We start from the raw sequence: 72,089 nt of genomic DNA, 5'->3' as shown, positions 1-72,089 counted from the left end.
ATTTTAGGCCTGTGGATTTATTTATTTTTAATTTTAAACTAATTTATTGCTTTCACAGAAGTCTGTGGGTTTGAGATGGTTAGAACCCCACTGGAGAAATTTTGCTAATCTCCTAGAAGCTCTCTTTGCTTTCCTTTAGAACTTCTCAGGTGATTTTCTCAAGAAGAAATATTCAAATTTTCCTTGCAGTTTCATTGTTCTGTGAGTGGAGCTTCTGTTTTGCATGAAAAAGGCTGAATGTTCTGTTCCTGGTGTCTCATCTTCTAAAAGAGAAGGCAATGTGAGAGACACCTGGCTAAAGAGTCTCTTGTCAGTCAGAGAGAAGTGTTGATTATAGAGAAAGACAGTGGCAAGTTCTACACCCATATCCTATCAACTTTGTGTATGAACTGGGAATGTTTCCATCAGCACAAGGCTCCCAGTACAGCATCCCAGTATGATAACCTGTGGCAGCTAGAACAACATTGAGAGATGGTTGTGAAGGTCATCGTGCCACAAGGATTTCCTACGTTTTCCTTTCAAATGGAAGAAGGAGCTTTGCATAGTTTCCCCCTTGAACTGCTGTTGTTCGTCTGCATTTTCACAGGCAAGTCGGCCTTTTGCACAGATACCAGAATTTTTGCCATAGCAGGTGACATCAGAGACTGCATCTCTCAATGATAGGCAAGTGTGGCAGAGAATCTTGTACAATATGCCCATAGCTCAAGGGTGGGAAGTTATTGCTGGACTCCAGCTTCCACCAGCCCCAACCACTGTGGCTGGTGGTGCAGCAAGAGGAGCTCTGTTCCAGCACTATGTGAAGGAGTATAGGTTCCTCATCCGTCCTGTAGTTGGCCTCACTTGAATATTGTCTTTGTGCATGTGTGTTTGTGCAAGGGAGAATGAGATTTCAGCTGAGCAGTGTTACAAAGAGACATCATCACTTGTCACAGTTGAGAGAACCTTACATTAAAACCTTTTTTTTTTTTTAAGTACACCTCTGATCCTTTTCACTGTTGTTATTAAAGTCAGTCACCAGAGCAGATAACTTGAATCCTGCAAATCACCTACCCAATGTAACTTTCCCCCCACTGTAATATATCATCTGTCTCATCAGAAAAAGAGTACATAAGGAGAAACAATTACAATTGCAAATACGGTATCTGGTTGGTGATTGCATTATGTCCAGGAAATACACTGGTGCTATTTTGACAGTGACTTGATGACTAATTGAAGGCGGGGGGAGCTGGTTTCTCCTCTTTCTGTGGATTCATATCTCATACCTTCTTGGACTATATGATGATACAGTGGTCTCAAGAAGACTGTTCAGATATTAGAATCTTTGTACACTGAATTATTGTTAGGAAAATGGATGTTGCAGCATTTGGAGAATTTCGGGGGAGTTGTTTTAACTCATATTTTATGCAGTGTTCATGTACCCCCCTTTTATATGTAATATGTTGCAGCATCCACTACAAAAGGGTTGCCATATTCCAAAGAGCAAAACCCTGGAAACATTCAAGGTGCACACACCACCTTTCTGCATCTCTGTTGCTCGCCCCCTCCCTGACGCTGACCTACAGTTGCCATATTCCCAAGAGCAAAGACACACAAACAACAACAACAGCAACAGCAATGAGAGGGAGGTTCACCCTGTTCCAACTGGAGGGTGCAGTGGTGGGGGCAGCAGCTCCACAGTCTTCTCGGTGGCACCAGCTGCCACAGCTCGGCTCATGGTGTCCAGCAGTGGCATGTCTTGGGAGCTGGTGAGGAGGAAGCCACAGCTAGGGGAGGACGCAGAGCTGCAGGGGGTCAAGCGCAGCTGTACAGCTGATAGGGAAGAAGTGACAGCGGTGGCTCCCGAGGGACACTCCCAGTGGCCCATCCAGCTCCATGCTTCACACTTTGCACAGTTGCTTCTCTGTCCAGTCTCAGCACAGCTTCCGAATGCCGTTGCCGCCACACAGGTCTCTTGTCAAGAGCCTCCTGCTGCCACCTCCAGTGTTCCCAGCCTCACCACTCCTCACAGACTTCAGGCTCCAGGAGGTTGGAACAGAACAGGAAGGGGAAGCAGAAGTGGTGGCAGCAGTTTCCTTAGCAGCTACTGCCAGCCCAACCTGGGAAAGAGGTGTGCAGGCCTGGCAACCATGCAGGTGGTACACAGGCCTTGCACATGCTCACCTCCAGCCAAATTGACAACTTCTGCTTCCAAGGCACAGTGAAATAAATAAATAAATAACCCTCCCAAAACATGGACATTTCCTATAACATGTAAAAAATATCCACCCGGATGGGCATGTTGGCCCACCCAAAGAGGACATGTCCAGGGAAACCCAGACAACCCAACGCTACAAAACATTCTCCTCATGGAATATTTCTCGCATTTCCTTGAGGCTGAGATAGAAGGATGTCCATAAGACTTCCCCATCCTTGATATCAGTGCTGGATTTATGTATAAGCTAAACAAGCTATAGCTTAGGGCCCCACTCTCTTGGGGGCCCCCAAAAAATGTAAAGGGGAAAAAACTGGGTGTACATTTCCAAAATATAAGATAAAAAACAAATTTTAAAAATCTACATATAGCAACAGTGTTTTGTGTTGCATAGGCTCCTATGGTGTAAGTAATGGGCCCAGCCTGCTAGCCTGCTCCCTAAAAGATCACATATTTTGTTACATGCAAATGGCTTTAGATACCTATTAGGTCCATAAATTACCATATAGCATATATTCAACACAAAAAACAGCAACAATTTGTTGTTGACAAAGGACAGCTGGACATATAAAGGACCCAATTACCTTCAGTAGCTTAGGGCCTCATCAAACCTAAATCCAGTCCTGTTTGATATCAGCATAAAATCAACACTCTCCTTTTTGAAAACTGAGGGGAGGGGAGGGGAGGGAGGGTTGGTTGATACTCAATAGTCTCTCTCTCTCTCTCTTTCCCTCTTTCCCACAAATACCATGAGTTCAGCATACAGTCATACCTCGGGTTGAAGTAGCTTTGGGTTGAGTGTTTTCAGTTACGCCCTGCGGCGACTCGGAAGTAACGGAACACGTTACTTCTGGGTTTTGCCACTCGCACATGCGCAGACACTCAAAATTATTTCACGTGCATGCGCGGAAGCGGCGAATCACGACCCGCGCACACGCAGACGCAGGGTGCGTTTGCTTCAGGATGCGAACAGGGCTCCGGAACGATTCCCGTTTGCATCCAGAGGTACCACTGTATGTTCACACAGAGAACATCCATGAATATCATTTGCACTTACATACACACTTTCAGAAATTATGCTAACCACCCATAACAATTCTGCACACTGCAGACATCAACTGTACACAAAGGTCCTAGAAATGTCTGGTCAGTTTAGTTTATTTTATTTTTAAAACAAATTAATAGTTGGTATATTTGAGGAAGGGTCATCGTTCCCTGGTAGAGCATCTGCCTTGGTTGCAGAAGGCCTCAGCTTCAATCTGCAGCATCTTTGTGTAGGACTGGGAGAGTCCTGGAGAACCACTGCCAATCAGTGTAGACTGTACTGAGTTAGATGCAACAATGGCCTGACTCAATATAAGGCAGCTTACTATGTTCCTATTTCAGAAGATAGTGTTAGTATAGGTAGAAAGGCTTGATTTGGCTTAGGGTTTTCCCATTCATATTTCAGTGGACAGAAATAACCAATAATCTTTCTTTCTTCTTTCTTTCTTTCTTTCTTTCTTTCTTTCTTTCTTTCTTTCTTTCAATATTATTTATTGATTTAAAATACAAACATATGCAAAAATATACAAAATCATTACAACAGAAATGAAGGTAAAAAAGACAGAAATGACAACAGAAATGAAAGTAAAGAAAGAAGTCAAAAAGGAAGAAAAAGAACCAACTAAGAAAGAAAGAAAGAAAGAAAGAAAGAGCTATGTACAAAAAAGAAAAATATCTTCTTGAATAACACTTAAATAAAAATTCTGGATGTAAAACTTCCAATCGTTCTCATTATACTGTTTGTACTGTCATTAATTTTTTCGCACAGTTTTATATTCTTTTATATCATTTCCATCTAGTCAGAAAAATATTTGTTACCTGTTTTCACTTACAAGTAGCATTCAAGTTCTGCTAATATGGTAGGATTAGTACAATATAATCTTAAGTAATCCTTAAATATTATCCATTCTCCATGCATTTTCTGATTTAAGACTCCTCTAACTCTTCCCGTCAGTTTTACTAGTTGTAAATATTCTATCATGAGTATATGCCAATCTGTTATCGTTGGTAGTATTTCACTTTTCCAGTTCCTCGCCACAAGAATTCTCGCTGCTGTAATTGCATACATGAACATTGGTCTTATATATTTTTTTAATTTCTAATGGTAGTATACCTAAAAGAAAAATCTCTGGGGTTTTTTTTAAAGGTTAATTTCAATAGTTTCTTAAATTCATTGTAGATACTATTCCAGTATTCACCAATAACTGCACAAGTCCACCACATGTGTTATTATGACCCCCACATCTTTTTTACATCTCCAACAAGTTGGTGATCTTCCTTTATACATTTTAGTAAGTTTTAAAGGAGTGTGGTGCCATCTGCATAACATCGTCATGGTGTTTTCCCTTAGGTTATAGTGTGCTGTAAATTTAATATCTACCCTTAAAAAAAAAAAAAAGAAATATGAAGGGAGAGTGGCCTACGTACCAATTAATTTTAGAAATAACCAATAATCACTTTCTAATTCACATGTCAAAGCTATACACATGTACCATTGTCTCTGAGGTTTCCTGCAATAGGACTCGTGTTGTTATTTTTCCTTCACCAGCCAGGTCAGTGCACATACCACAGGTTTCATAAGTGCACACACTGAAAATGTCAGTTTGAACAACAAATGGGAACAAACTTAGTTTTGAGTGTATCATGTATCAAACAGATATGGTCGTAAGAGAACCAGGACTGATTGTGGTTCCCTGCTGAATGTACTTGCAGTGGCAAATCTGCAAAAGGATCTCATTGGTAAATAAATATGACCTTTTTGTATTCGTCTTTCAAATTCAGGCCTGGTCCACACATGAACAAAATAACAAGGTGGTAGGGTCCAACTTTCATTTAAGCACTTTTCCATTGTTATTCCTTCATCTTGGAATACTCCTTATTAAGGCTACCTGACCATTTGTTTTCAGCATCTGAGCAAAAATACCTATATAATAAACACTGCATAAACATAAATTTTAAAAAAATTAAAAATTGTCCAGTAGCACCTTAGAGACCAACTAAGTTTGCTCTGGGTATAAGCTTTTGTGTGCATGCACACTTCTTCAGATACACAGATACTTCAGATACACAGAAGCCACCAGACCCTTATATATGGTGACTTCTGTTTCAGTGTATCTGAAGAAGAGTGTATGCACACAAAAGTTTATACCCAGAGCAAATTTAGTTGGTCTTTAAGGTGCTACTGGACAATTTTTAAATTTTTAAAAATCTATTTCGACTGTGTCAGACCAACACGGATACCTACCTGAATCTAGATTGCATAAACATGACCTCCTTCATATGATGATGATGATGATGATGATGATGATGAAAAAAGAGGAAAGGTCTAGCTCAGTCTTTCTTGACTAAGAAATGTTTTGAATTGTAACCATCAATATTCTCTGGTCACTTGCCATGATGAGAGCTGCAATTTAAAGTATATGAAGGGCACCAGACTGAGGAAGGCTAATGTAGCTCATCCCTCTCTGAACTGTTAGGTTTTACTTTTGTGGTGGTGGTGATTTTACACAAGGAGGCAGTTAAAAATGTAATTCTGCACACAGCTTAAAGTGGTATAGATCTACCATTATCAACATTCTGAAACTCTTATGTTTTATTCTGTTGCATTTGCAGATCCTTAGCTCCATTTAAGCATTACACTGCAGGCTTATACACATATACCTGTAAGTCACATTTAGTTCAGTGCATAGGATTGCATTGCAAGTGTCTTTTGGACCCATCCAAAACACTAGTGGCAAACTGAATTAATTTTGAGATAGGGAGGTCTTTGGAGTTTTGCCCAGATTCAGGAAGCAAGGACTTCACTACTGATTGCCATGCCCCTGCTAAATCAACTAGTTAAATTATGTGCAGTTAGTAAATCATCCTCTGAATTTTTAAAACATCATTTTCATTAGCATTTGTAGCTTCATAATTAGCAGTGTATTATTTTTTCAGAGCTACAAGCCTGGCTGACACAAGAGTGATAAGTGATTATCATTGTGCTGCTGACCCCCACACGCTCTGTGGGGCTGGCCTTGAGATTGGTTCGAAAGCTGTAGCTGGTTCAAAACATTCTACTCACTAGGGCAGGATGTTGCCAACGTGTTGCCAGGCTGTTGAAAGCATTGCAATAGCTGCCAGTTAACTAGGCTAAGTTCAAGGTGCTATTTGGGTGGGGGTGTATTATTCTATGCAACTTGGGACCAGGATACCTGGAAGATCAAGCAATCATTGTGCTTTGCAGCCAAGAGCCTCTTACAGATACCATCTTACCAAGTGTGCAAGAGAGCCATTCCACACAATGTAGCAAACAGAGCTTTAGTGTTGTGGCATCTACCCCAAGGTATCCCCTCCTCCTCCATAATATTAGACAGACACCATCTCTGTTGTCTTTTTGGCACCTGCTTCTTCCCGGTCTGATATCATTCCCAGTCTGCATCTCTACGGGATTATTCTTAAGATGTTTTAAAGATCATCATCATCATCATCCATCTTCTTTCCTATTCTGGCTTCCTTTGGGAGGAAGGATGGGGAATAAATTCAATCAATTAATAAGTGGACTTGGAGGCTACCGTGATAAACCTTCAGGTCCAAACATTGTCTGTGTTACTACAAATTCAAAATCTTGACAGGGACCTGACCCATCTTTTTACCTTAGTTGGTATGTTGTAGGAAACTGCCCTGTACCACTTCAGACTTTTTGTTCATTTAGGTGGGATCCTCTTTAAGGATGGTCCTGGTTGTGGGTAGGCCCCCAGGCCGGTTCCTCCCCCCCCCCTGGCATGGGCGAAATAATGCCATCATGCCAGGGTGGCACCACGATCACCCCGGCTTCTTGGCCAATCACTTTCGTGGGGGGATATAAAAGTGGCAGCGTGATGCGTGTCAGGCACCTGCTTCATGCTGCCGAACACCTGCCCAGCCACCCTTTATTTTAGGTGTCCTCTGGCCTTGCTTTGGACTTCGGTTGGTCACCTGTCTTGGGATGGGGGACAGGTAGGATTTTTTCCATTTGGCAGATTGGTGCTGGCCACTTGGTTTTCGCCTACCTCTTAGCAATCGTCACAACTTTGTAAGATTTGGCGGTTAGGCATTGCCTCATTGATTTGTGGGGGGGGGGGAGATCAGCCATCGCTTGCCCCTCCATTAACCAAGGGTATTCCGTTAAAGGAATCCAGGGTCTGGATCCTGTCCAAAGTCTGCTTGAAGGGCTAGGGCCATGCCAGGCCTCTGGGGACACTGAGGAGAGCTACAGGCAGGTTCCCCCGATGTGGCTTCCTCTTTGGGTGGTTTACCCTTACTGACCTCCTGCAAAGGGGGCAGGAGTCCGATATAGTCCTTTGCCAATGCCTAAGCCAATACCACTCACATTTTTGTAATCAATAAAGTTGTGGCCTAAAATTCTGCCCAATAACCTTAAACCAAAATTCTGTGTCAGTGTGCATTTTATTCTAATGAGGGGCTGGTTTGGGGGCCTTGCCAGGCAACCCACTAAGTTGGATCTCTAGGCAAACGATGTAGCTCAGTGATAGAACATCTGCTTTGCACGCAGAAGTTCCCAAGTTCAGTCCCTGACATCTCCAGGAAGTGCTGGGAGAGACCCTGGTCTGAAATTGTGGGTAACTGTTGCCAGTCAGTATAGACAATATTGAACTAGATGGATGAATGATCAGGCTCAGTAGAAGGTGACTTCCTATGCCCCATGCTGTTAGCCCAGTGGAAGGCATAAGCACCTTGTCTTAGCTACTCTTTGGGATTGTTGTGGCAGTTCAACATGAACTGCAATGCAAGAAGCATGTAATCATTATTATTATACCGGCATCAATAGGTGTTGGACCATTGCATTTAGCCAACATCTCCTAATTGTGTGAAGGAGCAGGGGTGTGAGTCACTGCTGGGGTAAGGCAATGTGCATTATGACATCCTCCAGCCTGCTGACTAATCTCTAATTTCTTCAATTAGTGAATTAAATACAAATTGTTTCAATATTCTGGGCATTAATGAAGAGGGAAGAAAATATTGTACAAATTGCTTTCTTTCGGGGGGATAAGAACTTCACTTCCTAACATATAAAATGGGATGAAGCCATAGGGTGCCTCCTGTAATTAGCACTGCCATGATTTGTCTGAATTGCAAAGCCAAAGCCTTATTTCCCTCCCTTAAATGGTTTCTATTAATTCTCTGAATAAATGAAATTAGATTGGATAAAGGTATTGTCCTGCATTGATGCCTGGATAGAATGAAGCAGATTATAAAGGGACATGTGCTCCACTTCCTTGAGCAGAAAGAGGTTCCAGGGGCTTTTGTTTCTTTTGGATGAAAGAGAGCGCCCCTGGCAATGGCGGAGCTCCTCCGATCGGGAGGAACTTGCTCCATGGAAAGTTGGGTCTGTACCGCCACGGCGAAGGCGGAGACCCATTGAAATCATAGCCGGAAGAAGCTTGTGAACCTGGGATTCGGCTGGCACCTTTTGCGCCTCCCCTACTCACAGGGAAACCCTGTTTTGGGGATCCGGAGCAACGTGGGATGAGTGGCGCGGTGCTTTGAATCGACCGCTTCTTTCACGGAGTGAAGCCGCATTGCTGTTGCCAGAGAGCGCTGACTTTTTCTTGTGGACAATTGGATTTTAAACAACAACCCGTGAGTAAAACGGAAAATTGGATCTTTAAATATCTTAATTTGGCATCGAACAGGGAAGGTTCAAAACAGGAAGTCCGCCTTCCCCTTTTGTAAATAGACTGAAGCAAAGAGCTTACAAGTTAAGGTCAAGGAAAGCCTTATGTAAAGGATTAAACTTCCATCGATTGAAATTATTAGACCCCCCCTTGGAAGCAGGAGAAGAGGGGGGAAATTTTGGACTGTGTATCCTGCAGGAGAGAGTGATTAAAATTAAATTACCACTGCTCTGAACCTGGGAACAGGCTCCCAGTGATTGACGTTTCAGGAGAGTTCATTGACAGCGAAGAGAACGGATGTTGACAGTCAGTTAAATAAGAGAAATATATTGTTTCCATTGTCTGCTTCTGCGTTTAAAAGGGAGGAAAAGTATCTGAAAATTGAAACTATCTTTACTTTTTGATCTGTGTTGGAAAAGATTGATACAAGTGGAGACTGTTCCCCTCTAGAGGGAGCTTTTGAAACTGTTACAAGAGTGGAGCTGGGAAATCTCCAGCTGCTTGATAAGAACTGTGAGAACTAGAGATTGACCTTGGATATTCAAGAATGTCGACAGGAGAAGCCTTATGGACTGCATTTTCTAAGATAAGCCACTTGTTGGAACAGCTTCATAAAAAGATGGATGCTATGACTACTAAAATTGACATTTTGGAACCAAAAGTGAGCACCAATACAGAAATTATCCAGGATTTGACACAGGAATCTATTTCAACAGGACAAATTGCTGAAAAGGAGAAGGAGAAAGTTGCTGTTGTCGAACCTAAAGTAATACAAGGGGGAGCCTTAGCCTTACAGAGGCAAATTGAGGACTACAAGTTGAGGCCCTTTATGATTGACACTAGAAAAAGTCAGATTTTGAAGATCGGAGCCTGGCCTAGACTAGAAAAGGAAAGTTGGAAAGATCCCTCTATGCAGGGATTAACTGACTTGGAATATGGACTTGGGTCAGGAGGAGATTGGAGTTCTGGGGGCCTTTGGATTTGGAGGAATTTTGAAACATGCCCAGAAATACTTTATGGATCCTAGTTTTAATTATGGAAATCTGGCTGACCTGTCGAGAAGGAATAAAAGTATCGTTGGATTGGATTTTCCCCGAGATCTGCTCTTTAGCATCAAAGAATATGAAGAAGACTGGCAGAAGGGACGTGGAAAATAGTTAAGAGCCTCGGATAAGATCTCCAGGTTGATGGACTGTATGGAGTTGACGGAAGTGGCTGGTAGAGTCCGAGACTGGGGAGAGGAGATGGTGGAAGAAGATTGGAAATTTAAAGTCTATATATAGAAATATTGTAAAATTAATGAGTGATAGAAAAATGTTGGAAGGAAATTTTATGGCTTTAGCTGAAATGCTATAAAGAGTTAAGCTTAAATAAGTATACTAATTTTAATGGAAATAAGATTAAAAATATGTTAAGACATTTATATGATAGAAAAGAGAGAAAGTTGGAAAGGAATTGCTGAACCAATTAATGGAAGTGGAATACAAAGAGGCAGGTGAGAGGAGGTCAATGATACAAGGGAATGAAAGATAGAATATGGAAAAGGTATGATGTATGTTTTTAAATTGTTTTTGTTTTGTTTGGTTTAGTTTATTGTGTTAGTTTAATTTGTTAAGGTTGTGTTTTGTATTGTTTATGTATTGTATTGTTTTCTCTCTTTTTTGTTCTTTTTTCCTTTTGTCTTCTTTCTTCCTTTTCCTTTTTGTAAGCTTTAAAAGTAATAAATATTTTTTTTTATTTTTTTTTAAAGAGAGAGTGCTGGAGACTTAAACTGCCTTTGCAATATCTACTTTATAGACAGGTTTAAAACACTGAGTGCAAATGGGAACAAATGAACACTCCAGCAGTGCAGAAGACACCCCAGACAGGCTGCCTCTATGATTAGACAGAGAAAGGAGGATCTCAGGAATTCTCTCCCATGAGAGAAAGCGATGGTCACAAATTTATGGAAGGTAAAGCTACCAGTGGTTACTAGCCATGGTGGCTTTGTCCTAACACCACTACCAGAGACAACATGTTTCTGCATATTTGCTGCTAGGAATCACAAGTAGGAGAGCCCTGTTGCATTCAGGTCCTGCTGATGGGATTCTCATAGTTTTGCCAAGATCCTTGGCTAGATAGACCTTAGGCCTGAACCAGCACTGCTCTTATGTGATTGTGTTCTTTAGTCACATGCTCCCAAATCTAGCTCATTCAAGCATAGTGGAGGATATTGTGTTGGAGTTGGAGTCAGCTTTAGGTTGGCTTTTGTATGTGGACAGTGGGGTGGGGTGGGGTGTGTGTGCACCATCTTGTCCTTCACCACAGATAGCAAATCATTCAGTTCTGCCCCTAAAGGGCAATTTGGGTAGACTATAATGCTATACTCCCTGTTTCCAGCTAACTGGAAACCTTTGGAGCACTCTTTCACCTCCATCAATTCCAGCAGCAGAGTGGTATATTTCATAGTCACCCTGGACATGGTGATGAGGGAGCCTCACATATGTTATCAGTGTGTCAGCCCCATTCACATTAAGCTGTGAACCTTAATTAATTCTCAGGGGAGAACACTGGCAAAAAGAAGGCAAAAATTGGATCTTGAAACTGGGAGAATGAAAGGTTTTTTTGGCCTTCTGTGTTTCATTGTTGAGGAAGGGAAATGGAGAATCCAATATAAAACAGTGCATGTCAGTCAAGGAATGGTATATTTCATGGGATGGATGAATCTGTATATTTCCAGTCCACTCACTTCCACATGTGTTAACTCATAAATTTGTTGCATCCCATTTTTGTGTTTGTGTTTTTTGGGTGTTTTAACCTGACCTAAAATTCCCACTTAAGTAGGTTTTAAAATATGCATTTCTAAATGCATTTTCTCTCAAAATACACATTTCTAATGATACTTTTTGTGAGCCAAGAATTGCATCAAACATTTAGGAAGTGTGAAAACCAGAGAATAACTTAGCACAGTTCTGCAGTTTTGTCACGGAGGTGCAGATCAGGTCAGTCCTTGTTGAAACTTGCAAAGAATGAATTCCTCAAGTATGCCTAACAATAAAGTACAGCATGGGGGACCTGATCATACACACAAACATTATATAGTATTACAAATAGCAAAATTTGATCATGTCAGGAGTTGTCTGAGTAGATACAGAAAAAGTCAAAACTATGGGTAAGATTTAAGGATGTGTTTGTTCGGACAGCAGACAATCAGATTTGGGTTTCTGATAAGCCGAAAAACACATTCTTAATTGTAACATTTCCTACTTGCCTTGTGGCAAGCTCATGTTTACACCCCATTCACAAAACTCCTTACTGAAAATTCAGAATTTAGCAAGTTAAATGTTTAAGGAAGTTAACTCTTATATGTTAGCATCATGCAGCTAAAGAACCATTCAGCTACAGTAAAACTACAATGAACAGCTTGGGTTTAGAAATTTGACTTTAAAATAATGTTATTCTAGCCACTCTTTCCTGGGTATACATGAATGGAGAGAAATACTTGCAGTGGACCATTGTGGCACAGATGTGGCATTTAGGTACATGTGATCACAGAAATAATCAACACTGAGACCTAAGATTCCATACATTTTGTATAGTCATTCACAACTCCATTAAACCTCCAGGGTCACTCACTAATTAAGAACTAAGAGGAGACCAGAATAATTAGGGAAGTGAAATCCAAGTCTTATGGTGCAGGATCTGTAAATGGCAACTGTGCTGAATACATAAAAAAGCCCCCCCTTTTTTTTCTTGCACAAGGACAGGTGTGCTGGGAACTTGGAGCCTTGGGACAAAAATACTAATTAGTTGAGATCAAAGAGTATGTCAGGACTGAAGGACAAACTATGAGTAAGTGAGAAGTTGGTACTGAAGAGCAAGGCAGAACAGAAGGAAAGAAGCATGAGGTAGCCATATTAGCCAGACACCAGAAGCAGGGCTGACCCAAGACATTTTGCAGTGGCGTAGCGTGGGGGGTGCAGGGGGGGCCGGCCGCACCGGGCACAACATCTGGGGTTAGGGCAAATCCACGGGTTAGGGGGCGCAAATCCACGGGTTAGGGGGCGCAAATTACTTGCCTTGCCCCGGGTGCTGACAACCCACGCTACGCCACTGACATTTTGTCACCTGAGGCAAACCACACAATAAGTGGGAGAAGACCAGCAGTGCATCTTATTTCCCAAGAGCATTCCTACCAGGCCAGATCGCCAGCTCCTAGTGTGTGAGAGAGCCAGTGTGGTGTAGTGGTTAAGAGCACTGGACTCGTAATCTGGGGAACCGGGTTCGCGTCTCAGCTCCTCCACCTGCAGCTGCTGGGTGACCTTGGGCCAGTCACACTTCTCTGAAGTCTCTCAGCCCCACTCACCTCACAGAGTGTTTGTTGTGGGGGAGGAAGGGGAAGGAGAATGTTAGCTGCTTTGAGACTCCTTAGGGTACTGCTAAATCAGCATATCAAATCCAAACTCTCCTCCTCCTCCTCCTCCTCCTCCTCCTCCTCCTCCTCCTCCTCCTCTTCTTCTTCTTCTTCTTCTTCTTCTTCTTCTTGGATCCACCTCACTTTGCCACTTGGCCCTGACCAGAAGTCATGGGATGATGAAGCCAATAATCAGGATCAAGAAGGACAAAGCAGGAAGCAGGTTTGAGAAGCTGGAAATCAGAACCAAAGGGCGACCAAGAACACCCCATGGTTCAAAACAAACTTCTTGCTCAAATATGGCTCATTTGGAACTAGAGACCTCTAATGGTCTTTCCTGTCCAGGAAGATCCAATACCAATACCAGCCTGGGTCAGTTGGGGGCTTAAGGATACTGAGCTGCCTAGGGAAATGCTGCAGTATGCAGTTCATTGGCTCTTTGTACAGGGCAGTCACACAGAGAGCTGACGTTTATGAGTTTGTGCCCTTGACAGACTTCAGTCTGAGGGTCAATGTAGTTAAAGCAACCTTAGGACATAGGAAAGTTCTGCTGGTTCACGCCAGTGATCCATTTAGCCCAGCATCCTCTTCTGGGAACAAAACCTGGGCACAAGAGCAATTGGTACTCAGAAGCATTAATGCCTCCAACCTTGAAGGCAGAGCATAGCCATTGATAGCCTTATCTTCCATGAATTTGTCAAATCTTCATTTTTCTTTAAAATGAAACACAGATTGCCACCGAAGAACTGAATTTCAGATTGGAAAAATGAGAAGTAGAGAGAAGCAAAATTAACAGATCCACCCACCCTAACTGTAAACTTTGTGCCCACCAGTCAGGTTGATTGCTCAGCAAACAGGTTGTCTGGAGAATCAGCAATGATTTAATTAAGGTAGGGGTTTCAGTTATTTTAAACATTCAGGGAAGAGCTTCTGAGCAAAGCTAAATATAGTTGCTCTCTCTGTGTGTGTGTGTGTTTTGTGTGTGTGAGAGAGTGAGTGTGTGTGTGAGAGTGAGCACATTACTGACAAAAATGTAATAATTGTGTTTCCTTGCCTCCATAACATATACCAATCCCACATCAAGCTATAGTTCTCACAGTTCCACTGTTTAATACAGACAATGTTTTTGTTCCTCTTGTCAATGAAAAGATTAAGCTCTCTGATTATACCAGTCATCCATTAGGGCTCTCCTATATGGAATAGATAAAAGAAGAAAAACGCAAAGACTTCTCTAATTAAATAATTCATTTATTTTTTTAAAAGCCATATTTTTGTACCCATTTAGTTCATAATATAAACTAATTTCCTTTCAGAGTGTGAAAGGTGTGGGGGAGTACTATATCAGAAAATATTAAACTTCTGTAATTGCATGCAACACATGCCAAGTTTAATTTTACCTGCCTGAAGCTTTGTAAGGTTTTTTTTTTTTACATCAGTAAACATCAAAATTACATAATTACACATTATAATTACCAATTACATGTATTTACACTAATTACATAATTAGATGAAATTACATTAATTATGTTAACAATGCGGCATCTAAAGAAGTGTGGAAAAACAAGAACATTCCCGCAAATTGAAAGGAGTAAACTGCACTTCGGCATAAGGGGTTGGTGCAGAGGGTTGGTGGGGAGAGAGAGTTGAAACATTAACATTAAATCAGTATTGCTGAGCCACAAGTCAAACTGATTGTGCTTTGTCACTGTTTTATATGAAGTTTGACAAACAATGCTCCACACATGTATCCCACCAACCAAGACCTCAACTAACACCAGGTTCAATTTGGCATCTCCAAGCAGACCTTGGAAAAACGCCTGCCTTAAACACTGGAGAACAACTTGTTAGGGGATGTGTGGGAGTGTTCATTCTGTCCAGAACTCACTGAAAGTTCTTGAAAGTTCCAGAAGGTTCCAGAAATTGCTAGAAGCTGTTAGAAAGCTGTATGCTAGTCTTAGGACACCTGAGAGCAGCTGAATCTTCACATGTTCAGTTCTTACAGTAGCTGTATATAAAAGGTTGTGTTGAGTCAGCACTTTACCAAGCAATCTCCTGGCAAGCCCACAGAATGTAGGACAGAGAAGAGAAGGCTTTGTTGCTTGCAAATGCAAAGCCTGGACCTTCTCAGGAAAAGACTTTTCTGCAAATGGACTCTGTAAGTGGAAACTATGAGGTTTTTCTAACCTGGGAGTAAAATACTTCTGTCTGTACTTAATGACCTCTGTGAGATATTGCCTTTGTTTGGCTGGGTCAGAACTCCTGAACACTTTGACGTTGCACGTTGCTCTGCTGATATACGACTGCTGGCACTGGGAAATATGCCGAGCACCATAAAATGCAACACAACTGACAGTCGGTGCTGGCAGTGCTGAGCTAGATGGAGTCATGGTTGCTGTTGGGCTGTGTAGAGCATACCCGTCCCTGCAAGAATCCTGGTGACTATAGTTTGCTAGGTGTGCTGAGGCTTGTAGATATTTGGCTGTTGAACTATCTTTTCCAGGATTCTTGAGATGGCGTGTGTGCTAAAATGCTTGTGTACAAAGCCATTGTACTATCAACCTTACTGTACGCTTGTGAAACATGGACCACTTATAAATGCCATCTCCAACTCCTTGAAAGATTCCATCAACAGTGTCTCTGAAAATTTTTACATATCACTTGGGAAGACAGGTGAACTAATGCCAGTGTACTGAAAGAAGCAAAGGTCACCAGTGTTGAAACAATGATTCTTTAACATTAGCTCCGTAGGACAAATCTAAAATAAATGTAGTATAAATACTGACCGTTGGGAAACACTGGCCTGTGAGCACTCTAATTGGAGAACAGCCTTTACCAAAGGTGTCATGGACTTTGGTGACACTCGAACTCAGGACGAAAGAGGAAAACGAACTAAGAGGAAGACACATTTGGCAAACCCTCACCATGGAATCAACTCCCACCTGGAAACTTATGTCCCCACAGTGGAAGGACATGTGGATCCAGAATTGGCCTCCACTGTCCCCTATGAATACACCATTAAGACTGTGTTCATGAAAGACAATCTTACTTGGCTATGAGTGATCGCGAAAGAAGAAAAAGAAAGCATACATAGGCTTGGTACTTAGCTATACAGCTGCAAATATAACGTTTTAAGTGGTGATTGTGAGTGTATGGCAAATTCAATATATATTTTAAAACACATTTTTTAAAAATGCATTTTCACAGCGTTTTCTATATGTGTCTAGATCTCATAATTTCGTATGAGCCCAGTTGCACTGTGCTAAACTGAAACAAATTGTCTTCTGCACCAAAAAAAAAAAGGAAGCTTCTGTTTCACTTGTTCCCAGGGCACACTAGAATTTCTTTCTCATCTGAGGGGGAGTGGGGTTGTGCTTTACTTATGTGGGTTGGCAAAGGGTGGTGTGGTGTGTGTGTCTCTTTCCATTACATATTTCCCCAGTGCTCTGAAGACCCTGAAGACGCTTTTCATGGTGCTTTCCCCAGGGTTTTTATTAAAGGGCTTCAGAGACTGGCTACCAAGCACATGAGATTGGAACACTCACTGGTCTTATTTCTAAGGGAAGTTCTTCTTTTTGCCTTAAAAAATATATATATACATCCGTATTTATTTCCTAATTTTTTAAAAAAGGTTTTTAAACATAACAATAAACAGTTTCCAGGGGCATGGAAGAGTCATTGGGTCTTTTCTTACTCACAGGAAAAGCCAGCTGAGGAGCTCAGAGGGCTTTCAAGAATTGTGGACATCAAAGGTGGCTGAAGAATGCAGACCACTGGAGAGACTGCTTGTAAAATGAAAGAAAAGGAACTCATTTGGTCACTATGAAAATAAGGGTAGCCCATCAAAAACCTATCATGAACTCCACCCATTATAATTTTGCTATTTCCCTCCTCCACTTTCATAATTTTTCAATGCAATTAATGGAGAATGATAAAAAAGGGAAATGTTCAACATATCATTCCCCAGATTCAAGGAGTGATTTTTTTAAAATGCCCATTAATTGTGATTGAAAATCACTTCAGGACTTTTTAGCGTGAAGCAATGTACAAATCTCATAAACCAAAACCTAAGTGTGTGCATAGGATTGGAGTCTTAATTCCTTAACGCAAGGCTGACTTCAGTCCTGTGTGGTTTGCTTTCTCAAGTCTCAGTGGGCGCTGAAGAATTTTAAGAGTACAAAACATGAACTGATACTCTCAATCTCTTAAGACATAAGAAAGAGATAGGAAACCTGTGGCTCTACAAATATTGTTTGACTCCAGTGACCATGAGTCAAAGACAGCATGGTTTATTCTCAGAGATGTTGGCAACTGAAGTCCAACAACATCTAAAAGGGCACAGATGCCTCATCGCTGACATAAGGTATACCTTATCTAATTCACATTTAATGCCCAATTTGCACAATACATTTAAAGCAGTACCATCTCTCTTTAAACAGTCATGTCTTCCTCCAGAAAATCCTGGGAAGTGTAGCTTATAAAGGGTGCTGAGAGTTGTTAGGAGACTCCTATTCCCTGCACAAAGACACAGTTCCCAGAGTTCCCTGGGAAGAGGGACTGTTAAACCACTCCTATAATTCTTATAGGTCTGTAGAGAGAACAGGTGTCTGCATCCATAAGCACCCGCAGACTGAGTGCCTGCTCCTCCAGGGAGAGTGCAGTTCCATACAGGGCAAGCAAATGAACAATCTATAAGACACACAAAATTGCACCAAGAAATCACATATAACAATTACACGGAAATCAAGTGGGATAGGCTAGTGGTCTGACTCTGTATAATGCCACTTCCAAAATTCCTAAGGGATCCAACATATGGGGTGGAGTTGCACATGTGTCCTTGTTCTCCACCCTCATACAGTGGGGATTGTGTGAGAGCAAATGGCTGAAAAGGGCTTCTATCATCGTCCAACCCATACCACTTCAATCTACAGATTCCAAGGTGTGTTTTTTCCAAATTAACTTTAATATTTCATGACATATCTATTGCAGAATCCAGAGCTTAACAGAAAATACTGTATTCATTAGCCCCAAAGAAGATCTATTTCTCCATTCCTGTGACTTGTGAAGAGAACTGGATGACTTCTCTCTTTATTAATAATGCTGCCCTTTGTTGCTTGCTTTTTATTTTATTTTATTTTATTTATTTTATTTTATTTTATTTTATTTTATTTATTTTATTTTATTTTATCTATCTATCTATCTATCTATCTATCTATCTATCTATCTATCTATCTATCATTTATTTATTTATTTATTTATTTATTTATTTATAAAACACTATACAAAAACTGTCACCCAAGTCTCCCAGAAGTGATTGAAGGCACTCAAATTAAGTTTTGGGTTTCTGTAATTCCCCCCCCCCCACTAAAGAGGGTCAGTGCCTGAGGTGAACTAATTGTGAATCTGTCTTTGGAAAAAGCTGAAGCATTTCCGGAAAATTCTGGATATTTCCATACAATATACAGCCATTGTTCCTAGGTTCCTAGGTACATATAGTCTACTGTATGATCACTTTTCTTAACACATATTTCATTCCTATATATCACCAATCTACATATTCCTATTCCAGCCGTGTAGACATGGCACATTATTCAAGAATCAGTGGAGACTTCTTTTTTACCTGGTCGGCACATAACCTAGACCTATGGCATCTTTTTGCCTCTCAAAAGCGCATTTTGAAAATTGGATTCGTTCAAAACACAGTGGCTCTTTGCAGATTGATTCTGAATTACCCTCTACTGTCCATTTAAAATCAGATGTAGGCTTTCCCAAGAAAAAGGTGTGCTATTACACCTGCCGAATGACATTGTGGCTGGCCATATAGCAAGAATGCAAGGGGATAGTTTTCAAATACTTTATTTATTTATTTATTTGTCTCTTTCTTTGTTTCTATATCTCCCTTCACCCAAGGATCACAGGACTGTTTATATAAATGCATATAAATGCATAACATAGTAACAAATGAAAACAATTATCCCCCTCCGTTTAAAAGGCAATAGATTGTTTAGTTAGGCAAGGGCCTGGGGGAAGGGGTGGGTTTTCAAACACATATCAAGTAACCATACCCACCAGTCCGGACAGCAGGATCTGTAATCAATCTAGATTGGAAGTAGCATGGTGAGCATGACCATGAAGAATCCTATACAGAGAAAACCTACCCATTTGTTCCACAAATGTTTGTGTGTGCAGCCTCTATATCAGTGGCTTTTCATTCATGTTCCATATATTATATCCAGTTTCAAATGCTCTATGCCAGTGAAAAATAGTTTGTGGGAAACACAGGCAGAAAAGTGCTATTCCACTCAAATCTTGCTTGTGTGATTCCCTTAGATATCTGGTTGGCCACTGTGAGAACATAATGTTGGGCTAGATGTTTTACTCAAAAGAGCTTGTCTCCCTCTCTTAAACTGAGAGGTGTGTGAATGCACACTGATAAATTTAGTATTAATTCCTTGAAATTTATAATTTACCAGTAATTTATTACATTAAATTAATTAATTAATTAGAAATTCCTACTTTCAAATTTTACTTTTGGACAAATTCATTGGTGATTGTGTGGACTGTGAGCTCCTTTTCAGCTTTTAGTTCTTCTCATCCCAAAATCAGCTTTAAAGGTCCCCAGTACAAAAGCCCCTGAACTTATTTGCCTTCAGCTTGGCAGGGTTCTTTCCTAGGAGAATCTCACATGTTCAGTTTTCATACCAATGGTCAACGAAATGCTAATGGAAATAATGTAATCCCCAGCTCACCCTAAAACTAATTGCTGCCCTAATTGCTGTCCCTGCAGGAAAACCACTAAAAACTATCATTATGGAATTTAGCAGGATTCATGCCCTCAGATAGAGCAACGTTACGTGCAAATATCATTCAATTCTGCTTTCTCTCAAAAGTAAAAACATTTCCTTTTCATAAAGTTGTGCGTTTTTTGGTGGAGGGAATGAAGTCATATCAAGAAGACTCATGCAGAGCAGGCTGTTTTCCAAGGTGTTGAATCAGGATCCACACCAAACCCTGTGGCCAGTAAAGGTAAAAAGGTAAAGGACCCCTGGAATGGTTAAGTCTAGTCATAGGCGACTATGGGGTGTGGCACTCATTTCGCTTTTCAGGCCTAGGGAGCTGGCATTTGTCCACATATATACCCCTACATAGGACAGGGCACATATGGTTCTGTCCTTCAAGACTTCACTGCTACTTTCCACCCCACCACTAACTGTAACCTAAGGCAGCTGCATACACATAGGGTAGTACCAGCCCTAAATAAAGCCTCTAGTATTCAGGCAATGGAATATTTCAACCAAACTTTAAGCAAGCACATGTTGCACCCACCTAGGGCTGTCCTATCCATGAAGTAAGGTGAGGTGACCAGATCAGGTGGCAGGATCCACAGGGGCAGGATCCAGCCGCCAAGGAATGCATTGCCTGCTGTTGCCACACTCACCATTGTTCCCCATGTAGAGCTTTATTCCCTCCCCCCATTCCTGATGTACGTCTTCACTCACCTCTTCTTCCCTGGTGGATGGGAGTGCAATTTTGTGGTTTGGAAGAAGAGTTTGGATTTGATATCCCGCTTTATCTCAGGTTCCAAAATGTTTTGGGCTGGGCCAGCAACCACCCACTTATCACAATGCTCATGTGGTTCCCTTTTGATTCTCTTCAGGGTGGCAAAGCTTGTTCAATCATATTATACCATGACAGCAGCTTAGGGGCAAGCAAAAGGTCATAACCTCCACCAAGTGGTACCTGGGGCTTTAAGTCTATCTGTGCCTCATGCTTCTTTGGCCCAAACAATGTGTATTTAATTAGCATGATTTTACCTTCACAGTGTGTTTTCCTAGTTGACAGCTTCTGGCACCAAAAAGAATGTCCTTGAGGGGAAAGTCAGGCCTATTGACTTGTGCATGCTGTTTGACTTAGCGTTCAAGTATTCTGAAGGAGCAGCTTGAAATAATGAAAGACAGAGCACTGTCGAGCCATCTTAACTGACAGTGTCAGGTGGGTCGAAGCTATTGAACAGTTCCTATTAAATTAGCTTAACTTCATCTCGTATAGTTAAAGCTGGAAGCTGACAAATTAGTTGCTTTTTGTATATAAAAGAGGAAAGCCACAATGAGACAACTGTTCACTAGCATGACGACAGCAGATAAGTCACGTCAAAAGGTCAATAAGAACCTGCCCATGGAAGAACTGCAAATGTTTTGCTTATGTTGTCAATATGCTCAGCCTCAAATAGTGAAATATTTATTCCTCCAGCTGACAAGTTCATTGCTGCTACAAGGGACCAGTAGTTAATTAGAATGCTTCATCTTAAATTAGATTTCAAATTTTCTTTTGTTTCTTTTTTAAACTTTTAAAGCTATTTTCCCCACAATCTCATGCTCTGTACAAATAAGAGTCTAAAGAACTACGAAACTGATTCCATGAACATGAGTTACAGACCTGCTCCAGGTGGAGAAGCCAAATTACAATTTGGACTTTGGGCTAGTTTGGTCCCAGGTCTCTCTCTCTTTTCTGTCATATACTCTTATTCCCTCCCTGCCTTCTTGGTACAATAAATTTGCACCATCCATACTTTGCCTCCAAAGTGAAATTAACTTCAAAATATAGTTTCCTATTGTGGCTTGAAGGCAAATTATGGTTTGTGGCACCATACTGCCCAGTTTTGATGTCATGGCAAATTATAGTTTGCTTATTCAAGGGAAAGAATGAGGGAATCAGAAAATCAGAATATATGAGGTGGAGAGGAGAAACTTGCAAACCATAATTTGCCATGACGTCAAAACTGCTGCTATTGTGTCTGAACTAGCCTTAGAGTTGCTATTTTTCCTTCAAAAACAGACATCTGATCATGACAAACCTATCTTTAATCTGGGGAAATCTAAGATACCTAGAAGAGCCCTTGCTAGATTAGATCAATGGCCATCTAGACCAGTCTTCTCTTCTCACGGTAGCCAGCCATATACCTATGGGAAGTCCACAAACAGGACATAAACACAACACCATTTCCCCTACATTGATTTCCAGCAACTGACATTCTGAAGCATACTGCCTCCAACAGTGGTGGTAGTTCATAGCCGTGAAGACTAGTACCCATGCATAGTCTTTTTCAGCAGAAAATGGTCTAATCTCTATGTGGAATTGAATGTGATCATTCTTGCAGAGCCAAGTGGGCTGTCCAACATAACATCTTGACCATTATTGTGGGATTGGTTTCAGCTGGTGAAGACTAAGGGTGTGGACAAGGAGCTTGCAGGAGTTTAGCCCACAGCATGCTTCTTCCACCCTTTCCAAACATGGGTAATTTGAGCTAGTTGAGGAGAGTTGGCCAAGTGGATCCAGGAAGTGGTTAAAGCATTTTGTATGGTGCCTGGAGGGAGGTGAGAATGCAGTTCCTCCTAAGTAAGTTCTCCTTGAACTACAGGCCAGTCATAAATACCCCTTTTGGGGATGCTATGACAGCTTAGTGGCATTTCAACTTCAAAAGCTCATGGAGGATCATAAGTAGACATTGAATCACAGCTATTTTTCCCCTTTTCTTTAATGAAGCTGAGATCCAGCTCCTTATGAGTAAAGATCCTTAGGTTTTGATGAGTTGTGGTTAATGCATGACTCCCCACTCCTGTGCATGCCTGATGTCAGATAATGTTCATTGTGCATTCATTTCCAGAACCCTAAAATGAACAAGATATTAAATGTATATCTGCACTTCTAATTAATGCCAGTTTTTATACCAGTGAGACTATCATGGGTGCCACGCCAAAAAATATGGGAATTGCAGGAGGTGGAGTTTCTGTTAAAGATTCTTACCCAACCTTTATGATCAAAACAATGATGATAATGATTATTTATATGTTGCCCAGCTGACTGGGTTGCCCCAGCTACTCTGGACAGCTTCCAACAAATTAAAACATCAATTCAGAGGCTCTTCTGTCTGTCTTATATGTGTGAAAGATACAACAGGTAGACAAGTGAGATTAAGTGTTCTCCAGAGTACTGCCAAACAACCCAATCCTAACCATGTTGCACCTATTGAATTTAATGGTGCTTACTCCTAGGCAAGTGAGGCTAGGATTGCACGCCAATTCAACCTTCCCCAGACTGCTCTTTCAAGAGGTTTTGGATTATAGCTGCCATCATCCCCAGCCAGCATGGACAAAGGACAGAGACAATGGGAGTTGTAGTCAAAATAAATTTGGAGCAGGGAAATGATAGATTAGGAAATGATCTTTCTGGAGAGATTCACCAGGCTACTATTAGATTGCTTTTTATTTGGGGACGTAAGGACTTGGTGTTGTCACCAAGACTTTGAATTTGCATGGTGGCTGTGTTGGAAGTTTTGATTGATTTGATGATGCTTGTTTTGACTCTATTGTGTAATTTGTGATATGTTATATTATTATTTTTTCCAAAAAAAATATTATTTTTCTCTTATAGCACATAGACATTCACACAAAGAAAAAACATTACACTTAACACCACATAAAAACATCACAACAACAAAAAATAAAAATAAAAGAAGAATTGGTTCTTCTTGTTTCCTGGTTAAATTACATTGCTAAATGACTTCCTTGACACCCTCCAATCTGAATTTCATTGTATCACATATTTAACAGTTTCCAAATTCATATTTATAACACAAATATCTTCTTTCAGTTACAAACTTATCTACTTTCTATTCTAATCTATAATATTCACTATTACTAATATTTTTCTATCCCTAGGCCTGATTTGTTACTTCCAAGAATTTTTTAGTTTTCTTATATTACAATATCTAGCTAAATATTCTTTAAATTTCTTCCAATTTTCTTGTGTTTCCTCCTCTTTCTGGTCACGGATTCTTCCAGTCAGGTCAGCCAGCTCCAAAAAATCCATCATCTTCATCTGCCAGTCTTCTATTGTCGGTATTTCTTGCAATTTCCAATTTTTGGCTAATAAGAGTCTTGCCGCTGTAGTGGCATACAAAAACAGTATAACATCCTTCTTGGGCAATTCCAATCCTAAATTTGTGATATGTTATAGATGAGAAGAGGTGCTGATGACCAACAACACCAGATGGGCCACAGATTATCCATCTCCCCAACCCTGATTTAGCAGGTGTGGATGCAAAGAGGAATCCACATGAAGATCTGTTTCTTCCCTTTAACATAAATCACACAGAATTTGGTCCTTGGGTTTATACAGGTGTCTGTGGATGTCATAGCCCATGTAAAATAAGACCTTACATACCTTGAGAATCTAATGTTGCTGGTTAGCTCAGTTGGTTAGACCAGGCTTCCTCAACCTCGGCCCTCCAGATGTTTTTGGGCTACAACTCCCATGATCCCTAGCTAGCAGGACCAGTGGTCAGGGATGATGGGAATTGTAGTCTCAAAACATCTGGAGGGCTGAGGTTGAAGAAGCCTGGGTTAGACCATGGTGCTGATAACGCCAAGGTCATGGGTTCAATCTCCATATGGGCCAAATGTACATTCCTGCATTGCAGGAGGTTGGACTAAATGTCCCTCGTGTACTTTCCAACTCTACAGTTCTATTATTCTATTGGAGTGGGGTGTTTCTGTTTCCTTCAAAGTTCAAATTATCGTTCCCAGCTAGAGCTTATGCTGTAGCAAGGTTAAATTGATTTCACCACTCTTTTGTCACACTGTTCTCCTCCATTTCAACTTCGATGTGCTCACTGCAGCACCCTATCTGGCAGAGAGACTCCGGCACCACTGCTGGCATAGTCATTTCAAACTCTTAAAATCTGAAGGCTTTGATCCCAAATAAACATTGTTTGCTGGCTAAAAGGCTGCATTCTTCCCCTCCTCCCATCTGCAGGGAATAATCTCTGGTAAGGACACACTGCCCTTTCTTGGCACTTAGCCTGTTCTGAAAGAAACACACTGCTAATTATTGCCAAGTTAACTAGTGCCGTTTTGAATAAAGTCATGCTTTATTCCAAGCATGGAGAAATGTGAAAAAGCTCTTAACTATGCTTACTTGCAGTTATATATCATGAGTGCAAGTGGGACCTGCTAGGAATGGGGGACAAATTTGACACAGTTCACATTTCAAACTCGCTAAAATGGATAAAAGAGGGTCCAAACTGTGTTGGAAATGCTCAGATAAATAAATAAATAAATAAATAAATAAAAAGGAGTACTGCAGAGTACCGTTTTCACTTCTGAAAGGAATATTCCCTTTCACTTTCACAGATCCCTCAGGAATCTCTACATCCTCCTCAGCCACATCCTTTCCCCTGGGCCACATCCCTCACTATCCCTGCTTCCTGCTCCCCTTTTATGTTTTTGTTCTCAAACTCCACTTGGTTTCCCACATGGGACGTCAACAACTATGTGATTCCTCCATTGCAAGGTAACATTTCCCCCTGTTGTTATGGCCACTTTTGTCCCTGGCCTCACTCACCACTGACACTTGGCCCACGGAAGTCTGCTCTGTCAAATTTGACTTTGGGGTGTGTCCCTCAGTAAAAAAAAAAAAAAAAAAAGTTCCACAGAATTTTGGCATCACACAGGGTGCAGCTGAAATTTGAGACCCCAAGATCTTCCACTGTTATTCTGTCCACTAAATCTCCCTTTAGGTATGAAAATGACAGAGTGCTAAAAGTATGTATACGTGTGTGTGGGTTTTTAAGGGAGGAAATAAAGAAGTTACTATTTATTTAAGAAAAGTATTCATTATAAGTGAGTAAACTTCCGAAGTTAAAAATAACTATTATTATTCCACCTGTGGCTTTCTAATGCTAACCAGTCTTAAACACTTTGTCGACCTATGGAGCATGTCAGTTCAACATAATTGAAGAAAATAAAAGTGTTGCCCTCTCTGCAGCATAGTTAAGAATCATATTTGGTTCGGAATCGGCAAGCAAGGGCATGCATTACTTCCATGTAAGTGCCAACACTGTGTGAGTAGTTTCATCAAACGAGCAGTTTAACATATTTAGGAACTAGGAAAGCAGTCTGGCCGCATCAGCATCCTGCCGGGGGGAAAAACACAACCTCCTATTTAAATAAATAATCTGGAACACTTAAGTGCACCTGGTGGGCAAAGAACTGACATATCGCTTTAATGTGAGCATGCTGGCAGCAGGGTAATAAACGAACTGTTCGGCTTCTGATGAGTGTCTTGTAAGGTATGGAAATAGAAGCAGTAAAATATAACTCTTTCAGGTGGCATATTCTGTGAGCTCTGCCTGCTTGCTCCAGTCAGCCTTCTAGAATAACAGTTTCTTCTCCTCTCTTGGATCAATACCACATTGCAGGAGGTGGGGTGTTCAGGTATGACACCTTGGGTAGTCGATGACAACTAGGCAGTCCATCTTGAGGAGTAAATAAGGTGCACCAGTGTGTCTCTATAGCCGTTTATGAACATAAAAAGAGCTCATCTTATGTTCAATCCAATTTCTCTGCATTTTAGTTTATATTGCTCATAGAATACACATTTTGTATAATCTATTGATTTTTGCAAGTGACATCTCCTAATATAATGCATTTTTGTAAGTTATTTTCATTAATATGAATGTTTTAATCACATTTGCCTGAATTCTGTCTCACATACTGTTTTGGAAGTACAATCACTCTCACTAACCCATGATCCTTGCTCAGTGGGAGAGCATCTGAAATTGAAGAAACAATGAATTTGTGGGTTGTGTTTCACACACTTTGCATTTATGGTGGGAATTTAAGGAAGGATCATAGCTTAGTTGTAAAGTATCTGCTTTGTATGCAGAAGATCCTAGGTAGAGCTCAAAGAGACTGCAGCCAGTCAGGGTAGACAACACTATGAGTTGGATGGACCACTGTCTGACTCAGTAGAAGGTGTCTCCCTATGTCCCACACTGTTAGCCAAATGAAGAAAAGAGAAATGCCCTTTGTCTTGTCTATCTCTTGGAATTATCTGGGCAGCAAGAAGCACAGTGATTATTATTACTGTACTGATACCAATAGATGTCAACAGGTTTGCAACAATTATGATATATGGAAATAGTCTCCAATAGATTTTGGACCATTGCTTTTAGCCAACATCTCCTCATAGGGAAAAGGAACATGGGTGTGAGGTCCACTGCCAGTCACTAGACAATACTGAGCTAGATGGATCAAAGGTCTGACTCAGTATAAGGCAGCTTTCTGAGTTCTTAAAATTCAGGCTGAATCAAAATTATTCCCATCCCAACTAAAGTATGGTGTCTTCTCCTCCCTACACATGTCTGAGAGGCATTCAACTTTATTATGTATCCAGGTTCAAAGTGAGTTATCTGTGGGTCTCTTTGAAATCCTTTTCCTGTTTGCAAGTAAGCCAATGCAGGATTTATCATGGAATGGCTGAATAGTCACCGCAATGAAAAATTAAGGATGAGTGAAAACTCCTGGGAAATTTTGCTCATGTTATACAAACTCTTTTGGGCTAAGCAATAAATTTGTTGGTGGTTCTACCTAGACATTGCCTCAGCGTTTTTGCTGTAGGTACAACCTGATGGCAAGGTGAAGTAGCACGACTTGACTTCCAGGCTCTTTACATCTCACTATGCTGGCAAGGTTGTAATAATGAAAACTGCAAGAAGAGCTTTCTTAATTGATTGTAGCAAGGCCAATGAAGAGCCCTGCAGCATTGGAAAGGCTAACCAGATGCAATGTGGCATGAACTTCCTAGGCTACATCCCAGCTTATCAGCATATTTATTCATCATCCTAATAACTTCTGTTTCCTCCAAAGAACACAGAATATGTTATAGCCAGTTTGGAGCAGGATCCCAGAAGTGCGCAAGGACAGAAGTTCTTAAATTCACAGTAGAGTCAAGACATCTTAACATGCTACTCCCATGTAGAAGGTATGCATGTTGAAGTGGGGCTTAGGGCTGAACAGTCCAATGTCTGGGTTGCAAATCATGTGGTGCCAGATAAAGAGCCCTCTGAGATGCTCAAGAGGACAGAAGGAATGAAAATGGCAAGAAAGCAGAGACTGGCAGTTTCTGCATTAAGCTAGATGACCTGCAAGGTACCTGTCAACATTTCCCCTCATTCCAGTTTGTGCAAAATATATTTCCGGGTGATGAATTTGAGAGAACAAAAGATCCCTGGGATAAGTGACTGGAGATCAGATAGGCAAAAAAGCATCCCTCATGTACACTTTATAAGAATGGAGATCAGGGTTGTGCACACAAGCAACAGTCATGGTCTGTTTGTGGTGGCTGGAGGGATGCTACAATCGACTGAGGGTATGCTGGACATTATGTATTGACTCTCTGTTTTCAGAACATTTCATATGCACTTCTGTTTCCATGGTAGCCATGAATCTGAATGAAACAGAATTTAATAGACTGCATGTTAGCCTTAGAAAGCTTTGGTGTGGAACATCAAATGACCAGCCTTCTGCCCCAGAACTGAAGACTGCCAAGACAATGTTTTTCAGTTATTATACACACACACACATTTTGTGTGCACTCTCCTGGTTTCTTTTGGCAAATTCCTTTAAAAAAAACAAAACTGCAAATCACTAGCCAAATGCACTAGCCAAGTCATTGTTCGAGAAATCTGGTGCCATAGATGTGTCAAAGGGGAGAAATAAGAACAGGTGCCAGTACAGGCACATCTGAGAAGGAAGGTTTCCTAAACTTGAAACAGACTCTGCCAATAATGCCTTCTTTTATGATTTCCATTCTCATTGTTATGGCACTGAAAACCTGTATCAGTTGGCTGGATCAGGCCACCACATCTAGTATGCTAACAGCAGTCAGTCAGATACCTATGCAATGTTTGTAAGAGAACTGAAACACAGCTATCCCTTGAAATTCACACCTCTCTCTCTCTTTTTTTGTACCAGTCTGTACAAAAATGTATACACTAGGGTAAAATGTGCATAAAAATGCACATATTAGTCAAATTACGTACAAAATATATTCTGTTAAGGAGAAATGCTTGCAAATGCTTGTGTATATTAAGCAAAACTGTTTATAAAATCATGTTTATTAGATGAAGTTAGTAATAAAATACTGAAAAAATAGGATTTAAAAATCCCTTTAAAATCATTAAAATCCTTAATTTAAAAAATGTTTGTTTGTTGTGGAAATGTGGAGAACTGAATTTAAGACTGGAAAAAACTGAGCAACTAGGAGAACTGAAATGGACAGATTTATCCATCCTTAGTTGCAAACAAATCACGCATCAACCTATGGAACACAAGCATGGGTGAAAGCATTGTCTTCAGTAGTTGCATACCCCCTATCACACACACACACACACACACACGTGTGTGTGTGTGTGTGTGTCAATGGGGAGGAGCGCAGCTAAATCTTTCACTGGCACTCTTATTCAAAGACTGTCCATTCACAGACTGTCCTTCACCAACTGTCCATCTCCTTCATCTGCATGGTAGAGCATCTTCATCACATGCAAAATGCCCCAGCTTCCATCCCTGACACCTCCAGATAGTGTTGAGAGAGAACCCCATCTGAAACCCTGGAAAACTACATGCAGTCAGTATGGGCAATCCTGAGCTATGCCTCACTCAGCCTAAAGGCTTGCAGTTTCCCACAGGCACCTGGCCAGTCACTGTTAAAAGAGGAATCTGGAATAGAACCAGCAGAATCTTATTATGTTCTGAGGCAGATTCTTAGGTTCCTATGAGCCTGGGATTGGCACAAATCCATAAGACAGTGGTTTACCTGGCTTAATCCATTCACAAGGTAGGGAAGGGACACAAGAAATACTGCAAAAATGATAAAAAGCAATTAAGCTACACTCAATGTGAACGAAGGTTACAATGAACCAAACAGATCTTCTTCTCCTTCCATCCCCGCCCTCAGTTTTCTATTGTGCATTCTAGTTTGGAGGAGACATGCCAGAGTGCGGAATTTTATTTGAGTCTGACGGTGACATTAATATCCCTAGACTCCTGATAGATTTTCAGTCTACTGTTTTATTCATTCCGTTGACCACCTTTGTGTGGTCTGACAGCAGTGCACTTATTAAGCCAAGAGTTATCTATAAGATGTTATCCCAACTTCCACAATCATACAAAGTCAGCATCTAACCATTTGAAAACAGGTCTGTGTATTGTCATGGTTTTTTAGAGACCCTTATAAGACCAGAGAAGGGCAGTGCCAAAAGAATGCTCCAACTACCGCACAATTTCACTCATTTCACACGCTAGCAAGGTTATGCTTAAAATTCTACAAGGAAGGCTCAAGCAGTATGTGGACCGAGAACTCCCAGAAGTGCAAGCTGGATTTAGAAGAGGCAGAGGAACCAGAGACCAAATTGCAAACATGCGCTGGATTATGGAGAAAGCTAGAGAGTTCCAGAAAGACATCTACTTCTGCTTCATTGACTATGCAAAAGCCTTTGACTGTGTCGACCACAGCAAACTATGGCAAGCTCTTAAAGAAATGGGAGTGCCTGATCACCTCATCTGTCTCCTGAGAAATCTCTATGTGGGACAAGAAGCTACAGTTAGAACTGGATATGGAACAACTGATTGGTTCAAAATTGGGAAAGGAGTACGACAAGGCTGTATATTGTCTCCCTGCTTATTTAACTTATATGCAGAATTCATCATGCGAAAGGCTGGGCTGGATGAATCCGAAGCCGGAATTAAGATTGCCGGAAGAAATATCAACAACCTCAGATATGCAGATGACACAACCTTGATGGCAGAAAGTGAGGAGGAATTAAAGAACCTTTTATTGAGGGTGAAAGAGGAGAGCGCAAAATATGGTCTGAAGCTCAACATCAAAAAAACGAAGATCATGGCCACTGGTCCCATCACCTCCTGGCAAATAGAAGGAGAAGAAATGGAGGCAGTGAGAGATTTTACTTTCTTGGGCTCCATGATCACTGCAGATGGTGACAGCAGCCATGAAATTAAGAGACGCCTGCTTCTTGGGAGGAAAGCAATGACAAACCTAGACAGCATCTTAAAAAGTAGAGACATCACCTTGCCAACAAAGGTCCGTATAGTAAAAGCTATGGTTTTCCCAGTAGTGATGTATGGAAGTGAGAGCTGGACCATAAAGAAGGCAGATCGCCGAAGAATTGATGCTTTTGAATTATGGTGCTGGAGGAGACTCTTGAGAGTCCCATGGACTGCAAGAAGATCAAACGTATCCATTCTTAAGGAAATCAGCCCTGAGTGCTCACTGGAAGGACAGATCGTGAAGCTGAGGCTCCAATACTTTGGCCACCTCATGAGAAGAGAAGACTCCCTGGAAAAGACCCTGATGTTGGGAAAGATGGAGGGCACAAGGAGAAGGGGACGACATAGAACGAGATGGTTGGATAGTGTCTTCGAAGCTACAAACATGAGTCTGACCAAACTGCGGGAGGCAGTGGAAGACAGAAGTGCCTGGCGTGCTCTGGTCCATGGGGTCACGAAGAGTCGGACACGACTAAACGACTAAACAACAACATAAGACCAGACTATCATATTGGGGATGTTGGAAGCTGCATTCATATTTCTGAGCTGTTTTCTTTTCTTTTTACAAGCAGGCATTCAGCTGTTATGGCTGTGGAGATATGCATGGAAACACACCTGCATTAGCATTCTCAGGTTATGACCTCCAGCAGCAGGACCCACCAGGGCTCATACTTGTCCTTGTGTCACTTTCAAGCTGGGTCAGGGAATCTGCATTTTAAATTTACCACAATGCCTTGGAATGACCTGGAAAAGCACCACTCCAGGACTTATTTAATTTTTTATTTTTTATGTACTATAATTTATTTAAAGCCTTTGTTACACCAGCACCCTTCAGCTGAAAGAGTTTCCCAAACAGTGCCAGTCCAAGGCTTTTTGGCACCTGAGGAGAACCACAACATGCCACCTCCCTCTCCACCAAGGAAGAAGGGGTGAGTGAAGAGCTACACCAGGAACAAGGCAGGAGTTAATATCTACATTGGGATCTGCTGCCCCTGTGCATCTTTCTGCCTGAGGCAGTCGCCTTACCTTGCCTCATGGATGGGTCAGCCCTGCTCCCAAAGCAGCTTACAGAATCAACTGTGAAATGACTCAACACAGTCTTTTTAAAAATAGAGATACTGTAAGAACTGAGCATGTGCAGAATCAGCTGCTCTCACAGGTGCCCCTTAATTAAAGACACATACAGCTTTCTATATAATCTTCTGGAACTTTCACGAACTTTTAAGTTTCTCATCTTCCAGCAGGGTCCAGGAAAACATTTCTGCCCTTAAAACAGACATTCAGGCCTGCTTAAGCCATGAGCCAGATTTTTCTTGGCCAGAGTTTGCTTCCATTCCATTCTGTTGCTGTCTAGGATGTTCACCTTCACCATGCATACAGATTCATCCCCATCCCATAATGAGCTGAGTAAAAAGCTGTTTTTGGCAATTGATCTACTGAGATGCCTTGCCAACCACTGCTTAGGAGGAATTACAGGCAAAAACTGTGACAAATAAACACACCCACCCTAAAAAGGTCCCACAATTTTCTATCCCATAACAACTCAAAAACAAATTGAGCATGTATCCCAAATTTCTTTCTCTAAATTTTAATGGCTTAATGCCATCCAACTCCTTTTTTACCCCTTTTTAGATTTTAATGTTTAATGAAATTATTGTAAAAATAATGCAACACTATACTAATTAATTAGTTTCCTTATATATTTCTACAGAGGGCACAGTGTCGCAGATTCATGGCAATTATAATCAAGTTTTAATTTTCCATTACCACTAATTAATGTTGACTGTTCATGTTTCATTAATGCTGCTTCTGCTGACACCGAGGGTTAGTTTTTTGTGTTTTTTAAAAACTCTGGAGTGATGAGAAGTTAAGACTCTTTACTCAGGTAGAAAATCCCTTGCAATACCCAGAACATTGTGGGGTTGTTTTTTTAAGGAAAAGCTCTCAATGAGTTATGAGAAACTTTTAAAAGTTACAATTCTTTGACAAAATAACTCATGAGTATAAATTTTCTGAAGGGTGGCGCTGTGGGTAAAACCTCAGCGCCTAGGACTTGCCAATCGCATGGTCGGCGGTTTGAATCCCCGCGGCGGGGTGCGCTCCCATCGTTTGGTCCCAGCTCCTGCCAACCTAGCAGTTCAAAAGCACCCCTGGGTGCAAGTAGATAAATAGGGACCGCTTACCAGCGGGAAGGTAAACGGCGTTCCGTGTGCTGCGCTGGCTCACCAGATGCAGCTTGTCATGCTGGACACGTGACCTGGAAGTGTCTGCGGACAGCGCTGGCTCCCGGCCTATAGAGTGAGATGAGCGCACAACCCTAGAGTCTGGCAAGACTGGCCCGTACGGGCAGGGGTACCTTTACCTTTTTATAAATTTTCTAGAATTTATCCGTAAGTTTGTTTCTATGTATATAGGACTCAGTCAAGACCAGATGTTTCTTTCTCTATATCAAATTGTAGATGATGAAAGGAAATACATACATACATACATACATACATACATACATACATACATATATATATATCTTTAAGATGCTGTACCCCGAATCCTTTTTTGAGTGGTTGCTGTAATAGACAGGCATGACTACCCCTTTACAATATCCCTCCCCTTTCAATTCTCATGATTCTGCCTGAAGGCAGAAATCGTGTAAGGACCTATGGTTGTATAATAATTTCATGCTCAGGAATTTCATGCCTCATTGCATGTGAAGGATGGTGACACCTTTCCTCTTCCATGCTACTTATCTAAAGCAAAAACGTCTCCAGCCTACATCTCTCTCTATCCTATGTATGTTTTGTGGCTTTTGTTCTAAGCATGTGCAATGGTTCTGGTGGTGGGAGGATAGCTTCCACTGGCCTCACAGGTCCTATTAAATCCTATTAAAAGGTTAAAAAGGAAGCCAAGTGGGAAGCTCTTCATATTTTCACCCCTGCAAAATGATGCCACTAAAAATGGTCTAAAATTATTCCAGTCTTAGCTAGAACCATGACCATCCCGGAATCTCAATGCCATTCCAGCAATATTACCCTTTGTTGCTAAAGGGTTGAAAGATCATTTCTTCATAGAGGCATAATGGGCATTTCACAATCCTTAATGGAAGCATTATAAGGTACCACTCTATCACTTGATCAGTCACACGGCTTTTCACATTGCCATCTTTTCTGTTGGGCCGACGAGCAAAATTGACGCCTTCTGCTGCAGACATTATTAATGCATCTACAAGTATTGAAAATGTCTGTAGGTCAGTTCAAGAGGTCAGAGTTTCAGAAGCACTTCAAATAATGATATTTTAATGTGTCTCTAACTTGCCATGCACAAGCTCCAGAGAGTACAATTAAGTTCAAGATTCCGGTTACAATTATCCTGAGCACATACTTTCAAACAAATGTATGTTGGATAGAAACAGACTTGTTCAATACTGATCTACTATAGTGGTACCCTGGTTCTCAAACGCCTTGGTACTCAAACAAGGTGGAACCCAAACACTGCAAACATGGAAGCGTTCCAGTTTGCGAACCTTTTTCGGAAGCCGAACGTGCTCCGTTTTGAGTGCTACACTTCTGATTAGATGATTACGCTTCTGATTTGAGTACCACACTTCCATTTTGAGTGTTACATTGAGTTCTGTCCATTTTGGCTATTTATTTTGTGTTTCTGTTTTTGTGGCTCTTTTTTTTGTTTTTGTGACTCTGTGGAACCCAGTTCAGCTACTGATTGATTGATTGTGTGACTGCAGTACATTGTTTCCTGCTTTTATTTTATGGATAAATGGTCTCTTTAGATAGTAAAATTCATGTTAAATTGCTGTTTTAGGGGTTGTTTTTAAAAGTCTGGAAGATTAATCCATTTTGCATTACTTTCTATGGGAAAGTGCACCTTGGTTTTGGAATGCTTTGGTTTTGGAACAGACTCCCAGAATGTATTAAGTTTTAGAATCAAGGTACCACTGTACTTTGGAGACCATATGTGAGATGGAACAATGGGATTGGAGGATCAACAAACTGGAAAATGAGTATGTTCAACATGGATGCAAAATGGCAATTTTCCTCTCTTCCAAAGACTTACATTGGTAAGTAAAGGCTAAGTAAAGTTAGCAATGACATTTCAAAAAAAGAAAAAGAAAAAAAAGATAGCAAACCATATTTCAATGGTTTCTCCTCTGGTGGAGTGCGTGGGGGAGATTATTATATTTGACAGAAGTCAATAGGGTTTCTAGTAAAGAAGGGCTAAACTTTAGTAAGGCCCAAAGTTCATCCTTTCTTTTGAAGAGAGATTCAGTGATGAAAGAAGATATGATCTTGCCTTTCTCTTTTGTATTCTAGAATACACTGAAACATGGGGGAAATCTCCATTATGAGTATCCAGAGGGGATCTAATATATTAAGGCATGCTAGCTTAATGTCTATTCCAGGAAAACTGGTTCAAAGCATTATTAAACATAGTATTAGCAAGTACAGTGGTACCTCGGGTTACATACACTTCGGGCTACATACGCTTCAGGTTACAGACTCCACTAACCCAGAAATAGTGCTTCAGGTTAAGAACTTTGTTTCAGGATGAGAACAGAAATTGTGCTCCGGCAGCGCAGCGGCAGCAGGAGGCCCCATTAGCTAAAGTGGTGCCTCAGGTTAAGAACAGTTTCAGGTTAAGAACGGACCTCCGGAACAAATTAAGTACTTAACCCGAGGTACCACTGTATAAAGGTAAAGGTAAAGGGACCCCTGACCATTAGGTCCAGTCTTGACCGACTCTGGGGTTGCGGCGCTCATCTCACTTTATTGGCCGAGGGAGCCGGCGTACAGCTTCCGGGTCATGTGGCCAGCATGACTAAGGCACTTCTGGCGAACCAGAGCAGCACACGGAAAAGCCGTTTACCTTCCTGCCGGAGCGGTACCTATTTATCTACTTGCACTTTGACATGCTTTCAAACTGCTAGGTTGGCAGGAATTAGCAAGTATATAGAAGAAGAAATCTTGCTGAAGCAAAACTCAGTATAGCTTCTACAAGGCCTCCACAAGGCTTCACTAACTTTTTAGAGTTCCTTGGGTGTCAAAAAGCTTGTGGACAGAGGTGGTGAAGTTGACCCAAAGTCCCTCACCAAAGCCTCCTGAGTAAGCTTAATAGGTATGTAGTAAGAGATTTCCTCTTATGCACCTGCAACTGTTTAAGAAACAGGAAGCAGAGAGCAGGAATAAATGGAAAGTTGTCCTACAGGAAGCATGTAGAAAATGAACTTGCCTTGTGCATAAATTATGAAAATAGGGGTAAGCAGGGAGATAGCTAAGTTTACTGATGATACAATATTGTTCAGAGTGGTTAAAATAAAAAGATTACCAGGAATAAAATGTAAATAAATGCAAATAAATTCAAAGTGATACACATTTCTGCAGCCTCTGATTCAAACACTTAGCCCACTGCTGCCTTTGACAGACTGACACATTTCCCCCACAATTATGACAACTGGAATCCTAAGACTTCCCCCTGACAAAAACCTTGACTGACTCACTATCTATGAGCTCAGGGTGGGGCTCCATCCATCTGCTGGCTGGTAGAGAGTCTGTGCTTTGTCAATCACTTTCTTGATAGCTGTGCCTATTCCCTTTGTTCCGTTTTAATGGTCCATCTCCCCAGGCAATTGCCTGACATGGAAAGCTGGTTTGACCTCTATTTTAACATGCTAAATCCAGTATCTCACAGGAGCTCATCTTAGAATCATAGAGTTGTAGAGCTGAAAGGGACCCCAAGGGTCATCTAGTCCAAGCTGCTGCAATGCAGGAAACTCAGCTAATGACAGATGGCCATCCAACCTCTGCTTAAAAACCTCCAAGGAAGGAAAGTCCACAACCTCCCAATTAAATTCTAACAGTGACTAAATCCAGGAATTGTGGGTGCCTTGCACCCACAAACTCTGGCACCCAAACGAGGGTCTAAACTAGCAGTGACTGATCAAGAATAAAATTGGAGGGTAGATTGAGGTACCTCCCTCAAATGATACCCTTGCAGTGTCATTATCCTCTCAGAGTCTAGTAACTTCTTTGGGCAGATAAACATTCCTTAAGTGTTCCCAGTTGGGAAAACTGCATTCAGAACATTGAAATACTTTTAGGTCTTCTCATCTAAAGAAGATTTTTGAAATCGGACCTTATCTGGAAGCCAGTTGTTGTCAACTGCTTAAAGCATTCTTCAATTATTTTTGTGCCCTATGGTTCTTCATAAGCCTTGCTGAAATGTACACCTTTGCAACTTTAATGATATTTTTGTCTACTTTACATTAAAAAAAAAACCATACACATCACCCTCATCTATTTCACAATTATAAATGTAAGGTCAGAAGCAAAACACACACACCAAAATGCCAGAGACATGCTAAATAAACTCCCATGTGCCCTGAGTTTGGGGCAAAGAAATTGGGAGCCTCCTTCACAGGGAAAGACAACTTTAATTTGAGGGCAGACTGTTGGACAGCACTAGAGAAAGTACAGCACTACACCTAGTTGTTGAACCAGATCTTGAGTGAGATTAGTAAAACCCTTACACAGATGTAAGGTGATTGGAGGTGTAGTACTTGTGGGGATCTGTCAGTACAAGATGGGAAAGATTAGAAATCAAGCCTACACTGTCTGTGTCATTCTCTCAAATTTCCCCATCTTGTGCTGGCGTACCCCTTCCGGTAATATGTCAGCAGTTGCCACCCACCTGTGCCTCTCTCCTCTGCTAGAGTAACATCATCCCCTATGATACAAAATTGTGGTGAGTAGAGGATGGGCGAGTGGGGCAAATGGGGCACTGCCCCACTAACCTCAGTCTTCACTCAGCCAGCCACCATTTGTTTGCCTTCCTGCTTACAACCAGTCCAGAGATTAGCCTGGCTGTCAGCTTTCGCCTCCTTAGTCTCAGTGTTGCACAACACAGTGGGGACAAGGTTGGGGACAAACTTAGAAATAGTTGGCACTGCCTGAAATTGGCTCTGGCTTCACCAACTGTTGGACTCTCAGCTTTGTATCTCACCAGTCCAAATAATCACCATCCCCCACTGATTGTGGCCTGTATTACCACATTGTGTGAGCCTCACAGAATTGCTGGGTCTGAAAGTTTTCTGCTCCTACATCTAAGATATTCTAGTGTAAATGCTTTTCAGTCTCTGTCTCTCTTTAATATACCAAGATATGCCTCAAAACAATTGTGGTAGAGGCACTACCACATCAATTTTTAGTAAGACTATTACTTTCTCTCTTTCTTTCCCATCTTCTCTCTCAACATTATGCCATTTTGTGTTTATTTCTTATTGCGCCTGATTACTATAACATGATGCAAGGTAACCCAAATTAAGATGACAAAACACACAGGAAATTAAAAACAAGTTCGGGTCTCATCTTGTTATATAATGAGTTTCCAATTAAAAATGGAACAAGCTCAAGCAAATACAAACAAAAAGACATAATGAAATCTGCCCAGCCTTCTTGAAGTAGACAAGCACCAGAGTTTTTAGAAAGTATACAGTCTCCATGGAGACATTGTATTTCTCTCCAAAAAGTTTGAACTCTTTTTTATAATAGATCTTAGTGGTTAATAAAACAATTCCCAGTGCACTAAACTCCTGTTACAATGCAGAATTGCCAAAAGAATGGATTTTAATGGAATACAATAATACTAAAAATTAAGCCTTCAACATCTGTTCCATGCTCGTGTTCTTGGGGAACATATTTCACAATTATAATCAATAAAATTAAGATAAAAGTGATTTATTTCAATGTGGGGTGTTTTTTTCCACAATGCCGCATGCATAGTCAATGATCTCCTAGCCCCTACAAATATGTTTTTTGTTCTCTCTCAAAAGTTACAGAATGTCTAATGCAATTTATGGCTCTGAAGCTTCATGGAGAAGCATGAGCTTGCATCCTTAAAATGTTTAAAGTACAGGTTAAACAGATCCCCCTTTCAAGATGTAAGGATTTCATTGCTCACTTTATTAGCTCTTTCCTCTGCAATTAAGCAAGGAATGGCTTATTCTAGCTGCAGCAGTACATGAGCATACTTTTGAGTAGGTCTACTGATTTCAGTGGGAATGTTGAATGTACAGAGCCATGGGAAGGATTGTGGAAGGGTTGGGGACTCTGCAAGACTGGGGCCCACATGCTTTCAAGTGTTCTGAAAATGAGGGTTGGGAGCAATGCAAGGGATTAACACTGTCCCTAAGCCACAGCAGTTTGTGTCTTGTTTCAGAAATTTCAAATTTGGCAAATTCACCTTTAAATGAGAACTGAATTGAATTCCCCACATCCCTACCCATCACCATCCAGAAGTTGTAGGGATTCTGACTCCCATCATCCCTGGCCATTGGTCATGCTGGCTGAGGCTGATGAGATTCAGAGTCTAATAACATCTAGAGGGCCACAGGATCTCCATCCTGCGGCATGGAGGAAAAACTAATTCTGTCTCTACACAAGGCAGGCTGGGGAGTATTGCAGTTACAGAACTGTTCCACGAGTTCTGAAATCCATACACTGTGTTCACATAGCAGTTTATTTCATTTTCTGGATGTTTGTACAATTCTTATTTGCTGCATTATATTTGATCTTTCAAACAACATAAAAGCCACTTCTGAAAATATAGCAGAATATAGTGCAAGTTAAGCTCTCTGTTTGCAAAAAGCACAGAAATGAGTGCTAAGTTTATGCTGTACTCTGTGGAAATTAACAGTTAGGGAAACATCAGGAAAGCTGAATAAACTACTGTGTGTATGCAGCCATATTCATTCTCTCTCTCTCTCTCTCTCTCTCTCCACAATCACCTGCTGCACAAGTATTTGAGCTGTGGTGGCCCTTCCAGAAACATACCTCACCTGTAGGCTATAATAATGTATGTCTTAGATTTTCAGATAAATGGTAGAGACTAGGGACTTTTTCTCCCCCTGAAGGGCACATTGGTTTTTCTTCGGCTAGTGAATGTCTCTCTTTATATTTTCCAGAACATTACTCACTTGAATGCTGATCTCAAGCACTCCTATTTCTTTCCACAACAGGAAGCCAAACAGATTTTAAAGCTTTGGACACTTAATGTCCATACTGACATCCTCCACAATTCAAACTACAATCTCCCCCTCCACCCTTTAATTGCTTAAATGCTTTGTTCAAAACTCTCTGGGGCTGTGCAGTCATTGGCCAAAGTACCATTATTCTCTTGCGTGTAACATTACCAAAGCTTATGATTAAGCATCTTTTCTTTAATAAATAAATAAATCAGAATAATGGTTTTTCTATTGGTCATTTTGACTGTGGTTTACCCCGCAGTGTTTTGAACTATTAAGAAAGCCTGCTTCCTGCTATACGATTAGACAGCAGTTATTTCTTTCTCTGTGTCTCCAGTAAATTGACAATGTTTGGAAAGCCATTCAGTAGGTTTCAGGATTCTTTGGTGAAAAGCAGTTTCACGTCATGTCAAGTGATTTGGCTCATGAAAACTATCAAGACCGGTAGAAGCACCCAGCACTCTCAGCATTTGCTACACACCAGTATCTTGGTGAGCCCAGCAGGTTACTAAGAACTACTTTAAATTTCCCATAATACCCAGAGTGCCTGATACAGTACTATTCCAGAGAACAGGATAGCTTTCTGGTGAATCCAGGGCCAGGGGTAGAGCTGATGTGGAAGGGAGCCTACATACATGATGACCATGTGAGTATTATAAGCTTGGGACAACTTTTTGGACAGCACATGACCTTCCATTGTGTACAGTAGAAAGTTTCAGGGCCCTCTTTCCATGGCAACCTTTCCGCAAAGGTAAAGGTAAAGGACCCCTGACAGTTAAGTCCAGTCACGAACAACTCTGGGGTTGCGGTGCTCATCTTGCTTTACTGGCTGAGGGAGCCGACGTTTGTCCGCAGACAGTTTTTCCGTGTCATGTGGCCAGCATGACTAAGCCGCATCTGACGAAACCAGAGCAGTGCACGGAAATGCCACTCCCCCACCTGCTCTCCACCCCCAGTGCCAGAGCAAGAAGCTCCGCCACTGCTCCCCCAACCCCTGAAGGTAAAGGGACCCCTGACCATTAGGTCCAGTCGTGGCCGACTCTGGGGTTGTGGTGCTCATCTTGTTTATTGGCCGAGGGAGCCAGCGTACAGCTTCCGGGTCATGTGGGCAGCATGACTAAGCCGCTTCTGGTGAACCAGAGCAGCGCACGGAAATGCCATTTACCTTCCCCCTGGAGCGGTACCTATTTATCTACTTGCACTTTGACATGCTTTCAAACTGCTAGGTTGGCAGGAGCTGGGAGCAATGGGAGTTCACCCCGTCGCGGGGATTCGAACCACTGACCTTCTGATTGGCAAGCCCTAGGCTCAGTGGTTTAGACCACAGCGCCAATCATCTCCCACCTTTCCCCAAAGCCACCCCTAAATACTAGGATCCTTTATACTGGCATTTAATACCAACTCAAAGCTGCAGCTAGATGAGAAAATAATCAACTGAGCCATGTGAAAAGTAGACCCATAGAACTAAATGGATTGAAGTGAGACATGGAACATATACACAAAGATCAATTGGATTTATTTATGGGACATGTGTGCATGTACATGTTCATGTGTGGAGAGATGTCTATTATTGCACTTTTGCAATCAGTGGGGTGTTCAGTGGATATGGGGGACTAGGCTAGTCCCTTAAATGTTCCTGGTAAATTGAAGTATTAAAGTATTAAAGCCTGGCACCTCCTTCCCAAACCCTGGGAAACTTCTGCCTGGCTTAGGAAGGGAGTTGTGATGCTTCCACACAGGACATAAGCCCCCCCCCCATCACCCTCACAAGCTGGAGCTTCTGGCCCTTATTGTTCCCCTATGAAAAATTTCACCACATGCCACTGATTGCACTGGGGACAAAAGTTGGTCATCAACAGTTAGCAGCGGTACTGTTTTTCTAGAAAAAGTGGTGCTGCAACTCACCATGTACGCCTCCTTTGTTCTCTTATAATGGCAATGGTGCCCACCTGAGAGGTGCCGGAACTGAGTTCTAGTGGGGGGAAAGCCCTGGTTAGCAGTACCTGGTCAACAGATTGAGCAGGCACACAAGTCATGCTTACTATGTTGAGATGTATTTCCATTTAAGCGATAGTAATTCTTAGGGCTGTGCATGCCTCCTCACCTGCTGTGGAACACTGATAGGAAGTCCCTGCATCATGCTCACCCACCCCTTGCTGACCCAGAGACCATTGGTCCCAGATCAATTTAGGGTGAGGGGTAATGTTCAAATGGGATTTTTTTTAACTCTAATTAAGTACCGGTATATGGTGCATTCCCTTTCCCCTCAATACTATTTGGGTTATAGCCAACACAAGACTCTTTGGGTTATAGCCAACACACCAATATTATAGGACCTAAGTTAGTAATCTCCATTAATGTTAATGGCTGTACACTGCATATAACTAATGTTGGTAAAATCCTTTGTTATTTTCTCTGCAACAAACTAAGCCAGCTGTCTCTGGCTTAGTCTTGCTATGGCTAGAATTGCTATATTTATTTGTGATTAATGATACTTAAGACGTAACAGTGCTATTACATAGCAAGTATTAAATAGTATAAGCTTAATGCTCTACTTATCTACAAGTGTCAAGGGCTCATATGAGCAGAAGGTTACCAGAAGGCCTGTAACGTCCTTCAACTGCCTTAGGCACAGAAGTGTTCCTCCTTGCAGCGGCATTTGGCAATTAATTTGCCTCTCGGTTCAACTTGAAAGCCAGCAAATAGAGAGCATTCATCCCTGTTCCTTTCCCCCAACACTGCTACCTACCAGGCAAGCCTGAGGGCATGGAGGTTCATAGTTCACCTCCTGGTTGACTTTGACTGCCTACCAATAGCCTCCTTTTAAAATTCAATTTACTGTGGCCACTTTATAGAGCAGCTGGAAATGCAGTTGCCCCCCTCCCTCTCGTGTGACAGAGCAAATTATGGCACAGGAGGGGGTTAATGAAACTGTCTGCCAGTGGACTAAATAATTGAAGGGGCCGAGTTCTGGGGATTAGGTTGAAGACAGGCTTGGTGTCCTAAATTATAGCTTGTTAGAGGTAGGGGAGCTGTGTGTTGTTTCTGTGAAAAATGATGACATCGACTTAGCAGGAGCTTTGTTGCACACCTGATATTTTCCTCCACAGCAGGTGATTTCATCCTGGAGGGTCCAACATGAATAAAGTGACGGGGATTCTAAAATGTGCACGTTAGATAATAATAAATCTTCACTTCTTGTGCTTTTGTGGATATATGCACCAATTCTATTCTGCAATTCATTTACACCTACGAATGTAACTTGGGAGCATCACTTGTGGGTGGGTGGGTGGGGAGAGCAATCATCAGCATGAAAATTGTTAGCCAGTCAAACAAAGGAAGCTGTTTTCACATAGGAATGTAGGAAGCTTCCTCAGAATTGTCTACAATTCTGAATTGATTGAGAGAGCGGTTGCTGAACAGCTTGGTAGGTTTCTGGATGAAACATCTGCTCTGGATCCATTCCAGTCCGGCTTCTGTGCTGGTCATGGGACCGAGACGGCTCTGGTCGCCCTAACAGATGATCTCCGTAGGCAGCTGGATCGAGGCGGGTCGGGGCTGCTGATTCTTCTAGATCTGTCAGCAGCCTTCGACATGGTCGATCACGAACTCCTGGACCACCGCCTTGCCGACGTGGGGATCCAGGGCACAGTCCTTCAATGGCTGCGCTCGTTTCTCTCTGGTCGGGAACAGAGGGTGGCGCTCGGGGGGGAATTGTCATCGCGCCACTCTTTGGTGTGTGGAGTGCCTCAGGGTGCGATTCTCTCCCCGATGCTTTTTAACATCTTTATGCGCCCCCTCGCCCAGCTTGTCCGGAGTTTTGGGCTGGGTTGCCATCAGTATGCCGATGACACCCAACTCTATCTGTTGATGGATGGCCATCCTGACTCGGCCCCCGATACACTGGCGAGATGTCTGGAAGCTGTGGCTGGATGGTTACGTGGGAGCCGGTTGAAGTTAAATCCTTCGAAGACAGAGGTCCTCTGGCTGGGGCGGGATGATATGGGATTGAGGGGGCAACTCCCATCTCTTGCGGGGGTGCAACTAGTGCCAGCACCGTCCGTTAAGAGTTTGGGTGTAATCTTCGATACCTCCCTCTCTATGGAGGCGCAGATTACAGCTATAACAAAGGCGGCATTTTTTCATCTCCGCCAAGCTAAGCAGTTGGCCCCTTATCTCTCTCGCCCTGACCCAGCCACTGTGATCCATGCGACGGTCACCTCCAGACTGGATTATTGTAACTCGCTCTACGTGGGGCTGCCCTTAAGACTGACCCAGAAACTCCAGCGGGTGCAGAATGCCGCGGCGAGACTCCTTATGGGGTCTTCGCTGCGAGATCACATTCAACCGGTACTATACCAGCTGCACTGGCTCCCGGTGGAGTACAGGATCAGGTTTAAGGTGCTGGTTTTAACCTTTAAAGCCCTATACGGCCTAGGACCCTCGTACCTACGGGACCGCCTCTCCTGGTATGCCCCACAGAGAAACCTACGGTCTGCAAATAATAACATCCTCAAGGTCCCAGGCCTCAGAGAGGTTAGGCTGGCCTCAACTAGAGCCAGGGCCTTCTCGGCTGCGGCTCCAATCTGGTGGAACGCTCTGTCACAAGAGACTAGGGCCCTGCGGGACCTGACATCCTTCCGCAGGGCCTGCAAGACAGAGTTGTTCCACCAGGCCTTTGGTCAGGGCGCAGCCTGACTCCCTCCTCTGGCAACCTGCTTAGAATCTTGCTTAATTAGTTGCCATTAATTTGATTTTAATTGATTTTATAATGTAATATTTTTAGAATGTGTGAATATTTGATTGTTTGATTGTTGATTGTTGTTAGCCGCCCTGAGCCCGGCTTCGGCTGGGGAGGGCGGGATATAAATAAAATTTATTATTATTATTATTATTATTATTATTATTACAGTTGCATGCAACCCCAATCTCTGAGCAGTGTGATATTTCAGGGGTTCAAGCCTCTTACCCAGGGTTCAGTTTCCTTGAAATGAGGGACAGTGGAGACTGGGGTGTCTTTAGGATATACAATTTATTTTCACATATATGCAACCTAAACCTATGATGGAGGGGCTCACTGCTTTTACACTCCAAGAAGATCTTGCTTCTCCCATAGCCACACCACAGCCTTGGATCCCATCAGAAATCAGGTATCTCTCTCCTTCTCCTAGCTGCTCAACCTGCAAGCTTATTTCTAGTTTCTGGCTCACAAACTCAGCTCTCAGTTGTGGCCTTTGTCTTTCTAACTACCAGTGAGTTGAGGGAGAGTGGAGGGGGGGACTCCCATTTGTCATCTGGCACAAAACCACTTCCCTTTTCTACCTTAATGGGCCACTACCAAGGTGGTGCTGTGGTCTAAACCACTGAGCCTCTTGGGCTTGCTGATCAGAAGGCTGGCGGTTCAAATTCCTGTTGAGGAAGCCTGCCATAGGGGTTAAAATCTAAGCAAGGATTCAAATTGTTGAAATAGCCAGACAAGTTTCTTGGTAAAAGGTAAAGGACCCCTGGACTGTTATGTCCATTCAAAGGCAACTATGGGGTTGTGGTGCTCATCTTTCAGGCTGAGGGACCTGGTGTTTGTCCACAGGCAGCTTTCCAGGTCATGTGGTCAGCATGACTAAACCGCTTCTGGTGCAATGGAATACCGTGATGAGTGCCAGAGCGCACGGAAACGCCGTTTACCCTCCCACCGCAGTGGTATCTATTTATCTACTTGCACAGGTGTGCTTTCAAACTGCTAGGTTGGCAGGAGCTGGAACAGAGCAACAGGAGCTCACCCCATCACAGGAATTTGAACCACCAGCCTTCTGATCAGCTTCCTCAACCTCGGCCCTCCAGATGTTTTGAGTCTACAATTCCCATCATCCCTGACCACTGGTCCTGCTAGCTACGGATCATGGGAGTTGTAGGCCAAAAACATCTGGAAGGCTGAGGTTGAGGAAGCCTGCCCTGTGGGAACCACGAATACAGCCTACCCACCCACCCACCTCATGACACTACTCTGACTGGCAGTGGCTCTCCAGAGCTTCAGGCAGGAACATTTCTCAGTCCTAGGCAGATGCTCTCTACTACTAAGCCAAATGACAGAACTTTCAGTTCTGGGGAAGGAATCATAACTGATTTCTCCCAATTGAAGTGCAGAGTGTTTGAGGACCGGGACATTCGCAGGGAAACCAAAATGCTTTTTTACAAAGCTATTGTACTACCAACCTTACCGTATGCTTGTGAAACATGGACCACTTATAAAGGCCATCTCCAACTCCTCGAAAGATTCCATCAATGGTGTCTCCGAAAATTTTTACACATCACTTGGGAAGACAGGCGAACTAATACCAGTGTACTGGAAGAAGCAAAGATCACCAGTGTTGAAGCAATGATTCTTCAACATCAACTTCATTGGACTGGTCATGTTGTGCAGATGCCTGATTATCCTATTACAAAGCAACTACTCTATTCCGAACTTAAAAATGGAAAGCGTACTGCTGGTGGTCAACAAAAGAGGTTTAAAGACTGCCTCAAGGCAAATCTAAAAAAATGTAATATAAACACCAACAATTGGGAAACACTTGCCTGCGAGTGCTGCAATTGGAGAACAGCCTTTACCAAAGATGTCATGGGCTTTGAAGACACTTGAACTCAGAACGTAAGGGAGAAACGTGCTAAGACGAAGGCATGCTTGGCAAATCCACACCATGATCAACTCCCGCCCAGGAACCAATGTCCCCACTGTGGAAGGAAGTGTGGGTCCAGAATTGGCCTCCACAGTCACTTACGGACCGATTGTTGAAACTGTGTTTATGGAAGACAATCTTACTCGGCTACGAGTGATCGCCAAAGAAAGAAAGATTGTTGGATGCAAGCCAAACACTGCAGAAGCAGCTATCTTAATGTGATCATACTCACATATTGATTACATGAATATTCTTTGTGTGTGTCTGTGTAGTGATTCACTGATACACACATGTACTCTTGTGGTTGGCAATATGCCATGCTAAATACAAATGTTCTTTATTATCACTAAAATTTATGCTATCTCTCTGTGTGTGTATCTTTGTTTTTGTGTTGTTTGATCAATGTGGAAAATGCTCATCCATAATGTAGATTAGGTGAAACACTGAGTTAAATGTAAACTTATTTCTCTTTATGTAGCCAAAATGACACTGTTAACATACATAAGGGAGCAATCAGCATGCCTAGAAGAACCAAAGACTTGCAGAAAACTCAAACATTTTCAGGGGAAGGGGGACTTAGGGTGGAAGTTTGGGATGCCCAACTATGCTGTCTGCTGCCAATGAGGAGATAATTTGAAGTCTCTCTTCCCATAGCACTGATCTCAGTAAAAGCTGAAGAACGTAGTCTAAAGGCTCACATTCAGGTATGAACATGCACGTCCTTGCTCTACTGGTGCATAATCTGTAGCTATTATACACTGCAGACACCCTCTGTAGTCTACCTTTGTGGTTAATGTAAGGAAGAAGCAGACTTTAGCCCCCATCTGAATGATTTATTTCAATTTGAAAGTTACCGAAAGAAGACCTGAAAAGTTTGAGTCGGAGCAGCAAAAAAAACATTTCTGTTATAAAAAAATCCCAACCTCTCAAACAATCAGAACCATGGCTGCAGCTTCTTAAATTTCATATCGCATAAAAACATAGTTCAATCCTTGACCTTTTTGTTTTCATTTGTTCCCTTCTTTTCGTCTTTTAAAAGTCCAAGTTCACCACTCCACCTCCCCAGAGCTGCAGCCCCTGCCATTAACCCTGAAGTTTGGTGTGTGTTTTTTTGTTTTCCCCAATGCAGGTCTTTCTTACAATGAAATTATCCATAATTGTTTTAGTTCCTGCTGACTGGTTAACTGTAGCTCACATTAAGCATGGCTGGGGATACTTGCGGGGTGTATGTGTGTTGGGTTTAATAACAGCCAATTGTCTGGATGTTAGCTAATAGTCAGTCTCTTTGGATCAAGCTGGAGAGACACTCTGCCTTGTCGCACTCCCCTAGCAGATCAGAGCCTCTGCAGTTCAAAAGAGGACTGCAGTGTGTGCTGATGTCCTCCTTGTCTATTGCAGGGTTTTATGAAATCCCACAGCACTGAAGCACTTCAGCTGAGTTCCCATCACATAGCTTAGCTCGCCCTGGTGAATCAACAAAACATATCGACAGCAAACACCTTATTGTTTGTAGGCACCCGAGGCTAAGAATTGGGTTTCCAGCTTGCAAGCCGCCACAATGAAGGACAAATAGCACTCAGATCTGTACACATCATCAAAGGTGACAGGAAAAGATTAAAGGGGAAATCATAATTTTGGAAGCACTGGTTTCCTGGTACCATTTCTTTCTGTTGGGGTAATGTGTGATTTCTCCAAAATAAATAAATCCAGACTACAAAATGAAGCTTGTATCCAGTTAATATTTTTTTGTATGCCTCCTTACATACTGGAAGTAGGGAGAGAGGAGAGCCTGAATTGTATCCTGAAGCTTGCTCATCACTCTCCTGTGCCTTGGCAGATCTTGTAGAACTGGGCAGGACACCTATTACTATTCTGTCAATGTACATAGTGCTTTGCAGTGTAATATGAGAAACATACAGTCTAAATCTTGACAGTGGGTGAGATGAGAAGAGGTAGATCAGGAAGGGAAAGGTACGTATAACAGATTGGGGAGGGCTGGGGAATAAATGGGTAGATGGTGATATTCAACAAATGGAAAGAATTAAACTGGCTGCATTGGCTCATTAAAAATAAATATAAATGTCCATATTAGGGCAATATCTTTGTAAGACCAACTGAAATATCACAAAATAGTGTACAAGTTTTAGAGCTATCCAGAACTCTTCATCAGTGGTGTAGCGTGGGTTGTCAGCACCCGGGGCAAGGCAAGTAATTTGCGCCCCCTAACCCGTGGATTTGCGCCCCCTAACCCTAACCCCCAGATGTTGCAGCCGGTGCGGCCGGCCCCCCTGCACCCCCCACGCTACGCCACTGCTCTTCATCAAGTTAGATGATTTTTATTATTATTATTTTAAGGTGGGCAAGGAGGAATACTGTTGGCTGCTAAAGACTGAATCTGGTAAATTTTAAGATGAAAGGCTGGGATGTGCTAGTAGGCATTGTGAAAGAAGATGCTTGTAGGTTTCATGTAACACCACCACCTCCTGAGCTGAGGCCTCAATCTCATCAAAGACAACAACTAGCTGTTACTCATTTCTGTCACCACCCTTAGGTGAAATGGACATATATTCCTGGTAGGTAAGTAACAGGAATAAAGAGAAATTATGTAGTACTTTTATAAACAAGACTAATGAATTCCAAACATCGTTAAATTTGTCCATGGCAAGTCTACAAGGCTAGAGTCAGACCACTTGAAAAAGGAGAAGCCAGACAGTTGAAGGTACCATTTGGGCTTCATTCCTCGTAACCCATGGGTTGTCATAACTGAAGCACATACCAAATCAGTTCTGGATTAAGTGACTTTTATTTGGAACGACACACAGGCTACAAACATTTATCAGTTTTATTATCAGGTGTTTCTCTCTCTTAAAAACTGAGCCTTTTAGCTTTCTTTCCATATATGCCCTGGAATCAAATGTGAGATCATGGGTGATGCTTGTTTTCCCTCAGCATCCCTGAAAAGAGACTTGTCTAGGAGAAGCTTAGCTTTACATCCAAATGGAAAGTGAACACTAGTTGAGTCTATACTATGGTTTCCTATTTTTGAAGGAACAATGCTGCAATTTATTTTCAATTGGATTAACCATCTGAGGTTTGATTGCCCTTTTGTTTGGCTTGATGATTCGCATTGATGTCACAGTGATCAGCAAAGGAAGCATAAGTGTATGCAAGGTTATATTGATACACACACTTGGTTTTTGAGACTACAGCATTAATTGTGTGTGCTGGTGGAGCGAAGGAGTCAGACGGCAATGTGTCTCTCATTCAAATGCTTCTGCAGCTGTAAATATTTCTTACTGAATCCCTGAATGTAACCAAATGCCTTTGACATCACTCTCTGCTCCTCATTATTCCTTGAGACCTTTAAAAAATCACAACCACCAGCAATAAAGACATTATGCCAAGACTTTTCCCCAAGGGTAAATTGAATAAAAATTCTCCGGAGCCTATAAATCTATTTGAAGGAGTTAACCTAATCACTTGGATGCCTGTCAAACCACAAGGAAAAGTGATAAGTAAATCAGTAATTCTATGAAATATGGACTTTTACTTATCTGGCTTGACCTTTCTTCCTGCTCTTTGGCCTTTCTGTCCTTCAAACCTCCAAGCAGTTGTGTATAAAAGTTAATGTGTAGCAAACAGCTACTTGGTAAACTGGTGATGTTTGCAAGATGGAACTGTTGGTGTTTCATCTGCTGATTAGTTTCTTATCAGAGCAGACTATGTGTGTGCAGAGACACAAACACCCACCCACCCACACCCACTGTGTTGAGTTCTTTTTGTGCTTGATATATCTTTTAAATTGTTTCAACGTATCATTGTAAGACACATGATCCTGTGGTGGAGACAGCAGATGCTCAGATTCTCCAGATAGTTGACTAAATGAGCCATGGATTATGGTTATTGCCTATTGCTCCTATTTTAACATCACATCTCTCTCCACTGCTTGTCACCCACACCTACATGGCTTCTGACTTCTCTGGTGTATCTATCTATACCTCTGATATATCTATACTTTAAGTCAGAGATGTGGTATGTGTGATCCTTCATATGTTGTTGGACTACATATCCCATAATCTCTGCCTATTGATCATTCAGGCTGGGAGTGATGGCAGTAGAAGTCCAACCACATCTGAAGGGCTAGAGCTTCTCCATCCTTGCATAACCTGCTATTGTAAAGTATTGCAAGGGGCTGGACTAGATGACCATTGTGAACCCTTCCAAATCTACAATTCTGTGATTCTATGATCAGAATAAAATGGCTTAGAAAATCACTAAAAGTTCAAAATGCATATACTGGCAAAAAAGTGTGCATTTTTTTTTTTTGCATATATCTGTAAAAATAACATGCAAAGGGGTTTTGTGCTAGGGAAGATGGCTTTGCAAAACTGTGTATATCAGGTTGTGTGGCACACACACAAAATGCATTAGGCGAAATTCACACAAAAATGCCTATGCATTTCCATGAGATTTTTAAAAAGCAATTTGCAAACTGGTGCTAACATGTGGAGAACTAAGCTTAAGACTGGAAATACAAAAAACTGTGAGCATCTTAATAAAGACAGATTCACCCATCCCACAGCAACAGTGGTGACATCTGTATTCCCAACCACCACCACTGTGGAACTACTAACAACTAGAGAAAGATTTACCTGTGAGTGGGATCTTTCCAAGTTGGTGTCTGCGGTGTTCTGAAATGGAAGTGCTCCAATATCCTAAAGCTCTTGGTGCCCTGAACCATGGAAAGTCTTAGAGTGTATCTGTTCCCTCATCTCTGCTATCTCCATATGACTTTCAGGAATTTTGACCATAAGCTGAATAAAGTGTTTTGTGTAACCTTGTGTTTGATGACAAACTGTTTTCCATGTCTTCTTCACCCCGTAGGTATGTTGCATCTTTAAAGGCTAACCTTACCAATATCTCCATTTCAAGTAAGCACAGAAAGAGAACCCATATTGGGACGACTTTTGTGTGTGAACAGACCTATTCTCTAATTCAGGTCAGTGAAGAATTCTGTGCAAGTCAAAAACTTGTGGTGCAACTGTCTGAGCTTAGTTGCTTTGTTCTCAGAGCCCAATACAGCATAATAATTATATATATTTATATATGTGTGTGTGTGTGTATTTCCAGCCACCGGTCAGCACCTGCAAGGCTACAAATTGCTAGCAACAAATGGCTGAGCAAATTTTAGTTACCATAAATACAAATGTTTTTGGCACCTAGTGCAACGATGAGGCATTTCTCCATCCAAACTGCTTGCTAGCCAGTTGGTCTCCAAATTCATCACGCATTTTAATCTTGCCTCCCATTAAAGGAAACCTCTTCCTAAATGTATATTGAAATGATTTAGCTCAATAAAACTATTTTCTAAGGTGTCTCTTATCGAATTAAAGAAGAGAGCAGTTGTCGCACGGTTAATCTGCTGTTGGAATTGATAGTGATGGAGGGCATTTATCAACATTTTAAGGCTATCTTAGCCACCCACCCAGATGGATGCTAATTTTCAGTGCCAAAAGCATGCTCTAGGAATAGATCTCTGTTTGAGCTAGCCTTGACATCCTAAAATGACTGCAATAATGATTTTTTCTTCTTCTTCAAAAAAAATATTCAGTTCACTTAAATTCTTAACCAGTAGCAACAATGCTTGTATGTATATAGTTCAACCCATGAATATCAGTTAGAAACTGGTCCATTTGGATTTCAGACAGGATTCTTTCTCAGTCATACCTGGAGATGCCAGGGATTGAAACTGGGACCTTCTGAATGCAAAGCAGGTGCTCTACCTACAGTCCTTCCCCTTCTGGGCTTACCATATATGAGCACCTGATTTGCCAGTGTGGCAGCTGAATGCTATATGATATGAATCTTTGGTTTATCAGAAGGATGCTAAAAGACCCTGTATTGCTTATGTCAATCAATCAATTTTTATTGTATATAGCCAAATGCCTTACAATGGATGACAGAGAATAATAGAAAACTTTCATCTAAAATCATACACATAACGTGTAGCAGTTTACAACATAAAAAGAAATTTACAACATTAAGACTTAAGATTGGAGTGCATACACATTGCTGGAACGTAGCTTCTTGGCTGTCAGCGCAAATTTCGCTACCTGGTGTGTAATATATAGATGTTTATCTGCTAGGAGTACAACTGTCACTTCCTGTGCAGATTGACCTGGAAGCCAATTAAGAATTGGCAATATAAATATTCATCTGGGCATTGTATTCAGGGTGCAAGTCAGCAGCTAGTGCGTGATGTCCTCTACCTGATTGCATCCATGTATACTGTTATGTCTAGAGCTTGGATCACAGAACAATAGGCAGGTAGGATTTTTGTTGTTGTTGTTGTTTAGTCGTTTAGTCGTGTCCGACTCTTTGTGACCCAATGGAGTTAAACGTGCAAAAAGTTCTCAGAGGAAGTTACAACTACTACCTAGTTTGTGAAAATAGTTTGCTGCATCAGAAAATTGCTTCGCTATAACTATTAGAATTTTAGTTCAGTAAGGGAGGGGGGGTTGGGAAGATGAGAAAAGGGACAAGATTCAGGATTAGACCAGAAATGCAACAGGGAATGAACTGCATATAGAATTTAGAAATATAAAAATCAAAATGGTTTCATTAAAGGAAACTACTCAGAAGTTTCTTGTAGGAATTGAGATTAAGAAGTAATCCATGCTTTAAAAGTAGCACATTGTAACTTCTTGTTTTAGTAGTTTATTAAAGCATTTTCCTCTGCTTTACTTCCATCTGGATATTCTGCAGTCATGCAGGCTTTAAGGAATAAACGAAGAAACGTGGGGGGTGGGGGGGAGAGAACACTGTGTCTTTATGATAAAATATCTCACTCCCCCTTATTTTATGCAAAGAAATAATATACTTGGAAAGAACACAGACCATCTTGAAACAATATTATTCTGTAATTTCAATTTTCAATCACCAGATAAATCCTAGGGGAAGAGCACATCTTTGTACCCTGGAGGCCACAGGTTCAAACACAGTTTGCTTGCTTGCTTTTAGATAAGAAGGCAGCTGATGAGGAAGTCCTTTACCTGGGACTCCAGATAGTTCATTTCAGTCAGAATCGACAATGCTGGGTTAGATGAATAACTTGGATGGCTTTAAAAGTGAATTAGATGAATAGAATATAAGGTTATCAAGGCCATCTAGCCATGTTCTACCTCCATTGTTCGATGAAGCATGCCAGTTCCTGGGAATCACATGTGGGGGAAAGACCTCTTGCAGTTAGGTCCTGCTTTTAAGCTTCCCATAGGAAAGCTAGTTGGCCATTATGAGAATAGCATGCTAAACAAGATGGTCATTTTGTTTGATCCAACCTTTGGTTTGCTCATACATTCTTATGTAGTCTCACCTGGTATTAGACAATTTACTGTATTCATAGGATGTAACTGGCACATCTTGTAACTATTATTATTTTCAGTTTATTCATCACAATCACTTTGGTCCCACTTCCTACAAATAATTTCTTGAGTTGTCCCAGCTCATCCTCATGAAAATCCTGGAAGATAAGTAAGACTGCAATAAGACTGTGTCCAAAGTGACAGAACGAGCATCATAGCAAAACAGAGATTTGAAGGCAGGTGATCCATTGCCTCATATATCATATTGCCTCTCTCAGGTGTTCTCCCTTTTCATCTACAGTTGCTGAACTACTGTATAGTAATTAATATACACAGTAAAATCACATGAACACTATTTTATGATTCTGTGATTCTCAACAAGGACCTCACATTGCATGTGTGGGTGTTTTTTTGTGTGTGTGTTCAAAGACAAATGCCTTCATACATTAAATGAATGTGCAGTGTAACATTCCAGAACAAGATCCAGTTCCCAATAAGCCCAAATATCTGTAGTGGCTGGCGAATATTGAGACAGGTACTGCAGAAGGCAGGGAGATCAACAATAGTTGAAACATGTGCCAAAGACAGGCAGAGCCAACTCACACTAAAATTCTGATGAATTTTTATGGGCTGTTGTTTTTTTTTCCAAAAAAAAAATTGCAAAGTAATATGGAAATGTGGAGAATTTAATTTAAGACTGGAAAAATGAGAAGCTGAAATTGACAGATTCAGTCATGCTTACTACCAAATTTAAAACTTAAACTAGGTTCAGCTCTGACTTATCTCAGCTCCTTACCATGAAAATCATGTCTTTCTCATTAGCTTTGGTATGCTGGCAAGAGCAGGATGGGTCCACATATCTCTGTGGTGCTTCCAGAATTTACAGCCCACTTCAACCAGGAAAAAGACTTACCTGAGGAATCTTAAGCAGTGAGTTAAGTTTCATGGTCTTTAGTGCATCTTCTGGTAAACACTGGTACACACTGCTGTAAAATGAAATTGTTTTCCATCTTCCTTTTTTATATCTGTGAACTATGTGTCAAAGGACAGAAGAGCACACACACAAAAAACAAAACCACAAACTGAACAGATTATTTTTTATGATAGACGTAACAAATGACAGGCAAAGAACCCATTTTCTTCCTCTGTAGCCTAATAATGCATCACCTCTTGATCAGACCTAAGGTCCACCTAGTCTAGCTTTTTGCTTGCCATGATGATCACTGACCAGCCAGATTCTTCTCAGAAGCCCATGAGAAGGACAAAGTCTGCAGCTGCAGCAGCAGCAGCAGCACACACCCCTTGATGTTTCTCTGTTATTTTGAGGAACGAGTGCTTAAAGAATCCAGTCTTTGTGAATCCCAGTTGGGATAAAAACCAGTATCAGGTCACTCTTCTCCTGAATTCTTACTTTGCTCTGTTCAAAGTTTACCTACATGCCACCACTCTTTTCCAATGTGTGCCCAGCTGTAAACCTTCCTATTCTGATTGGCCCCACAATTCTAAAGGTGGCACCTGATTAGCACAGCTCAGATCACAGTCATACTGTTTGCTATGATGTTTTTAATGAAAATGGAAGCAGTCACCTGGCCTCCCCTGATTGTCAGCATGCCACAGCTTGTCACCTCCAAACTTTGTGGTACCACTGATTCACTGATTCACTGTGGTATGAACTGACCTGATATGCCCCTTGCCAGAACAATGTAAAGAACACAATACAGTGGTGCCTCGCAAGACGAAATTAATCCGTTCCGTGAGGCTCTTCGTATAGCGGTTTTTTCGTCTTGCGAAGCAAGCCCATTGACAGCTTAGCGGATTAGTGCTATTAGCGGTTTAGCGGCTTTTAGCGGATCAGCTGATAAGCGGCTTAGGGCTTAGGAAAAGGGGGGGAAGGGAAAAAAACCCCGCAGGAACTCGCAAGACATTTTCGTCTTGCGAAGCAAGCCCATAGGGAAATTTGTTTTGCGAAGCGCCTCCAAAACGGAAAACCCTTTCGTCTAGTGGGTTTTCCGTCTTGCGAGGCGTTCGTCTTGCGGGGCACCACTGTATAGTTTCCCTTCAGATTTTATACTTCTCTGGATTGTGTAATGCTGTTCTCAACTCAGCTGAATTGAGAGTGTTCCATTCTTCAAGGACCTTGGTGTCTGTTTTGTCCTCCCCTCAATGCTCACACTGCTGTTTACGGCCCTCTAAAGATTCCCTCTCTATATGTACAGTTCTCTGCTGTTAAACCAGAGCAGCGCACGGAAACGCCGTTTACCTTCCCGCCGGAGCGGTACCTATTTATCTACTTGCACTCTGATGTGCTTTCGAACTGCTTGGTTGGCAGGAACAGTGACCGAGCAATGGGAGTTCACCCCGTCTCGGAGATTCAAATTGCAGACTTTCTGGTTGGCAAGTCCTAGGCTCTGTGGTTTAACCCACAGCACCACCCACGTCCCTCCCCCAACCCCCAGCACTTTATTTACTAGGTTATTCAGTCTGCTAAGATTTCAGGACACCACCACCACACAAATGTGGAGGGGGGCTTTTCCCAACCTTACATAAGAGCTATGCAATTTAACTTACATTCAATAATTGTGTTTAGAGGTACCCAAGGTGATTTGGTTAATCTCCACACTAGCTATCCAAATGCCCATTTGCCTTACACAAAGAACTTTTAATTAGGACTGGGGGAACTTGGGGGAATCCTTTTTACTAGCTAGCTCTCTCTTTCTTTTATTAGATCTTTCCAATATTGAAAACAGAGTCAGCTTAATTGCAATCAATAAGGATAATGCACTAGGATGGGGTGGGGATCCTGGCATGGAGGCACACAGAGTATATGGGAGACCCTAAACTGGGGAAAGAGAGAAGAGGAAAGGGAGACAGAGAGTCCCCCCTCAGGGAAGTGACAGCAGAGACCTCCCTGGGGAGTCTTTCCCACCTGCTCACAGGCAGCTTACTGGGCACTGGCATGGTCAACGGCTCAGAAAAGTCTAGGTAGCAGCCTGTCAATCTGCCTAATCCCAACACCCAACATGTGGGCACATCATAGAGATAGGAAAAAGTTAAGAGTGCTTATCGGATGCACACTTCCTAACTCCGCTTGCATAGCAAGTCTTTGTAGAGGGCAGGTGTGTCCATAGAGACAGGAAAAAGTAAAGAGTAATAATCGCACACACATTTTCTGGTTCTGTTTGCAAAAACCCAGACATTTTGACAAATTCAAACAATCTGCCTGGATTGAAATTTTACTCCCAATAATTACCGCTCCCCGCATAAAACGGGGGGCGACCTTTGCGTGGATGCGTGCAGCCCCTGGATCTGGAGTGGCTCCATTCAGCATAGGCTTGGCTTTGCCTTCCCTCAGGTGGGATACCTGGAGGTCTCCGCCTACCCCAGTCAGTTGTCCAATCTCACCTCGGGGAAGCGTTGCCAAGGAGATCAGGCTGGGTGGGGGAGGGATTACCTGCCCACACAATAGAGGGAGGATCTTACCTGGGAATCCTCACTTGGCTCCAGAGCTTCTCCCACCCTACCCACCCTCAGTTAATGCCTTATTTTGCAGGTTAACTTTTCTTCACAGGTTTTGCATGTTAACCTTTCTTACAGGTATGCGGGCGCTGCTATGTTAAGGTCGCTGTCAAAGGGCCGGAAAGGAATTTCCCTGCATTGGCAGGTTTCGCCTTTCCCGTAGCAAAACGTCACAACTTTGGCAGTATCAGGCCTTGGGCGGAATCCTTTAGTCCATCTTCCTCTTTGCGGTGGCGATACCAGGGTTCCCCGTTAAAGGGGTTTCTGAAGGGAGGCTTTGACCGTACGCCGAAAGGTCATCATTGCTCTCCCCTGCAGCCGCGGCGTAACGGGGGTGGCTATCTCTGCTTGAACATATGTTCTCCAGAGCCAGCCCATCCCCCACACAAACACTGGATAACCCTGATGCTCCCTAGGTCCCCAGCTGGGGACTAGGGAGGGAGAACGCCCAATGCCTGAGCCAAGGTCTACCCACATTTGAAATTTAATAAAGTTGTGGCCAATTTAATCCCATAGCACGTTGTCTTGAGTCGTTATTCCACATGATGGGGAGGGGCTGCTCAGAACCTGGGGACTCCGCCTGTCCACGCAAAGAGGACCTGTCTAGGAAAAAGAGGACATATGGGAGCCCTAACCCTACTGAGCTTGACAAACCTTAGTTTTGATCCCTCAAATGACTCCCATCAGCCCTAGCAATATGCCCATGGGCTGGGGAACATATTTCATATACAGTGGTACCTCAGGTTAAGAACTTAATTCGTTCTGGAGGTCCGTTCTTAACCTGAAACTGTTCTTAACCTGAGGTACCACTTTAGCTAATGGGGCCTCCCACTGGCGCCACACCGCCACCACACGATTTCTGTTCTCATCCTACAGGAAAGTTCTTAACCCGAGGTACTATTTCTGGGTTAGCGAAGTCTGTAACCTGAAGCGTCTGTAACCTGAGGTACCACTGTATGACCCATCTATCTCAAAGCTTAAATTTAATTAAGATTCTACACCTGAAATGGACTAAGAAATACCTGTTCATATCGGTTTTGTCAGTACAAGTTTTTATTTGTATGACAAAGCACAATTCATGCTAAGAACTACATCTTTTCTCTCTCTCTTCAGGTTTTGCCAGTACAGCTGGATATCTCCTCTTCCTCCCGTTGCCCAATATATATTCAAATTGTAATGTTTAACAGAGGCCATAAAACTGACAAAGCAGAAAGCACAAGTAGTTTAAAGTGCTCCTTGGCAGCATACAAAAAGTCATGATAGTGAAAACATTACATTTACCAAGTTGGAAGCTTATGCAAAATATGTACTTAACATGCCTGAGAGCCTTTGCTGAACATCATTTGGTGAAGTGCTATCATATCAGCAAGGCACATGGGGGAAAAAATGGCCTTGGACATTTTTGTTTTGTTTTGTTTTTTGCAGTAGAAGTTGCATCCTACTTATTGGGGGAAAGTTAGGATTTCCCTCATTTGAAATCTTCTCGTAGTTTTGGTACATGTGTGCTTGTGTGCACAAGTAAAACACACTCACACAAAAGCAAATTTTGACTACCATATCATTGTACCCAAATCCTTTTGAGTGGTGTTTTACTTAGATGCAGAAGGTCAAGTGAACATCAGTCAAGTGAAACTCAGGCTTCCCATGGACATCTAGTTGGCCACTGAGAAAACAGGATGTTGGACTAGCTGAGCCATTCATCTTATCCAGCAGGCTTTTCTTATGTTCTTATAACTTCACGAGGTGAATTATCTTCTGACTTTGTTAAAACCCATTTTTTGTAAAATAAAAATAACCCCCCCCCCCAAAAAAAACCCCTAATACAATTGTTGTTGTTGTTTCAAATAGCTTTGGGATGGGGATGGAGAAGAGCAGAGCAATCAGTCCAGGGGTGAGTCCCAGCAGACCTGCTCAAGACTGTAAGTCCAACCACAAGCCATCCAAATCTCATTTGTGTCATGAACTTGATTTTTAGCAGAGGCATGTGTCCCTAACTGGTGTTTTTTTGTTGTTTGTTTTTTGTTTTTTAGTATTTGTCCAGTAGAGGCAGGTATTGTTAATTGGAGTAGGAGGGTGTGCCTGGGCTGGTGGGTCGCCCCTTCCCCCACTTACTATAAATATCCAGTTAGTAAAACTGCCTGACAGATTTTTTTAAAAATGCTATCTACTGAACCTGCTGATTGATGTGCTTTTTAGAATGCTGCCTCCTTTCTTGCTTGACTTTCTTTGGAATGTTACCTGTTGGTAAATAAAGGCCTGTTAAACTCTTTGTATGCCATCTCTTTGTGGTACTGCAGAGAGTGTTTGTAATCTTGTTAAGAGAATGGAAGAAAGAAGTGTTCGTTTGTTTAGAGAGCAGCAAGAAGAAAGCTAGTTGAATGACAGCTAGAGGACTTTGGATGCGACAGATGGAGACCTGGATGGAGAGCACAGTCAGTTGCTGAGACTGGAGACAAGCCGGACAGAAGCTGTTTCTTCACAGTGGGAATGTGGATGAGAGCAAGAAGTCCCTACTTGGAGAGCCTAGTGGAGAAAGTGAAACTTGAGAAGTGACCAAGAAACCCTTCAACTTTTTTTATTAGCACACACCCAGTGTTGGAGGGAGTGTGGAATGAGTGAGTTTACCTAGATGAGCTATGTGGAGGGTGACTACGACTGGTTGCCAAGGAGAAGACTGTCCCAAGAGACATCTGTTGACAGGCAAGGAACAGCCACCATCTCTTTGTGCTACCTTCGTGACAATTTGTATCATGATCTCTTGGCTAGAATTTCTGCTTTAGAATCCAGCCTGTTGACTGCGGAGAAGGAAAAGAACTCTCCTTGTTTATCTATTCCTGGCTGCCTACTATGGGAGGGACTGGATTACCTGACACCTGACAGATACAGAGCCTAGCGGAGAAACCAGATTTGGACGTTCATTGAGGAAAGGGAGGGGAGTGATCTCTTTGAGAACGACAAAGATGAGGTGGTGACCTTTGAGCTGGGTGAGATGCTTCCCATGCTGTTGGTGGCAGAAGGCAACAATGCCCTGACAGATTCCAAGGATAAATGGGACTTGTTTCATGAGAAGCTGGAAGACTATGACTTGGCTCAATAGCACCTCTTTCTGAAGTTTTGGACTGCCTTTTCAAGTTTTCAGGAAGTTGCACTTTTCCTGTGGTGTTGTGGCCTATTTCTTTTTCCTATTTTTCCTAGGCAGGCCTATCCATTCCAGGTGCTGCTGGTGCAATAATAACTTTTTACCCTGGGTCTGTCTCCTCCTGTCCCTGAACCCCACCCTACCCTATTTGGGGATAGGTAGGAATTTGTCCATCAGGCAAATTGGCTCTGGCCTTAGGGTTTTGCCTACAACATAGCAATCGTCATAACTTTGGCAGCTTAGGCATTGGGTAACAACAGAGGGCAGGTTGTAGTTTTTGCTTGTTCCTTGAGAAGTAGGGATCTGGGAGGAAAAGCTTCTGTCCATATGTCCAGGCAGGGGCTTGGGCCACAGAATTCCTCAAGTGAACCATATTTTTATAGTCTTATATTTCAGACTTCTGTTGTTATTTTGTTTAGAGAGATAAGCAAAAGGGGAGATCTAGCCTGCCAAAGATATCCTGGATAATTATAGAAAGCTACAATAATTGAAATAAATGAAATGAAAAAAACTGTAGTAATATACATTAGTACAGCAGGAAAATAATTTTAGATGGTGCTTTAATTTACCTCACAATGGATCATACATCTTCTATCACCTGACAATCGCACATGCCATCACTGAAAACAAGGGCCATTTAATTTTATTTTTGTCATTTCCCCTTCTCAGTTTAAAGAAATTGATTTTGAAAATAAAGATTTGAAACATTAAAAAAAGGTACAGACGAAGCCAATTGGGGCCATTCAGGGACATGAATGCAAAGTTAGGAGCAGATGGGCTGATATTGCTAAGAGCCTGCAATCTTTGCCATAGTATTCATGAAAGAACCTGAAGGTCATCTCTTTAAGAACAGGACAAGAGAGAGAACAGGGGAACTCTTTTCTTTCTCTCTCTCTCTTTTTTTCTGGGAGATGAAATGCTGAGACTTTCTGATTACACAAGGAGCCTGCCTGGTAGTTTTACAATATAACCTATTAGAAGCCTGTCATTGTCAGAGATCAGGATGAGCTGAACCTTCACTATTATTTGGAAGAAGAGCAATGAGAAGATCATTTATTGCAGTGTTTGTGAAGAGTCCCCCCCCCCACCTACATTGCGAATTTATCAGAGGACTAGCAGGACATTAATGTGAAGGGACAGTTTCTTCTTGGGAAAGAGTGCTTGTATGCAGAATGAAGGAATTTTCAGATATAAAAAAGTGAGCAGAAGTAGAGAAATAAATGAAATGAAAAGTGTGTAGCACTTCCAAAATTAAACGAGAACTGGGGGAAGGGAACTGGACAAAGTTGACTTCATGTCTGCTTTGTTAAAAAAGGATTTGATGTTCCATTGAGGAACATTTGAGCCTTGTTAGCTTAGGAGAAAAGGAGCAAGTAAAAGGTGGCATGATATAGAAAGTGCATAGGGAGAGGTTTTCCCTCCCTTTCTAGATATGCTGGAATCCAAAGGGGTCATCTGATGAAACTAAATTTCAGATGGTTCAGGACTGGCAGAAGGGTAGTGCTTCTTCATGCAGTACAGTTTATTTAATTAATTTATGGAGAATAAGACTATCCATGTCTAATGATGATAATGGCTATGCTCTCCCTCTAATATAAGAAGCCATAACCCCCTTATATCAGTGGCTGGGAAACAATGACTAGAGAAGGTTAATGCATTCATGACCTGCTTGGAGAAAGGCCCTACCTCTGGTCTGAGCACCTGCCTTCCATGCAGAAGATTTCAGGTTCAATATGTTGCTGGCTGGAACTCACATATATTTGACAAGCGATGAAAACAAATACAGTGGAACCTCGGTTTTCGAACGCAACCTGTTCTGGAAGACGGTTTGACTTCCAAGATGTTCAAAAACTAAGGATCAATGGGCAGTCAGCAAACTCCATTGAAAAAAATCAGAAACCGTTTGACTTCCAAGGCCCATTTGAAAATGGAAGCAATTACTTCTGGGTTTTCTGTGTTCGGGTTCCGAATTGTTCGGCTTCTGAGACACTCAAACACCGAGGTTCCACTGTAAACACAAATCCCAAATTCACAATTTAGCAGTGAAATACTTCATCAAAATGATAAGGAGGTGGGATCAGTCTCAGAGGCTCTCTTAAATAAAACTGAATTAATTTAGGGTTGAAAAACTGAGGGCTCATCCACACTTCCATTTGGTCCATGACTTCCAGGTCACTGCTGCCAATTCAGCAGTAAAAACAGTGGGGGTTTTCCAGGGAAAGTGGCGAGACTGAAGAAAAACCTCTCAGATCTGAGCCTAGAAGTCCCAGACCAAGTGGAAAACATCTCATGAGAAACAGAAATGTGGGTGAGCCCTAACAGGCAGAATTTTCCCCAGGAAGGAACTTCAGAACTGATGTTGCTACTAATAAGGACTTGTGCTTAGGATCTTCGCCACCAAGTTTATTTATTTCAATATTTTTGCACTCCACACTTGTCATAAAAAAGGCTTCCAAAGTGCCTTCCAAATAATGAGAGAGAAGCCTACCTTCAAGTAAGGAAGAGCTTGACTTAATTTCTTAATTTCAATGGGTCTACCTTAAGAAGCACTTAGTTGGATTCAACCTACGGTAATTAAAATGATAAAGTATCAGTCCTTTGAAATAGAAGCCATCTGGATGAGCTTTAAGGATCAAGGTTTCCTTGTATCCGACTTGACTTTTCAAAGCCTGCAAATGCCGCTCTATGGTGGTGGCTCTGTCTGTTAGCTTTCTTGTTGAGATTTCATCTCTCCACAATGTCTTCAACTAACAGCCTGCAATTGTGACGGGCGAGATTAAATTTTTTCTTCTTCTTCCCCAGTTAAGAGACTGAACAGAATGCTTGTGGTGCTATGTGTGACCAATTGCAATGACAGGGCTGTGTAGATGGCGGCTCATGATGCAGAATGAAAACCACAGCCACAGAGCGTGATAAAGAAGGCTGGTATATAGATGCCTCAGCAGCAATTTGTTTTTGGGATGTAGTGTAAAAGGCCCTATATTAGACACTACATCCAGCCTTCTGCATCGTGGGGAGGGCTTCACAGATAAATAGTAAACTGCATTCTTTTTATACCTTCATGCAAATAGCCTTTTAAAATTATCTCCTCTATTTGTGAGCAGAGTTAGGTGTGGTTTTGGTGTATGTGTGGGGTGGGGGTGGGGGTGGGGGCATCATTTCATAAAATTGCCCCAGAGGCAGAAAACACACCCTAACAGTTCATTGTGGAGGTACTGCTGGTACAAGTAGCTAAAGCAACAATTGGACTGCAGCCTGGCTATCATTTTGCATTATCCATTATTCACCGGATCAAAACATTATTGTAGAGGTGCAGTGGGGACAATGTTCAGCCTGAGGGACACATTCCCTTCTAGGCAACCTTCCAAGGACCACATGCTGGTGGTGGTTGGGGCCAGAAGCTAAAGTGGGCAGAGCAACCAATGCCAGCCCTGTGCTGGCATGGAACAGTCTGGTGCCCTTGCTCTGGGCCTTGGAGGGCTAAACAAGTAGGATTGGCTGGAGGCTGCAGAGGTCTTGTCCTCTGCATGCTCTTCAGCTGTCTAATTCAATGAATTTAATTTAATTCCCATGCATCCTTGGGAATACTACAATACTACAATTCTCACGGGATACTACAATTCTCATGCATATGCAGGACCACTTGTACCTTTAGATAGGCATGGGGCTGCTCTTGCTTAGCAGCCTAATCCCCACCACCACCCTACTTCCCAAGAGTATCTTTGCTTTGAGAATATGGCCTGGCAGGGAAAGTTAGGGAACAAGCTCCTGATTTGGTTCTGGATCTAAGACTAGGCTAGAACCAGTGCACAGCCCTGATGTAATTCAGGCAAATGTGACTTAAAGAGCCAGGCTGAATTTTTTTTATTTTTTTTACAAGAAAAGAGTATGAGGCCATGAGCAGATAGAGAAGTTCAGAACTCACTACAGTGGTACCTCGGGTTAAGAACTTCATTCGTTCTGGAGGTCTGTTCTTAACCTGAAACTGTTCTTAACCTGAGGTACTGCTTTAGCTAATGGGGCCTCCCGCTGCCGCTGTGCCGCCACCACTGCACGATTTCTGTTCTCATCCTGAAGCAAAGTTCTTAACCCGAGGTACTATTTCTGGGTTAGTGGAGTCTGTAACCTGAAGTGTATGTAACCCAAGGTACCACTGTATCAGTTCTGGCAAAGCTGAGGTGCAGGAAGCGATCCAGCAACACCAGGGATGAAATAAGGTAGGAACAAGATGAAATGCTTAATCTATGAACTTCACATAGAAGGTGCTTTCTTATATGCTAGCAAACAAGGGAGTTGAATACTGGAGAAGGGCTGTGGCCAATCGAATAGGAAAGGCATGGAGTTAGGCAGGTGTCTGGTGAAGCTGTTTGGGATGTCAGAGGGCTGTTATTTTCAAGAGCAAGCAATAGCTCTAACTTATCCCTGGAAGTGTTTCAGTATGAACATCCTGTGGCTGGTGATCTTGACACAGATAATTGGCACAAGACTCACTGTCTCCACCACACTGCATTTAGGTAATAACTGTTGCATCCTTTACAATGCAATTCCTAAGCAACTAAAATACTTTAAGGACTTCTCAAGAGAGCATTGGCTAGGTTTTACTCATCTGATTTTCTAAAATGAACTCCAGTAAAGCAGTTTCAAGCAGGTAACAGAAGGTGCTTTCTAAATGAAAACACAAAAGAAAGCAAGTAATTACAATGTAAAACTTCAATGTTCCCAAGGTAAGGATGAATAGCTATACATATTCAATTGGTGACTGAGTGCGCAGTGACAGAAATTGCCCAGTAGGTGCCAGCCTAAGCTAATTGAGCTGTGCAGAAATTTTTATCAAACCCATTGAAGTCCAGTGGGTGTGGGTGTGTGGCGGGGAAAATGAATCAAAGAATAAAGAAAAGGTGTAGATGGCATTTAACTGAAGTATTAGTAGCACCTGCTTCTCCAGATTTCTTTACAAGAGAAGCGTAGAGATCTAAAAGGCAAGAAACAAAAGGAGAATTGATAGCACAGCTGCTATTTAGCACTGTTGGAAATGAAATTTAAAGGCTAATTCGGAGAATCTTGCTTGTGCAAAACATTTGAGTAATTCAGATAAAAGCAGAAGAGAGAAAAATGCAAACACGTTTTTCTCAGGATGCCGAGGTGAAAGTTCCTGAATGGGACTTAGAGGAAATCACCAATGTTATTTAGCAGGACAAATGGTGTTGTGAGTGGCAGTGATGGGGTAGGCTGTGTGCCTGAGTCTCTTTTTAATTCCTGGATCCAGCAAGGATTCAATTGCTGGAAAAGTCAGGGCAGCTTCTTGGTAACAGCCTTAGTTCCAGAGGGCAAATAGGTGGCTGGGAGTAAGAAGGACAAAAAGCTAGGAGTGAGAAAGACAAAAGCCAGAGTTGTATGTGAGAGCTGGAAGTTGACAGGTTGTAGGGTGAGCAGCTGAAAGACAGAGCCATGCCTGATTTCTGCTGGGATCCAAGGCTGCGGCTACTGGAGAAGCAAGACCTTACTGGGGTGCTAATGCTGTTAGTCCCGCCATTGTAGGATCAGGTTGCATATGTGTAAATAAACCATATAACCTAAAGACACCACAATCTCCATTGTCTTTCATTTTGAGGAAACTGGACCCTGGGTAAACAGCTGGAGCCCCTGAAATTTCGCACCATTCAGAGATTGGGGTGGTATGCAACAATATTGAACATATGCAGGACTCCCCTTTGATATCATGTACTCCGAAGATGTACTTGTGCCAAACTATTGGTGCAGGCATCTTATAGTTACTACCCTGGTCTTACATTATAGAATCAGAGCTGAAAAGGATCCTAAGAATCATTTAGTTACATCTAGCATCTTCATAAATATCTCTTTTCCCAGTTCAGTCCCACTACTTAAAGAAAGGACTTTAGCTCAGCAAGAAAGCATATTCTTGCATGCAGGTCTCAGCCTCAATAGCATCTCTAGTTTTTGATCAGGCAGCAGGGTGTACCAAACACCTCTGCCTGCAACCTGGGAGACCGAATACCAGTCACAGTAGGCCCCCCTTGGCTAGATGGACATGCAGTCTAACCTAAACTAAGTTACCTTCTTGTGTTTGAAATTCAAGTTACTTGCATTTTTAGTATCTTAATGTCAACTGTGTAACTCTGCATGGAATAAATTATGCACAATACAACTACATTCCTGTTTATTGCACAGATGGTGATCCCCCCCCCCCGGTCTATCAAAGAAATATAAAAAATACCTCCTTCTGTCATGCTGTGCTTTAAAATGGAACGTCCTGCTAAATGTCTGTGTGGACTCTCTGTTGGGGAAGGATATCAGAGTCCAAGACATGCGAACCTAGCACTGGTTTCTGTTCTGCGATTATTTAGTAAAGCATTCAAATGTAACACACTGAGGTTGAGCCTGTTGGTGGCAGCAATAACTTAGCTTTAATTTCTCATCAGCGGCATTTGGAAACACACACACACACACAAAAACAGTTGTCATGCCATCCACTGATGACTTGCTTTGATGCAAAAGCCCTTTCGTGAGCTACATGTTTGAATACTGTGCACTGATTCCTTCTCCAATACATCTCAGAATTCAAATTTAAAAATAACACCCTTGCTCTGAGCAAATAAGTGCGCCAAGGCTTTGTATCGGGCTGAACAATAATTGCTTATTGATAGCTGTGAAAAATAGATATGAAAGCAACTTATCTGCAGCAATTGCAGCAATGGCTCTTCAGTGTTATTCAGAGGCAATGCTGCCTCATCCAGTGGACAAAGGGAGAATTCGATTTGGACAGTGGAAGGCTGCATATATTACATGGAGTGACTAGTCGCTTGTATGTTCCTTTGGAGTCCTCTTCATAAAGCATCAGGAATGTTTTCTATTGTACCAGTTAAGGTGGGAGTCATTTGACCGAAATTATCATTTCTATGCTCCCATCATTTTGCCACTAGTCTCAGGCCTTCTTATCAACACCAGTTGATTGTGGGAAATTAAAACGGCAGTACCTACCCTCAATGTCATGATGGGGCATTATATGGAATTGCAATGGCCAAGCACTGACAGGAGCACTGCCTGCCACTATAACTGCCTCTAGGTCAGAGATGGGAAATATTTTCCATTCTGAGGGCTACATCCTATTCTGGGGAACCTTTGGAGAGCCACATGATTCCCAAGAGCCAGAAAAAAGAGGCCAGGATGGCTGTATTTGTCCACCCTGGCATGCAGCTCCCCAGCCCTGCTTTAGATAAAGGGCTGTATCCAAAGTACAGCTTAGTTAAAGTCAGTTAACAGTCTTCTTCTTCTTCTTCTTCTCCTTCTTCTCCTTCTCCTTCTCCTTCTCCTTCTCCTTCTCCTTCTCCTTCTCCTTCTTCTTCTTCTTCTTCTTCTTCTTCTCCTTCTCCTTCTCCTTCTTCTCCTTCTCCTTCTCCTTCTCCTTCTCCTTCTTCTTCTTCTCCTTCTTCTCAAATGGTTTGCACTGGTGGAACATTGTTGCACAAGAGAGTGCATAAGCAAATTGCTGGTAAGTATGTTTCACAATATGTTTCACAATATGTTTTTTTAAATATATATTTTATTAAGATTTTTAAACATAAATGCAAAAATAAAGAACAGTGTAACATATATCATAACATACTTTCTTAACTTCTTTAGACTCCCTCACATCTCCCGCTCCCACTTGCATCATTGTCAATTCTTGCCCGCAATTTATCATCTTGTTTAAAATCTTGTGTCCCATTCATTTAAATATAGTCTATTAATTCTTCAATAGGTTTATAATTTTTCCTCAACTTACTTGTCATCTTAATTCCATCTAGTTTAGTGGTGCACAATTATTTATAATCTAGCATCCTTTCTTAACATTCAACCAAATTACAATGTTTTTTTTAAATAAATCTTAAATTTCTTCCAGTCTTCTTCAACCCTCTCCTCTCCCAGGTCTCGGATTCTGCCAGTCATCTCGGCCAGTTCCATGTAGTCCATCAGTTGCATCTGCCACTCTTCCAGTGTGGGTAGATCTTGAGTTTTCCAATTCTTAGCGATGAGTATCCTTGCTGCCGTTGTTTCATACATAAAAAATGTTCGATCCTTCTTTAACACCTTCTGGCCGACAATACCCAGAAGGAAGGCCTCTGGTTTCTTGGTGAAGGTATACTTAAATACTTTTTTCAGCTCATTATATATCATTTCCCAAAAGGCCTTCACCCTAGGGCAAGTCCACCAGAGGTGAAAGAATGTTCCTTCATTTTCTTTACATTTCCAACATTTATTATCAGATAAGTGATATATCTTGGCAAGTTTAACTGGGGTCATGTACCATCTATATATCATTTTCATTACATTTTCCTTCAGAGCATTACATGCAGTGAAGTTCAACCCAGTGGTCCACAACCTTTCCCAGTCCTCAAACATAATGTTGTGCCCAATGTCCTGCGCCCACCTTATCATAGCCGATTTAACCATTTCATCTTGTGTGTTCCATTTTAACAGCAAGTTATACATTCTTGAAAGTACCTTAGTCTTAGGTTCTAACAGTTCTGTTTCCAACTTCGATTTCTCCACCTGGAACCCTAACTTTTTGTCATTTTTAAAGACTTCTTTAATCTGAGCGTAATGTAACCAGTCTAGCACTTTCTCCTTCATTTTCTCCAAACTCTGCAATTTCCAATTGTCTCCATCTTTTTCTAATATTTCCCAATATTTTGGCCATTTGGCCTCCATATTGGGTCTTTTTCGGGCCTTAGCTTCCAGAGGTGAAAGCCACCTTGGAGTTTTGTTTTCCAATAAGTCTTTGTATTTTGTCCAGACATTAAACACTGCTTTCCTGACAATATGGTTCTTAAAGGCCTTATTGATCTTAACCTTGTCATACCATAAGTATGCATGCCAGCCAAAAGCATTGTTAAAACCTTCCAGGTCCAGTACGTCAGTGTCTTCGAGAAGTAGCCAGTCTTTTAGCCAGCAGAAAGCTGCGGCTTCATAGTACAACTTTAGGTCTGGCAGGGCAAAGCCCCCTCTTTCTTTCGCATCAGTTAATATCTTAAACTTGATTCTGGGCTTTTTGCCCTGCCAGACAAATTTAGAGATATCTCTCTGCCACTTCCGGAAGCACTCCGTCTTGTCCACAATCTGTAGTGTTTGAAACAAAAACAACATCTTTGGCAATACATTCATCTTAATAGCAGCAATTCGGCCATGTTTCACAATATGTTGCACAATAAGTTTCTGCCGGTGCAGGAGTTGCACTGGATTCCTCTTTTCCACAACACAAAGTGTCATTAGTCAACTACAGTCATATCTTGGTTCTCAAACAGAATCTGATCCGGAAGTCCGTTTGACTTCCGAAAATGTTCAAAAACCAAGGTGCGGCTTCTAATTGACTGCAGGAGTTTCCTGCGCTCAATTGGAAGTCGTGGCAGCCATGTCAGACATTCGGCTCCCCAAAAAAGTTCACAAAACGGAACACTTACTTCCGGGTTTGTGGCATTCAAGAACCAAAATGTTTGAGAACTAAGCTGTTCAAAAACCAAGGCATGACTGTACTACAAAAGCTCTTGCGCTAGCAGGCAGTGAACATTGGATATAGCCCAAAACATTGCTTAAAAGCGCATTTTGTATGTATATGATTAAATACATATTTTAAATACACATCCAAATAACATCTTTGTACATTTTTTAAAATACAGTGGTGCCCCGCAAGACGAATGCCTCGCAAGACAAAAAACCCGCTAGACGAAAGGGTTTTCTGTTTTGGAGGCGCTTCGCAAAACGAATTTCCCTATGGGCTTGCTTCGCAAGACGAAATGTCTTGCGAGTTTTTCCGACTTTTTTCCCCTTTCCCCCCCTTTTTCTAAGCCGCTAAGCCGCTTATCTGCTTATCTGCTAAGCTGATAAGCCGCTAAAAGCCGCTAAGCCGCTAATAGCGCTAATCTGCTAAGCCATCAATAGGCTTGCTTCACAAGACCGCTAGACGAAGAGAATCGCGGAATGGATTCTTTTCACCCTGCGAGGCACCACTGTAAAATAATTCACTGGTGCAAAAATTGGATTGAATATACTTTTGAACACATGTGAAATAGACTGATCTAGCCATACTAAGTGCAAGTAGATAAATAGGTACCGCTTTATAATGGGAAGGTAAACGGCGTTTCTGTGTGCCGCGCTGGTGCAGGCTCGCCAGAGCAGCTTCGTCACGCTGGCCACGTGACCCAGAAGTGTCTCCGGACAGTGCTGGCTTCCGGCCTCTTAAGCGAGATGGGCGCACAACCCTAGAGTCGGACACGACTGGCCCATACGGGCAGGGGTACCTTTACCATTACCTTTTAGCCATACTTATGTGCGGCAGTTGCAGTATCTGAATGCTTCTTTCTGTTGGGGGTGAGGAGGGCACTTAACCTCTGTGCATGCATAAAACCACAGCACACAAGGAAGAATGTCTGCATCTCAACATGATCTCTGCTATACTTGTTTGCCGCTTGCAAAGAATTTGGTACACAAGTGAAGGACATTCAAAAGACATTATTCTTCTGCCTACACTTTGAAGTGCTACAATTCATTCAACTGCTTCCCTCCCCTTCCCTTTTCATTTCCCTGAATGAGTAGGCCAGTCCTAAGAGTCAGGCTATGGAGTGAATGAAGTTGGAGGGAAGAGTGGGAGGGAGAAGAAGCTAGTGTTGTTTAACCTTATTCTCATTTGATCTTCACAACAAATATTGTTCCTCCTAAGTTGTCCTACTTTCCACATCCAGCTGCCTTACATTTTTGACTTGAGGAAATTATTGCTTAATATGAACCACCAATTCATTGGCAACTAAATATAGGGGTGTGTGTGTGTGTGTGTGTGTGTGTGTGTAGTGTGGAGATTAGTGCTGCAATTTCAGAGGGCAATTTCGGGTGTCCTCTAATGCCTGACACAAGAAAATCCTGCTGTCATCCGGACATTTCAACAGCTTTTGCAATTTGCTCTTATGTCGTCTGATAGCCTATCTTTCTCCAAAGACACTCTTATACATTTGCAGAGTCTGAAAGGCAGAGAAACAGTCTGAAAGGCAGAGAAATATTCTATACTCTGAAATTAAGTTGCTGTCTTAGTCCTAGACCATAACATAACATAGCATAGAAAAGAGATAAGTGACAGATCATGTGATGCTATGGTTTATTGATATACTGCTTTGGGCCGAAAGGGGCCACATAAATAC

This window comes from Podarcis erhardii (genome assembly GCF_964252035.2).
Source record: "Podarcis erhardii genome assembly, chromosome: Z".
Lineage (NCBI taxonomy): Eukaryota > Metazoa > Chordata > Lepidosauria > Squamata > Lacertidae > Podarcis > Podarcis erhardii.
The sequence above is the reverse complement of the archived record's forward strand: the minus strand, read 5'-3'. Positions refer to the sequence as shown.